This window comes from Hippopotamus amphibius, chromosome 3 (genome assembly GCF_030028045.1).
Source record: "Hippopotamus amphibius kiboko isolate mHipAmp2 chromosome 3, mHipAmp2.hap2, whole genome shotgun sequence".
NCBI classification, from domain to species: Eukaryota; Metazoa; Chordata; class Mammalia; order Artiodactyla; family Hippopotamidae; genus Hippopotamus; species Hippopotamus amphibius.
In genome coordinates this window covers 141,427,829-141,499,917 of record NC_080188.1, presented here as the reverse complement: position 1 = coordinate 141,499,917, position 72,089 = coordinate 141,427,829, and the positions used below count along the sequence as shown (strand labels likewise).

Sequence of the window (72,089 nt, the reverse complement as noted above, 5' to 3'; positions counted from 1 at the left end):
TTACAGCGAGGATACCAAGAGATATGTGCATAAGCCCTGTCCTCCAAAAATTACAGGCTAGTGGAGAAAAATAAATAAATGAGAACCAATGCGTACTACACACTGATTATTCATTAATTCATTTTACACACATTAATTGCACACCTCCTCTGTGCTAGGAACTCTTCGAGGTGCCAAAGATAAAGCAGGGAACCAAAGAGACAAAGCTCTGCCTTCTTTGTAGTGTAAGGGACCTGGTACTCTGTATATATGATTTTATTTGATGTTCCCAAGAACTCTGTAAGCTTGATATTATTATTTCCAGGTTACACATGAGAAAATGAAACTTCAGAGACATTAAGTTACCAGTTTATTAGGGAAAGATCCCAGATCTGCAACCAAGTCTATTTGATTCCAAAGCCTATACATTTTCCATTATCCCTCATCGCCTTCAGAGGCTAATGAAATCGTACCAGATATCACAGGGCGAAGTGGACTAGGCTAAGGACCAGAGCAATCCAGACAGGGGAGACCTGGGAAAGCCTGGAGCAGCCCATGAAAGGTTCATGGAGGCATCCAGTCCGAAAGATGGAAGGAAAGAGCTTAGACAAGAGAAAAGAGGGGAAACGGAGCACGTGAAGATGTAGAGGCACATGTGTGCACGGCCTGCTTAGGGACAAGTAGAAATGACCGAAATGAAAAGAAAGATTCTCACGGGAAAAACATTGGAGACAGAGCTAAAGAGACGGAGCCACAGTATGTACATCCCCCAGATCTATTATTGCTAAAAGATGTTTTACCTTTTCAAAGTTTTTATTTCCTTGTCAGTGAGATAGAGGGTAATCATGGATATGCTTTTAGATGACTTCGACGATGACCAACTAATAGGAACAATGGTTAATTGCTGGACAAAAGGTTAGCCCATGATTAGATTTCTACCCTGGATATGTTTTTTAATACCCATTCAAATTCTTTTCTGGGCGGGCTTGGTGTTCATATAACTGGATACATGAGTATTTAGCCAATAAAACTGGTTGAAGAATGTGAGAAATTTATCTACTACATGAAGTCATTGTTTCATATTTGTCTGAATCTCCCAGCGGACTCTGAACACCAGATTTTTGTTCCCCTCTGCTTTCCACATTGCTCTTTCCCATGAGGAGATTCTTTTGATATCAGCATGGGGTATATGGAATTCTTTGGGGGTGAAAGGTGTTCTTTCTATTATAGAAACATTTTATTTAACCAGTTCATTTCCATGTAAAAGCTGCTATTGATGCCATAAAATTAGAAGGGGCATATCGGATTTGTTTTTTAATTTTCCTCTGGTGGGGCAAAGTTGCTGAGCAAATTTCTTGAGCAGCTGGAATGGCTAAGGTCGCACTAACTTTGAAAAAAGAAGGTCCTGACATCAACATACCCACAGATCTGAATAATTCTGGGCTGCCTCCAATTCAGAAATCCATTTCTTCAGGCTGTTCATTTCTTCCTTTCTTTCTCACACTGGTTTCTGGCTTTTCCCCTTTTACTAATGACCCCAATACTATGTGGATGTTTTAATTTTCGCCTGCTCTAATGCAAACATTTCCTATGGTATAACCTTTAGGTCAATTTTATCAAGTATTATTTGCTTGGTCTGTTCAAGAAAAAAAAAATCACTTTCTTCTGCCCAAATCTCATATAATTGCATGAATTCTCTGATTTAGCTGGTTCTGCAAATCTATCCCAAGGTGCATGGACTGCAGAGATGGAAGGGAATTCATTACATATTCCCTGCTGAAATGGTGACCTGCAAATAATGATGGGGAAATCAACCTTGATCGCTGTGCTTTCCCTTTAGTCTAATTTCTTCTGAACTTTAGACTGTAACTTGTTTTTTGGCTGGTTAGCCCCAGGACATACTGGAGTCTGACCAAGGGGGTGCTGAGACCTGGATTTTCACACCATGAAGCTGGTAACAGTTTTGACTTCAATGCCTTGAAAAGTAGGTGATTTCAATTGCCCTGTTTCCCCTTTCAGGGGAAAATGCTTTCTTTGCACCTAAACAATCTTCCGGTGCTTTTGACTGACAAGCATATTGTTATGATTATGACTGGACTTCTTGACTCCTGCAGGGATAGCATTTAAAATTGCCTGAGACTGGCACAAATCAAAATATTCATCAACTTAAACTATGTCAGCTAAAATGGAAAAGCTAAAATTGTAGTGTTTTATATCATGTCAGAAGTCCATGAACATGGTGCAAAGCTGCTTAACTCTTTCCCTGCCTAAAGAAAATTGCAGCATATAATAGAGGGTATCTGGATATTTTTTCAAAATTATACCTATCATATAAATCCCTTATATTTCTCCCCTTATAGTATACATTGATTTGGCTGGGGGGGGGGGGCACTTATTGATTCAATTAACTTTTCTTTGTTCCCATTCATTTTTTAATATTATTATTATTAGCTCCTGAATAGAAGTTCTCAGGTTTTTTTGTTTTCTTTTTTGTTTTTAATTAATTAATTAAATTTTATTGGCTAAATTGGATCTTCATTGCTGCACACAGGCTTTTTGTAGTTGTGCAGAGCAGGGGCTACTCTTCGTTGTGGTGCACAGGCTTCTTATTGCTGTGGCTTCTCTTGTTTCAGAGCATGGGTTCTAGGTATGTGGGCTTCAATTGTTGCAGCACTTGGGCTCAGCAGTTGTGGCTCGTGGGCTCTAGAGCACAGGCTCATTTCTGGTGCACAGGCTTATTTGTTCTGAAGCATGTGGGATCTTCCTGGACCAAGGATTGAACCTGTGTCCCCTGCATTGGCAGGCGGATTCTTAACCACTGTGCCACCAGGGAAGCCCCCCATTCATTGTTTCATTGTTTCATTGTTTCATTGATTCTTCTTTTGAATGGATGCTTTTGAATCCTACATTCTGCAGGGCACTGTGCTTGCCTTTGTGGGGAGGAGAAACTAGGTTCTTGCCCACAGTTTCTGGTGCCATTAGAAGAGAGACATATCCCTAAATAGCTAGGAAATAAGCGGTCTGGTAGGTAATACACGATAGGTGCAGAGAAGCTGCCAACAAAGTTCTGTAAAGGTGAAGTCACTTCCACCCAGAGAACAGTAAGCTAGACATCTAAAGGACTATCTGTCCAACCTCCTTTTTTCAAGAATTTTCCCTTCTTCTGTTGGGGGTGGGCACTTGGCAGTCTTTTTGTAAAATGGGATTCTGCCCTTCCCTGCAAGCATTCTCTCAGTTATTGTGGCTTGATTATTGACCACATGATCGATCTGTTCCATTAGAATTCATATATTAGAATAAGAAGATTTCAGTCTCAGCACAGTAGCAGGAGGAGTTCAAATTTGGGCCCCATCTACAAAGGGACCAGAGAAAGACATGGCGTAAACAGAGCCAACATGAAAATAGAGAAAGCTTGGTTCTGATGGAAATTTAGGTCCTTGGTGCCTTCTTGAAGCATAATTACGTTTCTGTCTCAGTCTCCAATCCTTCCTGCTCCTACTCCCAGCACCTGCATTTCATTTTCAGGGAGCGGATGGGTAAGAATGGGTTGATTTCTATTACTTACATCCCAAAGAACCCTCTCTAATGCAGAAGACTGTAAGACAGGAGAAAGACGGGTTTGTCATTTAACAAGGAATGAGAAAGAGAATAGGAATCCTAGTGTAGCAGGATAATATTTTTATGTATTAACGAATGTGTTTTTCCCCGTGATTTCCTGTTACCCTTGACCCTCCCCCACGCAGGCAGATAGACCATGAGTCATTCCTTGCCTCAAGGGAGGGTTGTCACAGCAGAACCAGAGAACAAAAGAGACAAATTCTTGGCTTTGGAGTTTAAAAAGCTGAGCTTCAGGCTTCAGACAAAAAAGATTTGGAAGAATATTTGATCAACTTGAGCCAATTTTTTCCTGCCCACGTAAAATAAAAATTCCCCTGGCTGGGAGACAAGAGGCTATTCTAAAGCAAAACAAGAGGGTTAGATGCTGGTGAGTCCCTGAAAGGGACTCTTACACTCTATTCTTGCCCCCTCCACAGGCTGAACCCTGGCTTGAGCGTGGTTTTTTCAGGTTCTGAGAACAAGGAGACTTATGCCTTATTTCCAGGTTAGAAGCCAAAAGATGGCAAACTTCCCAAAGATCCCCTCTACCCAGCATTGTGCCAGAGATACTGCCTGGCACACCTAGAGCAAAAGGGTATGGGTTGCCTTAAAGAATCTTCCACGGTCCTAGAATGGTAAAGGAGTTGTGAGCCTAAAATTTTCTTTGGTCCTGAGAGAGGTACAGAAATGGCCAAGAGGGAGCCAGACGTGGAAGAATCCCACAGTCTGATCCAAGGGATGTTGAAGATGTAATCCACCTGAACTGAATACAAGGGACAAGTGGTACCATATACGACTTAGAGGATGCCAGCCTGGACAGGTAACAACCGAGAACCAGACCCTGAGGCATGCAAGGGCCATTCTAGAAAAGTGGCTCATCTTCCCTTCCGGTAGCAATCTGAGCTTGACCCACAATTCTTTGTGCTCTGCACTGAATATGTCCCCAAATCAAGGCTCTGATGAGGTCATTTAGGCATCACTTAGATGTGGCACATACCTCCTTAGATGGGACAGAGTTTCTGCTAATCACCCTAAGGGAGGCTGACCTCCTGTAGAGCTAAATCGGACTCCATGTTGGATCTGTTTCTTTGACTTTAACCTTTGCTTTTCGTTGATTTTGTTATTATAATCATACATAATGGCCTGCCTCAGAGAACCCTGCCCACCTGTGAATGGCTGCAGAAAAGAAGAAATTAACACATCCCCTCCCCAAGGCTAGTCATTCCAGCAGATGTTTTATAAGACTGATAGCCCTTTTTTACTTTACTTCCTCACTGCCTCCTTCTAAAACAAACTGGCATCCAGACCCTGATGAGATGGTTTTTTGGAGACAATAGTCTGCCATCTTCTCAGTCTGCCAGCTTTCCAAATAAAGTCAGATTCCTTGCCTCAACACCTCGTCTCTGATTCATTGGCCTGTCGTGTGGTGAGCAGAGCAAGCGTGGACTTGGTAACACTCCTTCTTGGCCAACTTTTATTTCATTGCCTCATAAAAGCAGGAGCTCCTGATTCAACCTACTGCACCATATCAATTATTTATTGCTGCATAAAAAACCATCCCTAAAACTTAACCTTTTTAAAACAACATTTCATTTGCTTCTGATTTGCTTCTTATGTATAGAACATAAGAACTGTCCCTCTGATCCTAGTCCAAATTGCTGACCCACAGATTGGTGAGAAAATAAAATAGTTGTTTTAAGTCACTATTTTTTTCTTAAAGTCTTGTTTGTTGAGGCATATTTATACATAGTGAAATTCACTCTTTTTAAGTGCATGGTTTTATGTAAGCCATACCTTATTTAGATGATATTTAGATGAGACTGGACTTTAGATTTCAGATGCTGGAATGAGTTAAAAGTTTTGGAGCTGTGGGGATGGAATTTGTTATAACAGCATCCCACTCCTTGCTACATAAATGTGTATTAGTCAGTTTGGGTTGCCATAACAAAATACCACAGGCTAGATGGCTCAAACATTTCCCACCCTTATGACCTCATTTAACATTAGCTACCTCCTTATAAGCCCTATCTCCAAATACAGTTACATTAGAGGTTAGAGTTTCAACATACATATTTTGGAAGGACACAATTCAGTCCATAATAGAGACATCAGGTCACAGCTCTCTGATATAAAGTCAAAAGAGGTTTTCATAAAAAATAATTGGAAACGTGACTTTGGAGTTATAAGTGATCCCCACTAAGATTCAAAGAAAACCACAAAGTTTTAAGAGAAGTGAATTGACAAAAGCACAACCAGTTTGAACTAAAAGAGAGACTTTTTAAAATGAAAAGAGACTTCTGGACCCTCAAGTTTTTATGGACAGAAGGCAGGTTGAGAAAGATACTCGTTTGCAAACACGGGTCATTTCCTATGGAAAAGGGAAGAGATCTCAGAGTGCGAAACCTAGAATTGTGAACTAGGGAGCCACTCCCAGACAGCAGAACTAGGCTCTCATTACACTCCCTGGCCCCAAAAGAGGGAGACCTGACAATATGTCCCAGGCTAGATGTCAGAATGCCTTCTGTTTGCCTCATGTTCCTCTTCTTTTTAGAAGGGAATGTCAACTGAAGCTATCCTGTCCTGTCTCATCGCTGTACATTGATAGGTGGTCCGGACAGGTAACTTTTCATTTTAGTTCATAGGTCTTCAGATTAAGAGGAGCCACATGGGAGGGGCTACATCTGAGGAGCCTCACTGAGTGGCTGAATCACATTGACTTCATTTTGTCAGTTCCCTCTTGGGCCTGGAGTCCTACCCACCTCCTTTTTCTGCATGACTGAGCTTTAGCATCCTCACAAGGAATGCACCCAAGCCAGATAAGTTCCCTATCAAGGTTTAATCTTGCCTTCATCTAATATGAAAACTGGAAGACTGCCTTTTGCTGATGCAGATGATTAGTGGTCATGAGACCCCAAACCCCCTGGTTCCTGTCAGTGCAGACATACTTCTCCCTAGTAGTCAGATTCTATTTTTAGCTTTCACCCCCATAATGTCCCCTGTACCGTTTTTGGTGGCTTGGAAGGAAGCTGTGAATGTCTCCGGATTGTCATCTGCTTGATCCTGCCTGTATGTAAGTTACCCACAATAAACTTCATAATTGTACTTTATGGAGTCACCTGCTTCATTTCTTGATCTCAAACTTTCTTCGTTTGGAGTACATTGTTCAATATATCAGCCTTCCAATACTCACCCACATCTGGACTGATCAGTGGATGTGATCCTGGACTCCATGCCCGAAACCAGAATGGGAAGGGACTTTTAGGGGAGGAGGTGAATACATTTTGCATGTGGAATGGTTGGGAATTACAGTAGCACGGGGGTGGGGGTGGTGCAGACTGTGGTTTGCGGATGGTGACAGTGGTTCCTCTCATTTCTATATGGTTGACCCTTTCCTGCATGCCTTTTCTGTTCCTCCCATCAAGATGCAAAGTCCATTTTGTCACCACTTGAATCTGGGCTAATTTTGTGACTTGCTTTGATCAGTGGAATGCAAGCAAAAGTGTTGTATGTGACTGCTAAGCCTGGGTCTCAAGAAGATTTTGCAGCTTCCACTCTTGCCATCTTGGAACCCCAGAACCTCCATAAATAGAAATTCATGCTACCCTCTTGAGGATAAGGGATTAAATGGAGAAAAAAGCCCAGGTGACAGGCATCACCAATTGCCAGAATGTGAGTGGGGGTTTCTTAGATCATCTAGCCCCAGGAAAGCCACGAAATTACTGCAACCACATGAGTGTTCCCTAGCAATCACAGTGAACTTCTCTGCACAGCCTAGACCAAAGTACTGACCCACAGAATCATGAGCAAATAAAAGTGGTTGCTGTTTAAAGACACTAAGTTTTGGGATGGTTTACTATGCAGCTATAAATAACTGGTATGTGGCCTGAATGGCAGACTTGGTTTCTTTTCAGATTGGGGTAATTTTCCTCAAATGAGGATTATTCTGGCATGAGCAATAAAGGCTTCAGGGACTCATTTCTCGGCTCATGCAGTAGGGTATGATTTCAGGATTTCCTCGAGTCCTCTCCAGGCAGTAGCACTATTCTCACACCTGCTCTCTAATGCTTGAAATTCCTTTAGCTGGGGCTTAAGATTTCCACTACACAAATTAAAATACGTTGCTTTAAAACATTCCATTACATTAAAATGCAGACACCCTTGGGAAAAGTAATTTACTGATTTAAAGTTTTCTGAGATATAAGTAACTATTATCTTGGTCTGTTTGGGCTGCTGTAATAGAACCTTGCAGGACATTTGGTCCTGTCCAAAATGTCCATAAGACACTTGGTCCATAAGACATTTGGTCCATGTCCTAAAATGTCCTTGATATTTGGTCCCATCCAAAAGCATTTGGCATGGACCAAATATGCTCAGAGAAGTTTTGGACAGGACCAAATGTCTGAAAACTTAACAGAATAGCATAAACTGGGTGACTTATAAAACAACAGGAATTTATTTCTCAAATACTGGAGGCTGGGAAGTTCAAGATCAAGGTGTTGGCAGATTCGGAATCTGGTGAGGACCCGCTTCCTGGTTCATAGAAGACTGTCTTCTTACTGTGCCCACACGTGGTGGAAGGGGCCAGAGAGTTTTCTGGAGTCTCTTATAAGGGCACAAATACCATTTATAAGGGCCCTATCCTCATGACCTAATCACTCCTGAAAGGCCTTACCTCCCAATACCATCACATTGGGGGTTATGTTTCAACATATGAATTTTGGAGGGACACAAGCATTCACTCTATAGCAACTGTATTCAGATCTTTTCTCAAGAACAGATTCTAAGAGAGAGTGAGAACTCTGGTCACCAGAAAGAGGGCCTAGGCTATCTAAGATAAATTGTTTGTGTAGAATTTTGCCCAGGGTATAGCCTGAGACAAGATTCACTGGTATAGGGATACATTAAGGTTCACAAAAAATCTTGATCTCGGACCTTGGTTCATATTTTTAACTATTTTCCAGAGTGATAAAGAATCAGAGAAACATGGAGAGATATCTGGCAATAAGTTATCTATCTCTGGGACTTCCTAGGTGGCACAGTGGTTAAGAATCTGCCTTCCAATGCAGGGGACACAGGTTCAATTCCTGCCCCAGGAAGATCCCACATGCCACAGAGCAACTAAGCCTGTGAGCCACAACTATTGAGCCCATGTGTCGCAACTACTGAAGCCCATGTGCCTACAGCCTGTGCTCCACAAGAGAAGCCACCATAATGAGGAGCCCGCGCACCACAATGAAAAGTAGCCCTCACTTGCCACAACTAGAGAAAGACTGTGTGCAGCAACAAAGACCCAACACAGCCAACAAATAAATAAATAAATAAATTTATTTATTTTTAAAAAAAGATACCTATCTCTGTCTGCTGGGCTTTGCAGCGCATCTGTCAGTTTCTGAATTGTTCACCCATCTTACAGCTACTGGGTATCGCACTTCTCATCCTGGTGAAAGGCCTGCCTCCTCCATACTGTGGGGTTCAGTTGGTCACTAGCACTAGAGTTCTCCCTCTCTCCCACCAGCAGCACAGCAATAGGGAAAGGAAAGCTCAGACTAGAAGCTGGAAATATTTCTGGACCTATGCAACACTTTGGGCCATGTCTATTGGTAGTTTCTGAAGGAAACGCACATGAGATAAATGAGCCAAGGTAATTAGCTCAGTGTGGTTGCTTCAGTTATTTTTCAGTTATAAAAGCCAGGTATAAACAATTGCAATTATAGTTCTACCAGACTATAGTTCCATATACACGGCTATGAACTTTCAAGTCTGTTTGTGGTTTTTGCTTGGCTAAGAACATGAGAAATGGAAAATTCTGCAGGGTTTTAAATTAGGTGAAGGCTCTTGTGTAAATATAGAGCTTCAGGATGCTGGGTACAACTAATGGCTACATGTACTGTATTGGCAGTATTACCGAACAACTGAAATAATAGCTCATGAAATGACTCCTCTAACTCCCATTATTCATTTCCTTCTCCTTTTCCCTCTAAGAGCGTGATACTACACATTGCAAGGTTATTATTTCACTCCTCATAATGAACCTTTGGCCTAGGGACTTATCCCTTGAGGCATGCTATAATCACTGAGAAATGTGCTCCCTGTCACGTCTTATTGCTTAATTATGGCTCTATTTTAGATGCCTAGAGTCATTTGTCTTGAAAAGACCTCTTAAGTGTGATCTTTGAACATGCATCCACACTGTTATCCTTGAGTTCACACCAGTCTGTCCCATTTCCATCTTGTTCTGGCTTGGGCAATAATTATTGCCCCTTGGTTCAGCAACACCATGAATTATTGTAACGGGAGATTATATGTATGCTCTTCTCCACATAAGGTACTATCAACCCTTTGTCAGAAAGATACATGCTTAAAGTTCATTTTTCCATAACTTGATTTTTTTTAACTGATAAATCCCAGTGGGCCCCCTGTTTTAAATCATGTCATGCAAAAACTTCCCCCTTTCCCAATGCCCTGGTGACTATAATTTTTTAACTCGAAATCTGGACAGGTTGTCTAGCAGAGGATTTTGTTTGTTTTTTTAGTTGTGTATGTGTAGCTCCTCAGTGCTAAAGGCAAACTGAGATATGGCAGCTTCTAAATACATTCAGAGATTGCAGAACAACTGGATAGACTATTTAAAATTTGAAGTGTTCTAAAAATTCGGGACTTCTGGAGGATGCATCACGGGTCACTTATTTTGCTTGCCATTAATAAACATTATGTTCTTTTATCAGCATTTGTTTTATGCATGTAAATCTTAGTCCTTTAGGCAAACTATACGCTTCTTAAGGACAAAAGGCACAAACTGGATATCTCTTATACACCTCTGCATGTGTAGCCACACACAGTTATTTTTTTGATCAATTGTGTATTTTCAAGACAACTGTTTGGGATTAGGAGCTTGCAAAAGTAGCCTGACATTAAGGTAAAGGCAGACTGGAGAATAGTGTCCTGCTTCATCCCTCCAGAGAGTAGTTCAAGTCTGGCCTGGGATAGATCTATGTTGAGAAGGGGTGTAATTACCTGATCCAGAGTGGCCCCAGGTCTTGTCTGGCAGACTGAGTTATATCTATCAAGGCCTTTTAAAATGCTGACTTAGCTCTTAGAAATACAAAACCCAAAACATCATTTATAAAGGTCACTGGGAATGGCCTGGGTCAGAATAACTTGAGTTCATTTTGTGCCAATGCCTTGGAAGAGGAAGTTGCTGAATACTTAGATAAAGCTCCTTGAGAGTACCATGTTGTTAAATCCAAACAAAGAATGAGATAAGTTTATAGCTGAGTTTTTATTCTGTAATTCAAATGCCAATCTAGCAATGAAATATGTTCTAGGAATTCCAATCAGATTTTTATCAGCTGACTTGGAAACCAGCTGTGCTCTCAGTGAGTACAAAGATTTACCACCTGCAATTGCTATAATTCAGTAGAATTATGCAGAGGTGAAAAACTTGAGAAAAATTATTTTAAACACAATGAGAACCATGCTTTAGGAAATTCTGTTTCTCTGAAACCTATATAAATGGCTCTAATTTAAAGAAAATAGTAGGGTATCAAGTTATAAGAACTATTAAATTCTGGAATTCACGTTTACCCTTCAAAATGTGCTTTTTTAAGATAATGAGTGCAAATTACTACAATTTGATACACAGTATCTTTTAAATAGAACAAGTGAGATAACAAAGCAGTTAACTCCTAAATTACGTATCACATCATTAAGAGCCTTGATAACACTATGCTCTAACTATTTGAGAAGTAGAAGGAAGAGGAGAGGAGTTAAACACTAGAGAGGAACTGTTCTACAAAGCACCCCAGTAAACTCATGGTAATAATTCTGAACCAATAATTTCATTCATAGAAAATAAAAATTATGGTGAATTTCTGAATCCATACATCAAAAGTCTTTCAAATGTATTTTATGACTTTAAAAGATATCAGGGCTATCCTGGAAAAGCCAGTGCATATGGTCCTCATACCAGTGAGCCCCCATTCTCATTCATTTGGTCTGTTCCTCTCACACATGGGAGACAGCTGCCTTGTACAAAACTGATGCAATATAACTTTGTCTCTTATATCATCACCTGAGCACTTGGATACCACCCTGGGAAAGCCAAGTAAGAAAGTTTTTCAAAATAATGGTTTCAGTAGACATTTTATAGACATATTTGAAAGCATTTCACACGTACAAACACAAACCCTGAATGGGTTATAAAGCAAAATTTTCCAGTGGAAGAATGCAGTGAACTTAATGGCCTAATATATGTAAGAGATATATCAAGCGTTTAGAACTGCAACTTTACTAGCACTTTAACATGAGCCAGTCGGCCAACATGCCATAAGCAAAATCGCTGGCTCTCAACTGCAAAATAAGAGTAGAATCATCTCTGAGGTCCCATCCAATTCATTTATCTCATGGTTCTCATTTCTCCGTGTACCGTATAAGTACTTAAAGTATAGACTGAGAATTAGATTGTACCTACCTGCATTTAGCCAATATTGCAGAAGCTCATTTATTGATGGATTTTCTCTCAAAGAGGTTCACACAAAGGCGGTAAGTGTACTGACCACAAAGAGATGCAGGATGCACTATTGCCACATAGTGCTTAAGAATACACACTGAACTGCTTACAACTTTGAAAGGCCACATTATAAATGCATTAGAATCGTTTATACCTTAGAAAAACAAGAGTGTATTGGACAATGAAGCTTTCAGTTTTTAAGTAGATAATTCATAAATAAAAAAAAAATCTATACAAATATCTCTGTTTAGAGAAGTCTGTAATGGAAAGCTATAAATTCAACTCAAATTACATACTATAAAAATACAAAGTTCATCTGCGTTACTAGAAGGTAATACCTTCAAACAAACATTTAAAAATAGGATGTGCCGAACTTTTTCAGAAGTTATTATGGATACAATGTTACATTTGTCCTTATCTTCTTTTATAATAGTTCTTTAAGACTTAAAATGTAATATTTGTATTTTTGGAATTTCTGATAAATAGATAATTTAATGTGATATTCATAGATTCTGTGATTAAATTACAGTATTTATTTACACATTCACATACAGCACAATGTAGTGGTCAAGTCTTAGTGACGGTAATTAACAAACTATTGAAGTAATAAGAAAACCATCATTTCAACAATTTTAATGTTTTATCATAGGATAATTTATATCCAACATATTAAACACATATCTTACAGGTAACTTTAAGAAAGAAAATATATCACCTTTTTTAGATAATCAAAAGTAGCAATAAGATTTTTTGTATTATTTTCAGCCTGTAGAAGGGTTTTCACTGTCTAAATTTAATCAATGTGCCGATTAAAGGAGAGACAATATATCAATAGTGAAATTATTTATATACCATGGTATATTTATATATATATGTGTGTGTGTGTGCATGTGTATCAACTAGCCAAAACTCAAAAACTAGTTGTAAAATAAAGCCATTTAAAAGGCAATTTGAAAACAAAAGTGATGTTGGTTTAAGTTTTCTGGTTCTTTTTGTAAACTACAACTTCCAAGTTGTATTTTACAACTGTAGTGAGATTCGAATAGATAATTCACCCTACTACATTTGTTAGTTGTTTCTCATTCTTTCTTTTTCACATGTTAGCTTTTGTGTCTCTTTACTGATTACATAAAATAGGACTCTCATTCTCAACATTTCTCCCAGGAGAAGTTAAATGAGTTCAATTAGGTATTGAGTATCATTTTTCACTTTACTATTTGGTATTCACCTGATCTAAAAGCACTATTAACCACATCCTTTTTCTTCTATCCCTTTAAATTACTTGTTTTCACCTAGTAATAAGGCTATAATAAAGGAACTGGATCAAAATCAAGGTGAACTATGCTCCCATATAAAAAATTTCATAATCTGAGATTTTCTAGAATGTTCAAACGTTACACTAAAACTTATGGATTTAAAAATTAATAGTGTTTTGAAGAGGCATTTATCCAAGGTCATGGCATAGCCTACAACAGAAAGTCTACTTTACTGAATACCTTATTAGTTGTAAAGAACAATCACTGGCACCTCATGTGACCAGAGCAGCTGAAATGTCTTTTACAGTAGTTTCAACTTCTTGATTTGGCTGGTCTGGATCAAGAAAGGCAATGCTGTTGGATTTTCCATACTGTTCGTCTACCTCTGGGGAAGCAGCCTGGTCTTGATGGTTTTTGTTCTCTTCAGCACACCCTAAGGTCATACTCTCCCCAGAAGGCTGAAACGGCCTCTCTAAATGAACCACTTGTTTCCCTGCTTCCGCTTCTTGTTCACGCAGCAGTCTCTCCACCTCCACCTCGAGCTCCAAAGTCTCCTCATCGGCATGCACATCCAGTTGTTGCATCAACTCCTCCAACTTCTTGGCCTTGCGGAGCTCATTTTGCTGTATGATCGTACAAAGGTGTTCAGTGAGTTGCTCTTTCAGCTCAGTCTTGCGCTGTAGATCTAGCTTTGCGGTAACATACTCTGCTTCAGCCCTGTGAAACCGCTTCCTGCAGGGACAGGTACAAAGACTGGTCCATTAGTTTTCCACTGAAGAAGATAGTCAAAGGAGGGCCTAGAAACAATAATTGAACTCCAAAATCAGAAAAAAATATATGTATAGTGAAAATATGGCTATTAACACTTTATGAACACTTATCTACACGTTAGACGTTGGCTATTGTTGCTGAAACTTCCACAACATGCACGTTTGGACTCTCCTAACCTAACAACATTCTTCTCTTTCCAAGGCTGTGCTTGAATGAAAGCAGGCTGAGAGGTTAATTCAGTGTTGTGCTAGCTCCAGTGGGGGAGAGCCCTAATTTGTAGTGTTTGTCAATTTCTGTAGTAAAAATACTATTACCAAGGCCAATTTCAAGCTATCAATGTGACATCACTGAATGCAGAACTGGGAAGAGATACACAAAATCTCAAGAACCAGGGCAAGCCAGCTCCAGCACACAGCTGGTTAAATTTATGAGCGGTAAAACAATAAGAGATGGAGAAAGTAGAAAATCTGTATCTCTTGATTAGACTTTTATTAAGAAAAGTTTATTATTTTTACATATACAGAAACTCCATAGGTAGGTAATGCCAGACATTTGAAGCAGGGTAATTCTACTGCATAAGTCATCTTGCAATCTACACATCCCCGCCCCACTACCCCCACCCCTTTTTTTCTTTTCTGCCTTCTCCATACAATGAGTTACTTTTCTTTTTGCCCAAAAAAGTTGATCCCTACCTACCAACTAATTATTCTATTTAGTTACCACTAACAGTTGTGAAGGCCATGCTGCCTTACCTGTTATGACTGCCTTACCTTATTCAACATAATAAGTAATTTCTAGTACTAGAGTTATAGCAAAAAAGAAACAGGTATATCTCCTTATGCAAGATTCTCTGTCTTGGAAGGAAATACAGTGAAAAATTAAAAGGCCTAGCTTTTAGAGAACCCAGGGTTCAAAACCTGCCTTTGCCATTTACTGTGTGTGTACCTCCTTTGGTGAAGGCTTTTTCTGGATGTAATGAACAGATAGTCAGTCATCCTAGCTCAGGTAAAAAGTGGGTTTTATTGTAGGATACAAGAGGCAATCTCACAGGCATGTCATCAGAATTAAAGGCTATTGCCTTCAATGCGCAGAAACCACAGTTTCTCTCTTTTAGGCTTTCCTATCATATTCACAGCCCAATATGGCCACCAGCTGTGCTTTAGCATCAAATTCACTCCACTCAATCCCTCAGTGTTCCAACCCCAAAATTCCAGAGGGAGGGCCTGAGTTGGCTTGGCTTGACTCGTATCATTTTAAACAGAACTCTTAGTGCCAGGCCATGCCATGCACCCCGTTTAGTCTGGGGATTAAACGTTATGGAGTTCCCATCTTTGTTCTTATCGGGTGTGCCCCTGGCTCAGCACCATGAATACAAAACACAGCCAGGTTCTTCTGGAAGAGGCTGGGGAAGAGGCATGCAGTGGCTGAAAATTCCAATATGGTGACCAGGGGTAGTCTCTTGAACTAAGTCTTGGTTGATCTGTAAAATGGTGATATATAATACCTCGTAGGAGTGTTAATTAACCATTAAATAGAATAAACAGGGCATGTGTCTAGTCCAGTGCCCGGTATGCACTCAAGAAACAGAATTTCCTATTCAGAGCACCAGAATAAAAAAGCACTGTTAGTATATCACTAAACATTTATCTAAAATTAAAATTATGTACAATTTAAGGGCTTCGTGTTTATATTTGAAAACTTATTTACATAATGTTTATTTCTCATATTTCATGTTTTTACTGTCAGCTAGTAAATATAAGAATGAGAACTAGCTGTTTTTCAATTACCCCTATGTTAAAAGAATTGTTGTAAAGGAATTGTCTTGGGTATCTGGATCCCTTATTTCCAAACTTTATAACATACCCTGTTTATGAATGTTCTTTCATCAAGCTTAAGAGCTCTGGCAACATTCTCTATAGGTATACATATCTTGTCTCTCCCCCAAAACTCAAACCTCCCTTCTCTGCAAGTCTGTGGTCTCCCTGAGCCAGTCAAAGTCAGTTAGTAAAGATTTACTGGCTGGGCTCATGAATGCTGAATTGAAATTAAAATTTGCAAACAAGTCCCTAGGTTTCCACTGATCTTTCACCCTGGATAAATCACTGAAGATTTTGCATTTTGTTTGTTTAAGTCCTTCTGACCAGAAATATGCATATACATTTTTTACAGAGTTATTTATGTTCAAAATATTGATTAGTTTCACAAACTGCACTATGAATCTGGGGTCAGGTGGATAACACCAAATCAGAGTCTGAAGACATACTTTGGGACAGAATAATGAGAGCATTATACATAGCACAGTAAGACAAACTGAACTGGGAATGTAATTATAGAATCGTTTTGTTATTTTAAAGGAATGTTGAATGATTTAATGAATGTTATTTAAAGGATTCTAGAAACTGTCTCTTGGTTTTGGTATCCCTGAAATTTTTTGAAACCACCATTAACCCTTGGCATCCCATTAGGTTCCATTGAAACACTTAGTTCTTCAGCTTCTTTCCTGAGCAGTTCTATTTGTAATTTTCATCCTTTCTTAGAAGTTTTCCAGAGAACAAAGAGAAAATTTACTTAGATTCTGAAAAACAGACTAAAACTAATTATATTTTGCAATTACTTTATGTGTTCACTGGGCCCTTTTACAAATCTAAGATACATTATAGGATTGTTGAAGTATAATTTTTTCTATATCTTGAAAATTTTGCCATTTCATCACCCTAGGAATTATTTACTGATTATTCATCAATTATTCCCATTTATGCTAAAAAAATTAAAATAGTAAGAAAACAGAGAATGATGGAATGGACTAAAAGGATGATACTATAATGAAATAAACCATCATTGCTTAGTTTCCTGTTTTGCGAAGTATTACATCACATTTTATTTTTTTTTTTTTTTTTTTTTTTTTTTTTTTTTTTTTTTTTTTTTTTTGACATACAATATTTTATTAGTTTCAGGTATACAACATAATGATTTGATATTTGTATGTACTGCAAAATGATCACTAAAATAAGTTTAGTTAACATCCATCACCATACATAGTTAAAGACTATTTTTCTCTTGTGGTAAGAACTTTTAAGATTTACTCTTTTAGCAACTTTCAATATGCGATACAATATTAACTACAGTTGCCATCCTGTACATTACATTCCCATTACCTATTTATGTTATAATTGGAAGTTTGTTTGACTCCCCTCATCCATTTTGTCCACCCTTCACATCACATTTTAATAAGGTATAAAAGAAGACTGGAAACACTGTTATTTGTAATCTGCTCTTAGCTTTCACTGAACACAGATAAGAATTATTATTTTTCATTTTCTACCTGGAATGGCAAAGAAAATTGACAGATGAAGACATTTTGCAGTTATTACACAAATCAAAAGATGCATGTTGTGGTAGGCTAAAAAAATGATCCCCCCCAAAGATACTCACTTCCTAATCCTAAGAACCTGTGAACATTACCTTAAATGGCAAAAGATGTGACTAAGTTAAAGATTTTGAGAAGAGTTTATTCTGGATTATCCAGTGGGGCCCTAAATGCAATTGCAGGTATCCTTTTAAGAAAGAGGCAGAGGAAGATTTGAGAGAAAACAGGACAAAGTAATGAGACTACGGAGGCCCATAACTGAGTAGTGTGGCCACAAGCCAAGGAATGTCTCCAGCCACCAGAAGCTGGACGGGGCAAGGAATGTATTCTTCCCTAGAGTCCCTGAAGGAATAGCAACCCTGCTAATACCTTGATTTCAGACTTCTGGTTTCCAAAAGCATAAGAGAATACATCTCTGCTGTTTTAAGCCACCCAGTTTTCGGAAATTTGTTATGGCAGCCCTAGCAAATCAACACAAATGCAGAGACAGCCTAGATTTAGAAAGTGAAACTGATCATATAAGTGAAATCTCAGAATATGAGTCTTTAGAAAAACACATCCTAGATGAATTTTCTCAAACTCAAGAATCAATGAGTGAAAAATATATTTCTGAGGATAAAAATGAAATATGTCATTCTCCTAGAGTTAATAATTTCAAGAGGAAGAATCACATCATACAGTATTTTACAAGTACCTGGACCATCCTGTGTGGCTGAAAGGACGTAGCCATATTCTTTTAGCTTTCTATGTTTGCAGTCGAATATTACTTGATACAAAATTTTTGAATAAAGGTGTTTTCCACACTCCTTTATTCTTACTTCTTTAAATTATTCATAAAATGACTTAAAACATTTACGTATATATGTTTGCTTGTGTATTTGTGCATGTGTGTATGGGAGTGTCTATTAGACATAGATAGCAAATAGCGATCACTGTTTTTCCTGGTATACTGAGGGTTAAAGAAATGTTCTACAGGCAGCCACTCTAGTTTTACAAGCTGGTCTGCACAGCACATGGCAGCACTGTAATCACAGCTGTGAACAGCAGCAGCAGTGACAACTCTCTCCGGCTGGGTCACTCCAAGTGCCGTCTCCTCAGAGGCATCTACCCTGACACTGCTCTACAGAAACCAATTTTAAGGTGAATTCTGGCCTATTTGTATATAAGAAGCTTTTGTGGACACAGCACCACACCAGCCACTACAGAATTACAATGTTTTTATTAAAAAAAAAAAAAAAAAATCAAGGAAATCTCCCACAGAACCACAGAAACTGACTACCCTGGGGATTACCTTCTAGTAGAAATCTATACCATAATACTATATTGCCAATCTATAATCTCTTAATAACCACAGATGTAAATCTAGAAAATGTCTTAATCTTATGCATGAACAAGATACAACCCTGGTCCTAGTCTAAATTGTCTATGGCTTCTCTATGACTGAACTCAAGAGCTTACGTTTTTAAAAATAACTTCACACATACAGTAAAGATATTCACATACATCTAGGTCAATACTAGTACCATGACAAACTATCATCTTTAGCTTGTTAAGAGAGGTAAAAAATTACCACACAAAATATTTTTACTATATAAAAATGTACTAAAAGGCCATTAAAAATATTCATATACTATGGGATGTCTTCTCTTTTAACCAGTAATCCCACCTTCTTTGTGGTTCTCTGAAGGTTAAAACTATATTTCTTATATAATGTTCAATGTACAAAGGCACCCTTTCCAGCCTCCCCAGGACAGAATTAAAACACAATCAAATGATTTTTCTGTTGAGATATCCAGAATAATTGGAATTATTCATTTAAGGAGCTGCAAAGGCATAAAAATATTCCTCTGGAAAACAAGTTACAGAGAATAAAATGTGCTAAAAACCTAGGCTTAGTTTAATCTTAATAAAATCTTGGTTACCTCCTTAATGACCTTATTAATAGAAATGGAACCACCGGTTATCAGCTACTGATGGCATTAATTTACACAGTTAATTAATAAAAGCAACCCATTAGGTCTAATAGCATATGGTCAAACAACAATTACAAAAATCACAAGGACATCACAAACCTCTTTCTTAAACAATAAACAGTGAATTGAAAACCACAATCAAGCATTTCCACTTTATTAAACTGTTATATAAACATTCTGATGCTGTGGTTTACCCCGGACTAATGAGGCATTCTGACTGATTTCTAGTGTTACAGAGAAAGATGCAAAACTGAGTTATTAACACAGCATTCCCTTGTGAGAAAAGACAAACCAGGATGATTAAAGCAATGTTGAAAAGACTGAAAACCCTGAAATTGGACTTAATGTTTTGCTCTTTTATCTGTTTGCAAAGTTCATGTAATTCTTTACATGTGTTAGTTTGTTTTGAGAATATGCAACGATGATTTTTTCTCTTTAAAAAAATGCCAATCGTTGAAACCAAGGAAACACGTGATAGCAAACCATTTTATACAGAGTATAACTGAAAAAGAAAAAAAAAGAAAAGAAAAAAAACTTCGAGCTTTCAAGACAGAGTGGGATTTTCTTTAAAATACTCAAAGGCTTTTAAACAATAAACTAGATCTTTCTTTGATGAAAACGGAAAACTAGGCTAATCCTTAGATCATCTCACATAAACAAAATTTCTAAAAGAAAAAGCATAGACTTGGTGTTAGAATAATACAGAGTTTGGGGCAAGTCATTCACACATTTAAAGAGTCTCAAATATTAAACAGCTGATGGTTTAGCAGGAAAGACTAAAATGTAAATAAATAACGCAAGAAATACTCTAACAGGGATATAAACATGGTTAACAGGTAGGGCAGAGGTAAGGGAGACTTCAAAAAGGAGATACCTGATTTAGTATAAAACTGGAATAAACACAGTGCCTAATAGAATTGTTATGAGGCTTAATGAGATATATAAACGTCCCTGGCCTAGCTAGCAATAAACGTTAACTAAATCAAACTCCTGGTTCAGAGTTCCACTTCCCTAACTTACCGAGCATATGAATAGTCAAGGCTGGCCTGATCAATCCGGTTCCTGAGGATTCCAATATCAGCTGACACCATGTCATCTAAAGCCTGTAACTCTTTCTGGATCCTCTTCAGTTTCATGGTTTCTGCCTGAGTTCTTTTAGATCTATAAAATGAGGAATATAAGTGGAAAAATAAAAACATTTTAAAATCATGTATTCATACACAATATAAGTGAAAAAAGCAAGCTACTGTATACACAATATGATTATAATGTATAATTTTTTAAAAATTAGAAAAAAAACAGAAAAATTGAAATAAATGCTAGTAACATTGGTATATCTCTAAAACTGTATTTGTACTTTTCCTCCTTATTAGTCCAAATTATATATTACTATATACTGTTTTTATACACAAGAGAAAAAATATTAAAAAAATACCAAATAAATAGTTCACTCATAGACCTATATTCATTTCATAAGGACAAGAATAAGCACTAAAAGGATGTATCCGTATAGAAAACTGGATATGTTGAAATATTGAACATAGCTTTCCAAATTCCTAGACTTAAACTCTCTTGCTAAGCACATTTTCATTTGTTCGATACTGAGTGGACACCAAGAACAGATGCCTGAATTAAACACCACTTCTTTATATATCTGAGAACATCTACTTGGTTTTAATTTTTTTTTTAATAATTTTTATTGGAATATAGTTGATTTACAATGTTGTGTTAGTTTCAGGTGCACAACAGAGGGAATCAGTTATACATATACATATATCCACTCTTTTGTATATTCTTTTCCCATATATGCCATTACAGAGTATTGTGTAGAGTTCCCTGTGCTATACAGTAGGTTCTTATTAATTATCTATTTTATATATAGTAGTGTGTATATGTCAATCAGTTTTAATTTTCTTAGGACTCATTTCCCCCAACTTTTATTGCTTTGATTCCTCTTCTTTAGGAAAACTATAGGTCCTCAAAATCCTTCTTTCTGGGGCTCAAAACCACTCTTTTTGTCCCCTTGCTTGAAAGCAACCTCTGTCCTCTCACCAAGTTCATAATCTACTTAAGAAACACAATAAACAGACACAAAAGCCAATGTTTAATCATGATTCCACTCATTTCAAAATTTCATACACATTTTTCACAGGAGAATAAAACTCCCCCCAAAATCACTATATTGCAACTTACATTCTCCTGATTTCTACTCCGTTATGCATTTGCCCTTATTTTCTGCCTACAAAAGTTAACCATGTGATTTTTTTCACTTCAAGTAATTCCCTGTCCATTTAGTAATAATCTAATCAGGTTATATTTCCTTACGTTTCTGTCTACAGTAGTGCTTTCTGTCTTAAATCAAAAGTATGTAGAAAAGAATAAGTGCTGAGCCTGTAAATCCTTTTGTAAAATCCCCAGAAAACAGCCTCCCCGACCTCTTCCAAATTGAAGACTGCTAAAAATGCTTTTCAATAATCATTTTTCAGTAATCATATTTTTTTCTTCTTGACACATAAGGTCAGTAAGTTGAATATTTCCTATGCTTCATAAAAGATCAAGGTGCACCAGTAAGAGGAAAAAAAAAAAATCATTATTTTCAAATACATATATCCCTTTGGCAGGTAAAATCCTGAATTACTCTTATACCCACCTGCCTTTCTCTCCATCCCTATTCCTTCCTCTCCCCCTAACAAATATGCCAGCTTTAATGAGTAATAGTTTTGCCAGATTTTTCTGGAGATCTTAAAAAGAAACTACTAACTTGGTAGCTACTTAACTGCTCCCTCATGAATGTGTAGATGGTTAAAATTAAAAACACTGATGATGACCTTTAAGTTTTAATTGTACCTGTATTCATAAATACATTATAATCTATGCCTAAAAAGCCCTCCTTCATAAATTAAGACTGGAATTTCTGTATCATTTGTAAAGCATAATTTGTTTAGTAGGTCTTAAAAGTAATGGTTGTAGAGAAAAAGCCATTTATTAGGACATAGGAAAATAAATATAAAACATGATAAAACTGATTAAAGGTTACAAACAACCTCTTCTGTTTCAGGTGCCTCACCTTTCTGCAATAGCTTTAGCCAAAAGAGCTTTCTTACGTTTATTTTTCTCTTCCATTAGCCGCTGTTCTTGTTGGAGGACTTCCCAGCGAGATTTTTCTTGCCTAGGGAGCAAAAGTATAAAAATGAGTTTCTGAAACTCCATTCCACACCTTACCAGTCTCAGTTCCTAAGTATAAAATTTAATCAACCAGGTTATATATATTTTCTTTCAAAAGTCCTCTTAAAAGGAACCCATCTGTAGCTCATTATTTTGTTCTAATAGGAACAAAGACTATGGTTTGAAGTAAAGAAGGCTTATATAAATTGGCCCTTTGAAATTCATTATACATACATAATCTAGGAACCCAAACTGGAAGCCAGAGTACTATGGCATGTTTTAGGAGTACAAAGAAACTTGTTTAAGTTAATCATGTGTTATATGCAAAACAGAAAGCAAAATAAATTGTTTCGTAACTAATTTCATATCTTTTAGAGTTTTCTATAACACGTCTTTACCGCATAATAACCTTTAGCACAGTAACCAATGTTTATTTCATACATTTTCTTTCAATTTGCTCACTGCTTTCTAGCTCTTAAACATTTTTAAACAGAGTGAAACTCTATGAACTAAGACTTGACTGCTGGGCTAAAGAAAAACTCCAAAGATCTGTAAACATGAATTATCATCCAATCTATCCAATTCTGAAAGAAATATATTAAAATTTCCTGTAAATTCCTGAACTTAATGTCAACTCAAATTAAACAAGGTAATGACAAAGCTATTTGTTCCTATTACTGTCATTTTTCACAACCATTATATCAAAAATCTCTATTCTCAGACCTAGTAACCACTTGCAAAATTATCCTTTTCTCTCCATTCCTATGCCTCCATCTTAGTGCTGGTACTGGTCCTTTCTCATTTTCACTATTTACAGGCATCTCCTCCTCAGATACCTTAGTTCCAGCTCACCCAGCACCCTATGTCAAACGGTGTGCAACAATGACACCCAGATTTTCTCTAACCATTATTTTTATCAGGGCATTTCTTCTTCAGGGGTCTTGGTGGTGTACTACAGCATTAAGGAACTCACTAGGCAGGCATCTTCTGCTTCCAAGTCCTTCTCCACTTCCTTAATTCTCTACTATTTTCTGGCTTATCTTGTGCCTCTTTCAGAAGAGATGTCATCTCTGACCACTCTCTAGTATATAGTTTTCCTTTCTCCCTCTTATAGCCTCAGGATTTCTCCTTTTCAACAACAGGTCCCGAGATTACATGTCTTCTATGAATATGTACTCAAGTACCTAAAAAGATAATAATTTCCTGATGACACTCAATCTAAATTTTCCAGCTCAGTTCACCCCCCACCCCCTGCTGGGGCAACCTGTCTCAGGACTTTGCTGGTAAACTACACTTAAGACATGAAATGTATGCACTTGTTTAAGTTGGGTCTCATATTTCATGCAGCTTTCTGTCTTTTGTCAAAATGATTTTTTGGCTGTAAACCCCTGGTGGGCAAGAAACATTTTAAACTCAGTACAGAATCTGGGTCAGCAGAGACTGGAAAAATAGCTGAGATTGGAAAAAACATAATACTTTGAAAAAGAAAGACTCAGAAAATGGAAAACAGAAACAAATACCATTCTTTCTTCCCTATGAGTGATAACTCAGGAGGAAATAAAGAGCAGATATTCAACCATAAACTATATAATAAAAAAAATTCTGATTATAAGAATTCACAAGTCATAGAATGGCAATTTCCACAAAAATGTGGCTAAACCAATTTTTGGAGGTAGTTTCTAATACACATTAAATAAAGAAATCTAATGATGCAGCTGAATTATTTAATTAGTCCTCTCCATTTCCTATACTCTTTCCTTTGACCATCCCTTCATGTCTCTTCACAAGTACCCTTTTGTGGGCCAATGGAGATGCAATCTGCAAGTCAAAAGAATGGGTTCAATTTGGGGAGGAGTTCTATGCATATAAGAACTAGTTCCGGTGAGTGTAAAGGGCATAGACTTTGGATCCAGAGAGACTTGTTTGTGAACCTCAAATCTGCTACTTATTAGCAGTGTATCCACTTTGGGAATACAGTATCTCTTCTGAGTCCAAGATATCTCAACTGCAAAGTGAAAACAGTGAACATGCATTGTAAGATTGTTGCAAAGATTAAATAACATAAAACATATAAAGTGCTTAACAGTGCTGCTTATAATATATTTAGGTGATAGCTATTTTTCAACAGTCTATTCATTACATTTCTATTAGAATATAAAACAAACAAAATGTTAAAACTGTATTTCTTCAAAACTCAATGGGGAAAAACAGGTAAAATGGAAAAAAGTCTCATGGATATATAGACTTACTAACAATTCCACTTTCTTTTTTTCCAATTTGCAATCTGGTTTTGGAGGTAGAACCTCAGCATTTTTGTAATCTTCATGGGAATTCTTAAGTCCCAGTTCCCTTGGTTGACTTTCAATACCCTGTGGTTTTCCATCACCAACAGGAGAGGTGAGTGTAGGGGGAGTGGGGGGAGAAGAACATGGTCTCTGAGCATTAAATCTTTGTTTCGGTGCAGAAAGCAGCTGTTCTGGAGGTAATGAGGTTGAATTATCTTGAAGTCCAAGTTTTTGGCTTTGCTCTTGAAGGGCTTTTTCTCGCTGAAGTTGCTGTCGAGTTTTCTTCACAGGGAGAAGACGCCGCTGTGGATCTATATAAAAAAGAGAATGGAGAAAAATTCCTTCGTGTGAGCAGCAAATAATTATAATTTCTCTAAGAAAAGAAAGCATTAACATTAAATTCTGATAACTGTGCAGGATTTTCCACCCCTTCTTTCTTAAAATCCCAGGGAAAAATGCCCATCTTCCTGCAGAGTTTTGACAATTCTCCAATCATACTGTTACTATTTAACAAAATCTATCCTAGTTCTCAATTATCTTTGAGGAAGTCCACCTGTCTGTGAGTTAGGCCTTAGAATACAAAGCAAAGTTTCAACTTGATTTGCTGTCAGAAGAATCTAACATGACCAAAGTGGGCAGACAAATGGATTCTCTGATAGGTCTTACATTTGATTTATGGTTCTGACTGTTCTTCTGAAATAAAATGGCAGTTGTTTTCAAACGGGCTTCATCTTTCTTAAATTTTAACTGATTTTAGGGTAATGTGATACATAGGTAGACACGATACACAAAGTATAAGTGAATGAAGTTTCTTAATTTTAGGGATGCTAGGTAACCCTAAATTGTTTTCTTTCATCTTCCAAAAGTCTAGGGCTGTGTTCTCCAAAGTCTAGTTAGCCTTTAATCAATGTATGCAAGCTAATTTTAATAGCAGCCTGAGCAAAGTAAGAGGAAGATAAAACAACTGGGAGAAATTTTTTTGAAAAGCATTATGAACTAAATGATAACACTTCCATTGTACTTTTTGGATTGTCCATACCAGTGTTAACCTTGTAGGTCAGATAACTGGAGAATCTGACCCACATTCATACTATACTTAAGATCTGTAAGTGACATTCTTTACAAAATGCCTAGAATATGAAACTATGATAAGTTCTTATAAACTAAGTAGGGTTTTTAAATCCTGCATATTAACCTTTGAAACAACATAAGCTTATTTACATTTCCCAAAGGAGAGTTAAAAGCTTTGGAGTCAAAGTTCCGGTGTTGCTTTTCTCCACTTCAGTAACCTTAGGCAAGTCAATTAATTATTCTACACCTCAATTTCTTCATCTGTCAAAACTGGTTGAAAATTTACTTGCTCTACTTAACTGATGGAGTTGGTGAAAGCCTTAAATGAGATACGTAAAGAAAATATTTGCAAGACATACAATCAAAAGTAAAATGTTATTATTGTTGACTTTAGCCAGAAACCCGAAGTAGCATAGTATATCTTGCAACAGAAACTTATTCTTGGCTACTGATCTTTATTCACACCATCAGAAAATGTCATTGAGCCTGTTTACCTTTCAGTTATACTTGTTAGCTGAATTATTAATATCCCTCTGAAAGTCAGTAATGCATATTCCATTTTATTTTGCACTTTCACAGAACCTACCTATGAGATTAAAAATGCTAATTTTTAAACTTCCAAGCAACAAATCAGGCCACTTAATAATTAAACATGACAAAAAAACTCTTAGAACTAATAAGTCACTATAGCAAGGTTGCAGAATACGAGATTAATATACAAAAATCAATCACTTTCCTAGCAGCAATGAACAAGTGGAATATGATATAAAAAACAGTAACATTTACATTAGCACTTTAAAAAAAAAGAATTACTTAGGTATAAATCTAAAAAAATATGTATAAAATCTGTGAGGAAAACTACAAAACTCAAATGAAAGCAGGGAACTAAATAAATGGAGAGATATTCCATATTCATGGATAAGACGACTTAGCACTGTCAAGATGTCAATGTCATTCATCCCAACTTGATCTATACATTCACTGCAATACCAATCAAAACCCAGGAAGTTATTTTGTAGATATTGACAAAATGATTCTCAAGTTTATACAGACAGGCAAAAGACCCAAAATAACCAACATAATATTGAAGAACAAAGCTGGACTGGCACTACTTGACTTTAATACTTACTCTAAAGCTACAGTAATCAAGACACTGGGTATTAACAGAAGAATAGAATAGAGATCAGTGGAATAGAATAGAGAGCCCAGAAATAGGCCCACATTAATAAAGTCAACTGACCTTTGGAAAGGATGCGAAGGCAATACAATGGAAAAAAAATATTCTTTTCAACAAATGGTGCTGGAACAACTGGACATGCTCAAGCAAAAAAATAAATCTCACAGAGACCTTATACCCCTCACTCACCTAATGCAAAACTTCAAACTATAAAACTCCTAGAAGACAATACAGGAGAAAATCTAGATGATCTTAGGCATAGCAATGACTTTTTAGCTGTAACACCAAAAGGCACTATTTATGAAAGAGATAACTGATAAACTGAACTTCATTAAAACAAAAAAACTTCTGCTCTGTGGTAGACAATGCCAAAGTAATGAGAAGACAAGTTACAAACTGGGAGAAAACATTTGCAACAGACACATCTGGTAAAGGACTGTTATCTAAAATATACAAAGAACTCTTAAAACTCAACAATAAGCAACCTGATTAAAACCCTGATTAGAACTCTTTCATTGTTGGTGGGAATGCAAAATGGTACAATCACTTTGGAAGACAGTTTGGTGGTTTCTCACAAAACTAAACATACTCTTACAGTAAGATTCAGCAATAGTGCTCGTTGGTACTTTAAAGGAGATAAAAACTCATGTCCACACAAAAACCTAAACACGGATGTTTACAGAAGCTTTACTCATAACTGCCAAACCCTGGAAGCAACCAAGATGTCCTTAGTAGGTGAATGAATAAGCTGTGGTACACAGAGACAATGGAATATCATTCAATGTTAAAAATAAAAGAAATAAGCTATCAAGACACAGAGCATGGAAGAACCTTACTGCATACTACTGAGAAAAAACAATCTGAAAAAACTACATACTGTACAATTCAAAGTATCTGACATTCTGGAAAAGGCAAAACTATGGAGACAGTAAAAAGGTCAGTGATTGCTAAGGATTGAGGAGAGAAGAGAAGGGATGAATAGGCAGAGAAAAGAGGATGTTTAGGACAGTGAAAATACTCTGTATACTACAATGACAGATACAGGACATTATGCATTTGTCCAAACTCATAGCATGTACAACAGCAAGAGTGAACCCTAATGTAAACCACAGACTTGGGTGATAATGATGTGCCACTCTGGTGGAAGATGTTGATAACGGGGGTAGCTATGTGTGGGGGCAGGGAGTATATGGGAAACCTCTGTACCTTCCTGTCAATTTTGCCATGAACCTAAAACTGCTCTGAAAAGAAATTAAGTCTTTAGGAAGAACTGGGGAAAAAAAAAAAAAGGAACGTACTATTTTATTACTGATATTGGGGGCTGCAAGTATCAAGGAGACTGGTAAACTGGGATCACAAACAGTTTAAAGGGGGCAATCCATAGCCACCTCCAGCCATTAAAAATGGCAGCTATCACTAAAAAACTTAGGTGTTATCAGACATTTTGATTTTTCACCAGAAAAATTCAGATTTTTATGTAAAATATAGGGAATTGTATCAATCAAGAAAATCTAGGTTACGCTGTAGGGACAAAGAGCCCTGGAATCTTTGTGGTTTTAAACAACAAAGGTTTATTTCTCATTAATGCCACGCGCCAACTGAAGGCCAGCAGGGGCTTTCTGCTGCTCAGTCTCTTAGGGCTCCAGGTGTCCCCATGATGGGTTAGAAGAGAGCTCAGGAATGCTTTGGTTCAGCAATTAATTGCTTTGACCCAGAGATGACATAACACTTCTGCTCACAATTCAATGCTGAACTAGCACCGGGTCTGATCCAAAACCAAGGGCAATAGGAATATACCGGGAAGAGAAGTGAACTAGAAGTATTTTTACCACGATTAATTTAAAAAGAAATTTAAAGATTTGATAATCCAAAAAAAGAAAAAAAATGAAAAGACACATTTTTGGATTAAATCAATCCAAGAGGCTGAGTTTGTGATCTTTGTTCTATATCCTTTATTTAAGCTCTGCTTTCTCCACCCAAGACAACCATCATTTGAATCATGCGTTGATCATTTCCTTCCTTTGCTTTTTATGTCATACTGCACCTACAAATATTTCGTTAAAATTTTATTTAGTTGTTTTTAACTTTATATAAAGGGTGTCATGCTGGATGTAATCATCTTTAACTTAATGTGATATTGCCAATATTCATCCATATTGTTCATGTTGCTTTAGCCATTCAATTTTAATGTCGTATAATATTCTACTGTATTAATAAACCAGAGTCTATTCTTCTTTCACTGATGGACATTTAGGTTGGTTCCAGGTTTCTGCTTTGGTGAATACTGCTGTTATGTCTCCTCTTGTATATGCACAATTTACCTTGGATACCATCTAAGACTGTTGGGTCGTAAGCATAACTTTAGGAGAAATGTCAAACTGCTTTCCAAAGTGCATTCCCTCTAGCAAAGTATAAGAACCTGTGGATGCACTTCCTCTTCAATATATAATATTGTCAGACTTTTTGATTTCTGTCAATCAAATGGGAATGAGGTAATATCTCACTGTGGTCCTGATTTGCAGTTCTCTGTTTGTTGATGGTGATAAGCTTCTCTTCATATTTCCTCTTCTAAGAAATATCTGTTCATATCTTTTATTGATTTTTTTTTTGGCTTGTTTGTATCCTTCATATATCAGCAGCAATTGGAAAATTAAAGAGAAGATATTTCAATATTAGAAATTATCAAGTATCTGGGAACAAATCTAGCAAGAGGGTGTTCAAAACCTCTATAGGAAAAATTCTAAAATGTTATTAGAGGACATTGAAGAAGACCTCAATAAATGAAGACATATACTGTGTTAGTGTTCATAATGTGAAAATGTGAAATCTCCCCAAATTGATCTAAAGACTCAATGCAATTCCAATAAAAATTCCAACTGGGTTTTCCATGAAATTTGGTAAAATCATAAAATTTTTATATGAAGGGGTAAAAGTTCAAGAATAGCAAGGAAACTTCCAAAGAAAAAACAACAAGGGGACTAGACTACTAGATATCAGGAATATTATGAAACTTTAAAACAGTGTGGTGGTATTGGTGCAGGAATAGATACAATGACCAATGGATTAGCTCAGGGGTCCCTAACCCCCAGCCCGGTAGTGGTCTGTGGCCTGTTAGGAACAGGGCTGCACAGAAACAGGTGAGCTGCAGGGGAGTGAGTGAAGCTTCTTCTGCAACTCCCCACTGCTCCCCATAGTTTGCATGCCCTCCTGAACCCTGTCCATGGAAAAACTATCTTCCATGAAACCGGTCCCTGGTGCCAAAAAGGTAAGGGACCACTGGATTAGAATAAAGAAGCTCATACATGTTTAAAGCACTGGTATATGACAGAGGTAACATAGCAGATCAACAACAAAAGGTGGGATCTCTTTAATAAATGGACCTGGGGAAAAAAATGGTTATCTATATGGAAAAGATGAAATCAGATCTATCCCTCATACCATTAAAAACAAACAAAACACTCACTAAATGGATTAAGGACTTAAATGTCAAATCAACATCTTAAAACACATCAGAAACACATTTCTTTATGTAATGTTTTAAATCTGCTACAGCTTATAATAAGAATGATTTTTAAAAACTCAATTGAAAATAGGGATTAATATCTGTTAGAACTTATAGTAGGGTACTAATTTCTTAAAACACAGAAAATGTTGACTATAAAAGGACTGACAAATTTGTCCATATTAAAATTAAATACTTTCTTCATCAAAAGATAAAAGTTAAAAGATAAGTTACATACTGTGAGAAGATATTCATAATATAACTGGCAAAGAACTAGTATCAAGAATAAAGAACTCGTGAATATTTTCTTTAACTAGAAATTGACAGCACTGTTTAATTATAATTTTTTTCATTATGAAATAAATTATATATTAAATTATATGTATCTGTTACATATACACATCCAACTTATATGAATTATAAAAAATAAGTTCAATAAAAACATGACTATAGTAGACTGATGTTCAAGGATTGACACACTACCCCTCTTCTGGAACACACAAGATGATTTTACTTGTCCTGCAAGTCATATGACTTACTTTTGCCTAATGAAACATAAGCAGGAGTGACACCTGTCATTTAGTGGTGGAAGCATTTAATTGCCAATGCCCAATTCTCAATCTTCTCCTGTCATGGTGAACTCCTATGACAGCACCAAATCATGGTGTATAGTGACTATGTCAACCAATGGAAGATATGAAACGAGTGAAAAAGAAATCATTATTTCAAACAACTGATATTTTAGGGCTATGTGTTACTGCAGCTTAACTTGACTTAACCTGATTTCATATTTACCAGTACTTTAGAAACTGTATTTGCCCTTTCTTGATCACATTGCCTTGCCTTTCCACGACCCTGAATTTTGTTTCATTCCTTTGATTTTCTTTATATATTTCTTATATTTCTAAAAACATATACGTGCTTTATGATTTTGAATGTCTATAAATGGTATCAAATTGTATATATTCTTCTGCAATTTGCTCTTTTCATATATTAAGTTTATGAAATTTATACAAGCTAATACATGTGGCTATATTTCATATATTCCCACTAGCTGTATAGTAGCCCAGTGGATAATTATACCACAATTATCCACTCCCTTGTTAACGAATACTTGGGTTGTTTCCAGCTTTTTAATATAAACAATATAAACAAAATTATTAAGAACATTTTGACCTCCCCAAATACCCATATGGGTTTCTCTAGAGTAGTGCTCTCTTTATTTTTGCTGGCAATCAAGCCCATCTTCATAGATTATTTAAATATATTTTTAAGGCTGGAGAACAGCTGGAAGGAGCCTTAAAAATTAGATTCAGCCCTTTCAGTTTTACAACTGAGAACTCCAAGACAAAAAGATTTAGAGGCAGAGCTGGGAGATCTACAATATACCAATCACTGCATTTGGCTATGAGTAAACAAAGATGCTGAGATGTTTTCTTAAGGCGGTCAAAGACTAGTGACTTGGTGTCTATGCTCTAACACCTCACTGTAATAGGTCTTTAAGTTAAGGTCCTTCCACCCCCTCTCTATGCCAAATTACAAGATATTTAGAAATGTACTTCCACATAATGAATCCAATGTTTAATTTAGACTTCTACATTGTCTTCTTTCCCCTGGCAAGCTCATCTCTGCTAACACATAATCTCTGAGAAATCTTGCCAAGCTCCACCTAATGACCAGCACAGTAAAGTTCCTGCTAATTCCATAGAAATCTCTTGTATAACATCTATTATCACATCATATTACAGTTTGTTTCCTCATTAGAGTATAGGCTCTTTGAAGGCAGGGGTGATGCCTTGTCCATATCAGCATCCCTAACGCAGAAGCTGACACCAGTAACTTCTGGTCAGACCAGAAGCAGCGGTACTAGTACTCTGTACATCTGAACATGGTAATGTCAGTTAATTACAAACTGTAGTGTAACTTTTATGATATAGTTTTTAAAGGCCTCTGGGCCAGTCAAAATTTTCTCGATCTGTATAACGTACACTGGCCTTATGTTCAAATTTACTTCCTTTTGCACTTGTCAGCGGGAGCTTATTTTCACAACCATGCTAAAAACGCACAAGCTTACCTGAGCAACATCCAATCTTCTCACATACTCTAATTAAAGGCATGGTAGAGCTTATTCAGTTTTCTCCCAGAGTGTATAAGTTATGGCACTACGAATGGCGTCAGCTCCCACAAGTGGTGTGCACCAGGATCACCATACAGAACTTTATGAAATTTCAACCACAAACAAAGCACAGTTTATATTACCAAGAGTTTCTCACAAAGTATCGGCAAACTTATTTCCTTCATTAAAAGATAACAAAATAGCACAAGTCCATTCAATGATTATGCTATAAAGCTGGAAAAAGAAGCACAAAATTTTAGCTTACACTTAAGTCAGTAGATACAGACATAGACAGACAGATATCTCACGTGTAACCTCTCAAAGACCCTTTTGGTTTGCCGACTCTCAAAAGATGGAAAGAACTGCAAAAATCATCTGGCAACCAGAAGTGAACACAAGACTCCAGATGTATTATTAAAAGCACCAACTTTTTGCATGTATTCAGATCCCTGTGCTCCTTCTTCCCAATCACTGCCTGCTTCTATAAATTCATCACAATTATAATATGGTGTGTGCCCCTCCTCCTTCCTTTACCCTAACCCCAACCCTCCAACACTGATCTATACAGCAGTCCTCCTATAGGTCACTTCCTCTTCCAAGTCCCCTTCCTTTCACAGGAAAAAGTCAAACCCCTTAAATACACGCCTGAGCTCGCTTTTCTAAAAGCAGACCCCAGTCCTCCGGGCCCGTCCACCCCCAGCCGTGGCTCCAAGCACATCCACCTCTGGAGCCCCCTCAATCCTGCCCTCCCACTAACAGCTCCTTCCTCTAACACATATAACCCTTTTCCCCGCCCCCTTCCCCTCAAAAACTGCAGCCCCGCCCCTTCCCCTCTACAGACCCAAGAATTAAACCTCTGCAGACCTTCCCTTTACCTTTAGTCTGCTTTAGTCGCCTCAGTTCCTCCTCAGAGAAGCCGGCCCAACCTTGCGCCATCCGCCTCGGCTCGCCAGCACGCCTAGGACGCCCAAACCTGAGCCCCGACTGCCAACACAACGACCCAGGCACATCCGGGTTCTTCCCCCGCCGCGACCGACCAATTAGCGCATCGACGTCTGGACGCAGGCCCCACCCCCTCCCCCGCAGCAGGACCCGGCTCCCTTCGAGACTGTCTCCGGCAGTGCCGAACAAACTGCGGGAAGAAATCTGGGCCTCGCAGACGTTCATTTCCCTTGACCTGGCTCTGCTCGTTCTCTCTGTCTCCTATGCTTGTTGGGTTATTGCTTCAAGAAGTAAAAGGGGAAAAAGCCTTGGAAATCAGGGTGGAGATAAACAGGCAGTGAGGAAGTGTCCACGAGTCGGTGGCGGAAAAGGGAGGACAAACCTGCCTCTTAGGGCCCTCTGTAAATTTTCTGGGGCGGAGCACTGTGCGCGCTGGTCTGGGGAGGTTGTGCTGCGTGGCTTGTAGGGGGTTTCTCCAAAAGCGCACTGAACTCCTGCTGCAGGTTGACTCAAGAATGTTCAGATTTAGGCCTTTAATTAGAAAGAATCATTTCAGAGGCTGGGAGTAGTCTCCCGCAAGCCGTAGCCACTCCCAGATGTCTGTTGATTGGGTTTTGATTCTTTGATGTTTTGTGAATGGTTCTCGCTAATCTGTAACCATTCTCCTAAGGGGTATCTAAATCCCTCCTCTTAAAAAATGATCTCTCCTGTGTTTTTATGTTCAGAGAAGACAGTGTAAAACGTCGGCGCTGGGGGATGGGAAAACATTTCCTAGGCTTGTCCCACCTGAAGTCCTGATGTCAGTGGTCTGGTACTTCCTTGAACACGTTACAGCTCTGGGCTTCCGTTTTCTTTTAAGCAAGACTTTGGATATTAGAAGATGCAAACGTTGTCAAAGTACATATAGATCAGGATGATTTAAGTGAGGCCCCTTGTTTACTTTATGTTTCCCTTTCAACTGTTTTGCATTTATAAAACCAGTTATTTTCGCTTATATTTAAAAATCACCTGTGGCTTTTGGTTTTAGTGTGTCGATATTTTTAAACAAATTGAAATAAAGGAATAGGCTAAAAATAAAATACTACACCAAGGGAATGAATATTTCAAGCTTAAATATGCGATTAGAAGCTGAAGGGTGTTTGAAATTCTCTTTGTGAAAGTATTTAAACTTAAAAGCGATTTCTTAAATTTAGGTGTGCACAAACACTTCATTTTAAAGTGGACTCATTTTTACTAACCTTCAAAAAAAATGCCATCCAGAAGGATGGGAGGAGTCAGATTCACCCAGTTTTTGAAGATAGGCTAAATACTTTAAAGTATACAGATAAAGATTATCTAGCTTGAGAATAGTAGATGGGGATTGATACATTCTGGTAGTTAATTCAGTTGGCCTTTTGTAGGCATCAGCTATCTAGTTCTATCTAAGAAAATGAACTGCCATGCATGCCCCATGTTAAATTTTATACATAAACTTTCTTTAGCTCACTTTGGGTGAATTTCAGGGATTATCAGTAATCTATTTCTTGCCTGTGTTGGGTCTTTGTTGCTGCGCACAAGCTTTCTCTAGTTGCAGTTAGCAGGGGCTACTCTTCGTTGCTTGGGGCGGGCTTTTCATTGCAGTGGCTTCTCTTGTGGAGCACAGGCTCTAGGTACATGGGATTCAGTAGTTACAGCGTGTGGGCTCAGTAGTTGTGGCTCTCAGGCTCTAGAGCTCAGGGTCAGTAGTTGTGGCACATGGGCTTAGTTGCTTCATGGCATGTGAATCTTCCCAGACCAGGCTTGAACCCATGTCCCCTGCATTGGCAGGTGGATTCTTAATCACTGCACCACCAGGGAAGTCCCTCCATAATCTTAATAGAGATGGAAATTAAGGTATTTTGAAAGGGTTTGCAGTAACCCTGAATGAGAACCAAAGCACGAGTGAGATTATAGTAAAAGACAACATCTGTATAAAGTTATAATTTCCAATTTACAAGCTTCTAAATCTACTGTTTGTTGTTTCTGTTGGCTCTCCCTCATGGTGACTGGTTTCTTCAAATAGTACATGTTTTATTGGGAGTTTATCTTCAGAAAAGTTCTTTCCATGAGAGTCCTTTATACCTTGGATTGAGAGACTACAGATTAGTTTTTCTGGTACCTAAAAGTTTCATTTGCTTTAAACCAGATTTAAGGTAATTTTTTCAACTGGTAATATAAATTTGGATCTCACCTCAATGTATGATACAGGCCTCAGGTATTTATAGATGGCCTTTAAAAAAAACAAAACAAAACTCAGAGATAGTAGTCTTCCCTACTGCTTTTACAACACATTACGCTGAGTTTTTTCTAATCCTCTGTTGCCACGTGGACCATCCTTTCCACACTCTGAACTTTATTTAGGTGATCTTGTCTTCAAATGTGTTTAGGAATCCGAATCTCCAGCACATATTCAGATAAAGGACCCCTTGGATTTTCTTTCTGCATCTTTTTTTTGCTTTTTTTAAAGTTCTGTGATATATTTTTTCTTTTAAATAAAACATGTTGTGTAGTATACAGCATTTTTGTGTTTATAGCAAAAGGGTACCATCTGTGACAACTTAGGCTGTTTTGTTGGTTCCAGTTGATTCTCTACCAGAGCAGCTAGAGTAATTTTTTTTTTTAATTTACTTATTTATTTTATTGGCTGTGCTGGGTCTTCATTGTTGTGTATGGGCTTTCTCTAGTTGTGGCAAGTGGGGGCTACCCTTTGTTGCGGTGCACAGGCTTCTCATTGCCATGGCTTCTCTTGTTGCGGAGCACAGGCTCTAGGTGCATGGGCTTCAGTAGTTGCAGCACGTTGGCTCAATAGTTGTGGGTCACGGGCTCTAAAGCACAGGCTCAATAGTTCTGGTGCACGGGCTTAGTTGCTCCGAGGCATGTGGGATCTTCCTGGAGCAGGGATCGAACCCGTGTCCCCCGCATTGACAGGTGGATTCTTAATCACTGTGCCACCTAGGAAGCCCCTAGAGTAATCTTTTAAAAAAGAAAAATCGAATGTCTGTAGCCTGGTTAAAACTGTAAAACAGCTTCCTGATACACTTTGATTAAAATTCCAGTTTCTACATGAGCCTGTATGATCTGACCCCTGCCTACCTCTTACATGACCATTAAGCTCTCGTTCCCTTTATTCCACATTCCCTACGCTCCAGCCATATTGACTTTCTTTGCAGTTTTAGAAAGTGTCTGTCGCTCCTCCCATCCCCTACTGTCCTACCAAAGGCTTTCCCAAATACTGTTCCATTTGGCTATAATGATCTTTACCTTATCTGACTGGCTCTTACTGCTTCAGATTTTGACCTGAATGTCCAGTTAGGTTTTATTGACCACCATATTCTATCGAAAGAGCATCCCAGTTTTTTTCCCTACATTTCTGTGTTCTTTATTATTTTCATAGCATTAATTACAACTCCTAAATTATTTGCATTGTTTATTTTCTATTTTCCCTTTACTGGGTAGTATCTCCACAAGATCAGGGGATGCAACTTTTATTTACTGGGTGTATAACAACGTTTGATGCCTACTGAGCACTCACATAAATATTGAAGGAAGAAACCTTTCAAAGTTAAGTATTGAGTTGAAACATTTGCACATCTTATATATTCTGAGATTCCTTTCTAGTATGAATTTCTATGAACCCCATTTGTTATTACTAGTTGCAGCCATGGACTCATGGGTTAGTAAATAAAAAAACATTAAAAATAGGCTGAAAGGAATCAAGATGCCATTTTTTTAATAAGTCCTTAAAATAGCATTTCAGCAGTATCCCATAATTTTCAATGTGTTGCACATCTGTCAGATTTATCCTTAAGTAATTAATAAATAACACAATGCTGTAGTAAATAGCAATTTTATTGAATGCTTAATATTTTGTCTCTACTATATAGAAATAAAATCAATTTATGTTTATTGATCAACCATGATAAACACACTTAATAGTTATAGCAGCATTTTTTGAAGTAGATTCCATCGGATTTTCTACCTGGATGATCATGTCATCTGCAAACAATAGTTTTACTTCTTTCTTTCTAATCTGTATGCCTTTTTTTTTTCTTTTCTTGCCTAATGCACTGACTAGTCCCACCAGTATAATGTGGAATAGAATGAGATTGGGTATCTTGTTTCTGATCTTAGGGGAAAAGCATAAAGTCTTTTCACCATTAAATATGGTGCTAGCTTTAGGTTTTTTTGTAGATGCCCTTTATCAGGTTGATGTGTTTCCATTCTATTCCTAGTTTTCTGAGAGTTTTTATCAGAACTGGATAATGGCTTTTCTTGCATGTGTTTTCTGGATCTATTGATATGATAATAAGATTTTCTTTATTAGATTCTTAATACGGTGAATTGCATTGATCAATTGGCCAGTGTTACACCAATCCTGCATCCTGGGATAAACTCTGCTTAGATATAGTATACTATATTATGCTGTTTGTATATTGTTGGATTTGATTGGCTAAAATTCAATCTCATGAGAGATATTGGTCTAATATTTAATGTTGTGTAATGTTTCCCTTGTTTTGGGGTCAAGATAATACTGGTTTCACCAAATGAGAAATGTTTTCTTCTTTTTGAGAAAGATTTGTGTAGCATTGGTATTAATTCTTCCTTATATACTTGGTAGAATTTACCAGTGAAGCCATGTAAATTTTCCTTTGTGAGAAACTTTTTAACTACAAATTGAATTTCTTTGATAGACAAAGGGCTACTTAGATTATTTCTTCTTAAGTGATTTTGGTAGTTTTTCTTTCAAGATATTTGTTTCATCTAAGTTGTTGAATGCATAAAATTGTTCATAATGTTTTTATTGTTCAATAAAGGGTTAGCTCAGTGGGTTTGTGATGCTCGAACGCTGCACATTCAAAAGAAATAACTGGCCTTTGACTGGCTCCTAGGAGAAAACCTCTAAGCCCTTGGAATATCCTTTGTGATAAGATTGTCTTTATGTGCCTAGGGTCTTTGTGCTCGTCAGATAGTTGATGCTAGCAGTGTGATTTACGATGGGTGCCTGTTTTTGTTTACCTGGATTTCTGGGCCATACTTCATCAGTTTGGTCTCTGGAGGGGCTGGAGACTGGATAGCGAAAGTCAGTGATGTTGGTGTTCCATGCCTGCCTGCCTGCCTCCCAATAAGAACCCTAGACAATAAGGTTTAGATGAGCTTGCCTGGTTGGCAATACTTCATATGCATTGTCACACATCATTGCTGGGAGAATTAAGACCTGTCTATACAACTACACTGGGAGAGGACAACTAGAAGCTTATATCTGATTTCTTCTGGGCTCTTCTCTGTGTGTGTTTTGCCTTTGCTGATTTTAATATGTATCTGTTCACTGTAGTAAACTGTAATTGTGAGTATAACAGCTTTTCTGAGTTGAGTTTTTCTAGTGCTAATATCAAAACTGAGGGTGGTATGGGGACTCCTGACACATTATCCTTTTAATATCTGTAGATTTTGTAGTGTAATCACTTCCCTAATTCCTAATATTGGTAATTTGTATCTTGTCTCTTTTTATCTGATCACTCTCCTTAGAGGTTTATCAATGGTTTTACTGAATTTCTCTATTTATTAGTTTTCCACTTTATTGATTTCTGCTCTGATCTTTACAGTTTTATTTCTTCTGCTTACTTTGGGTTTCATTTGCTCTTCTTTTGCTAGTTTCTTAAGGTGGAAATTGAGGTCATTGGTTTAAAACTTTTCTCTTTTCTAAATAAGTGTTTAGTGTGATAAATTTTCTCCTAAGTACTACTTTAGGAGAATCCCATGAATTTTGATATGTTGTGTTTTTTCATTCAATTCTAATTTCTCTTTTGATTTATCTTTGAGTCATTGATTAAAATTCTGTTGTTTAGTTTTAAATATCAATATTTGGAGATTTTTAGAGTCCTCTCTTACTGATTCCTAACATAATTTCATTGTGATCAGATAAGTAGTATGTATAATTTGAATCCTTTTATATTTATTGAGACCTGTTTTATGCCCCAGAATGTAGTATTTCTGGGAAAATATTCTGTGTGCAAATGAAAGGAACATATATTCTGTTGTTGTTGGATAGATTGTTCTATTCGTTCCAATCAGGTCTATTTTGGTTGATCATGGTTTTTAAGTCCCCCATATTATTACTGGTTTTTCTGTCTACTTATTCTATTATTTATTGAGAAATGAGAATTGAAATCTCCTACTATAACTATGGATTTTTCCATTTCTTCTTGCTGTTCTCTCAGTATCGTGTTGTGTCTTGAAGCCCTATTATTAGGTACATGAACATTTAGGGTTGTATGTCTTCTTGATTATTAGACCCACCTGATAATATTTGTCTTAAATCTACTTAGTCTGATATTAATATGCCACTCTTTCTTTTGATTAATGTTAGGATGATATATCTTCTTCTTTTTCTTTTAACATACTTTTACCTTTCTTTTAGGCAGCATTGGTCTTGCTTTTCTATCCAATATAACAACCTCTGCCTTTTAACTAGTGTGTTTATTACCATTTATTTATTTATTGGCTGTGTTGGGTCTTTGTTGCTGCATTCAGGCTTTCTCTAGTTGCTGCTAGTGGGGGCTATTCTTTGTTGCAGTGCTCAGGCTCCTCATTGCAGTAGCTTCTCGTTGCAGAGCACGGGCTCTTGGTGCACAGGCTTCAGTAGTTGTGGCTCGGGGGCTTAGTTGCTCCACGGTATGTGGGACCTTCCCACACCAGGGCTTGAACACGTGTCACCTGCATTGGCAGGCGGATTCTTAATCACTGCGCCACCAGGGAAGTCCCTATACCATTTATATTTAATGTGATTATTACGTTTAGGTCTTAAACTTCTGAGCTAAACTTTAAACCAAAACATTCCCGTCTTTGATTTCTCTTTATCTTATCTGTTGTGCATTCCCTTTCCCCATCTTCTTTTTCATTAAATTTTTTAAATGATTCTATTTCTTTTGGTAACTTATTAGCTATAACTCTGTTCTATTATTTCAGTGGTTCCTTTAGAATCATAGTATACAGCTTTAATTTATCACAGTCAACATTCACATAATATTATACCACTTCATATATAATATAAGAAACTTGCAAATATATATTCTACTTCTATTCTGGCCTTTATGTTATAATTTTCATGCATTTAACTTATACGTGTCATTAAACTCACAATGTATTGTTATTATTTTTGTTTAAACAATAATTTCTTTAAAAGATTTAAACAAGAAAGTCATATATTTACTCATAGATGCAAATTTTGTGCTTTTCATTCCTGTGTGCAGATACATATTTTCATCAGGTATAATTTTCCTTCTGCCTAAAAGGCTTCTTTTAACATGTCTTATACTACCATTAAGGTCTACTGTTGATGAATTCTTTCGGCTTTTATATGTATTAAAAATTCTTTATTTTGCCTTTGTTTTTTTCGGGTTTTTGTTTTTCTGTTGCTGTTGTTTTTTTTTTTTTTGTACTGGAAAATACAAAAAAGTTTTATTCTATCAGGCAAAATACTGGGAACGATCCCAATGTCTATTGCTTGATAACTGGATAAACAAATTGTGTTATACCCATGTGATGGAATACTATTCACTAATAAAATGGAATAGACTACTATTATTTCCTCAAATATATTTTCTGTCCTCCTTGCTCTCTTCTTTTGTGGCTTCCATTACACATTTGTTAGCCACTTGAAGTTTTCCTACAGTTCGCTGATGCTCTTTTTATTTTTTAACACTTTCTCCCCCCTCTTTTTGCTTCATTTTGTGTAGTTTCTATTGTTGTGTCTTCAAATTCATGGATATTTTCTCCAATGTCTAACCTTCTACTAATCCCATCAAGTATATTTTTTTGACAAAGCCATTGTAGTTTTCTTCTATAGATGTTCTATTTGGATCTTTTTATATCTTTGGTATCTCTCCTTGACTTTTTGAACATATGGAATACAATAGTGATAAATATTAATGTCATCATTTGATGATTTTAATGTCTGTGTTAGTTCTGGGTCAGTTTTAATTGATTAATTATTTTCTTCTATATGATTCATATTTTCCGGCTTCTTTGTATGCCTGGTAATCTTTGATTTGATTCAAGATGTGAATTTTATCATGTTAGGTGTTAGCTATTTTTGTTTTCCTATAAATATTTTTGAGCTTTGTTCTGAGATGCAGTTAAGTTGTGTGGAGATAGTTTTATCTTTTTGAGAACTCTAACTTTTAAAATTTGTTACACATGACCAAAGAAATGTTTACTCAAGACTGAGGCAAGAATCTTTTGAATACTCTACCAAATGCTCTGTGAATTACAAGGTTTTTCCAGTCTGACTGGTCGCAATAGCCTCTATTCCTGGTCCTTTGTGGGTGCTGTGTACTGTATTCACTGATGCTTTTGGATAGTTCTTTCCCTGGCCTCACATAGTTTCCTCACGTGCATGTGCTGGTCACTAACTACTCTGTTGCATGTTTGAGGGGACGCTCTGCTGATCTCCATCATTCTTTTCTTGGGCAGCTCTTTCCTTTCTGGTACTTTGTTTTGCAAATCCTGACCCCCTTGTTCTCCTAGTACTCTGAACTTCATCGCCTCAGCCTAGGGAGTCCAGCAGGCTTTGCCTGGATTCTCCCCTCTCCCCCATGCCATATGGCGGCCTGGGAACTCTCTCAAAGGCATTAAATTGGGGCAATCATAGTGCTTGCTTCATTTGTTTCCCAAGTCTCAGATAACTAGTCTTCATTGCCTATGTCTTGAAAATCATTGTTTCATATATTCTGTTTGCTTGTTTGTTTATGGTTGTTTTAGGAGGGAACATAAATTCAATCCCTCTTATTCCATTTTGGTCAACAGTGCAAGTTCCAGCACTGTTTTAAGTGCTTTACATATATGAACTAATATAAGCCTTTCAACATTGTGGAGTATTTTCAACTGTTATTCCTGTTGTGTAGACGAGGAAACTGAGGCACCAAGAGATTGTGAGTTGCCTAAACTTGAATAGCTTGTTAATAATTGAGCTAAGACTCAAACTCAGTCAGTATGATTCCAGAATCTATTATCTTACCTATCCTGCCATTCTGATTTTGTAGTATTCCTCAGTTTATAAAGAGCTGTGGTATACATCTCATTAAACTCTTATGTAGTTCATATGAGCAGAATGTGAATAACTGAGAGTTCTTAATCCAATGTTATTTGCATTTTCAAAAGAGTATTCTTATTCATCCAGAAGAATCTTTAGTAAGTAAAATACCATATATTCTGACAAAGAGAAATGAGAAATATTTGTGAAGTGTAGCAGAAGCACTTTTTGGTCACTAACTCTCCCAAGGTCACTCAACCTTGGAATTTTCTGACTTGGTTTCCCTTAGCTGGTCTTGATTTTTGCCAACATCTCTTACTTCACTCTTTAGACTGTTACAGATGGCCCAAAAGTTTCCCTTTTTTTAAACCTTTGTATTCATAGCATCAGGTATTAGGAAAGATGGTGATTATTAGTATGCAAGAGGCTTTTAAAACGAAGTGCTACAAGTAATTTAATAGTCTGCATTTTCCTCTGGGAAGCATTCAGAGCTCTTTCCATCAACTTTTGAATTCTAATTTATTATTTTGTGTTAGAACCGTTGTCTGTCTCCAAGTATAACCATTAGGCAGCTAGAAGAGGTTTGTGGGAAAGTATTGCTGTTTATGTCTACATTACAAGTAACTAAAACAGTGCCTGAGATGGCGGCTCAATGAATGAATGGATGGATAGGTGAATCAGGATATGCTGGCGGCCAATTAGAGGAGCCAAAGGGACTGCAGAGGGCAAAAGGATGCTGCAGACAGGCATATTCACTATGAAGTAAATACCTAGCACAGAGGCAACTGAGGCTTGACCACCTGATGTCCTGGGCTCTAGGATGTCTCTTCTGTTTGTATTTGAATACAGTTGTTTTTTTGATTTCAGAATTCCTCACACTTAAAATGAGAAATCATACTGACTCTAGCAAGATACTGGAAAACTGAGTTTCTCTTTCCTTTTCTATATGCTATCTTCACTGGAATATTTTAAATATGTTTCTCAATGAAGAGGCAATTCTTTTTTATTACACTAGTATTTCAAGCATATGTAAGAAAGGAAAATGCATTAAAAGCAAAATAGCTCTCCTGTTTAGTCTTCAGTTTAATTACTACGTTATTCTGCCAGCTTTCTCCAGAAATAATTGACTGAATGAAGTAATTTCCTTGGATATTTACAAACACTACGACTTGTAAAGGTCTGTGAAGTCCCATTTGGCTTGGAAGTGACTGGGGCTGACCTGGCAGAGCACAACTGTTATTTCAGGCTTAGCATATTTTCATAGTCACCAGCTCAGGAAGATAATAGGAAGGAAACACAGGAAGGTGAAATGTCTGGCCTTTATGCTCAGTCCTAGTTTTGTAATTTTAGATATAATTTTACTTAAAAAATGAAAGAATAAAATATTGATTTAGTATAAGGCACAAGTGATTGGATAGTGATTTCTGCATGTGTGGTTGTTAGAATATCTTGTTAAATTATAAATAGTCTGGAAGAAATTTGCAAAGCTTTGACTATCAATAGTCAAAGCTTAAACATTGGTTTATCAATCATAGTAAAAATGAATCACCAAGGTCAGTCTGTTAATGTTATTGATTTACTATTCTATAATAAAGTGATTGTGTTTTGTATTAAATAATAAGATTTGATTTTGAAGGCATAATGTCAAACTAGAGAGCAGACAAGAGGAAGATTAGACTGGAAATTATTTTATCTAAGGCAGCCTACAGGAAATTCCAAAAGACAAGATCAATATAAATGAAGCCTTTAAAGAATTGAAGTGGAATGCCAAATTGCAGTACTGTGGATTTGAGTTTAAAGATGTCAGTCGCTACTCATGGAAAAAAAATGATGCAGAAACTTCAGATGGTCTTCAGAAGGAATTCCAACTGTGGTAGTATTTACAATGTGATGATTTCAAAGTGGCTATTCATGGTCTTAAAATATTGAGAGGTGGGGAGAATGGAAGTAAGACTATTAGGTAAGGTGCTTAAAAAAAAAAAAACGGAATAGAAGTGATAAATATCCTAAGAGGAATTCTAAACAGTAAGATTGTTGAAGCTAATGTTCTTATGAAGCGTACAGAGGGAATTAATCTACTTTTAGTTTATTTGGATCTACATTTTATCTACACAGAAGGATGAATACCTCTCTCTCGAAGGTGACCTGAGAGTAATCTAAAGTGAATTTTAGTCTGTCTTATCATCAGTAATCTAAGTTCAGCTGTCTCAATCACAACTTACAAATTGGGTGACAACCTATTGAGCCATTTTCATCTTATATGGTAACAGCAGGTTTTGCAGGACATGAAGGTTATACAGTTTTGTGGGGCCTCCTTAAGAAAAAAGAATACAGCATTATAAGTGCACACTTACTTTCAGGGACGTCGAAGCCTCAAGCTTGTGTGGAAGGCCCTCAAGCTTGAGCTCTAGTAGCTTTAGGTGGTCAATCCACATCTACTAAACAAATTTCATTTCATTTATACAGGATAAAAAGATTTATGTAAGTGAAGTGTAACTAGAATATCAGTGTGGTGGAAAGAGGAGTGGATTGGGATTTAAGATTTGTGTTCTAGCCTAGGCCGATTCATACATTTCATTGTTTATTTACTGAGAGCAGCATTGTAAATGGCATTATGGAAGTGGCTGTGACTACAAAGAACCTGTACTTAAAGAATAAAGCATTCCGTGCTCAATTCGAATTTGCGAAAGAGTGTATACACTACCCCTCTTAGTGAGAAACGATGGACTTCGGCATATTAATGGCTCTGAGACGTGTTACTGTTAACAAACACATCGCATACATACAAACACAAAAGGTTTAACTTCATTTATTCCAGTTTTTAGCTCTTTTCTTTTTTAATATGTGTAGTAACATCACCTGGAAGACATTTTGGGAAATGCTGCTATGAAGAATTATCTCCTTCAGCTTCCTTAACTGTTACAGGTGTTCTTAGATTTTCTTCTTTGGCCAAGTGGAAACTGTCATTCTTAAAGGAATCAACATTCCCAGCAGTGTATTTTAGACAGAATTGCACGCTTGGACTCAGTCAGCAGCTCTTATTAAATGATACCACCCATCAAGCAGAGATTGGTAATGGGGTGTGAATAGGTGCTTAACAAGGACAGAGGGACTGGCCCTTCACAGCCCAGGCTTGTTCTTCATGATATCCAAGAAGACTTTCCTTTAAGCATCCTTCAGCCTCCTTAAGGGAGCTCTCTGCTTTGGTAGTGTTTCCTCTGTGCTTGTTTGTGAAGTCACTACACTTGAGTGGGAATACCACCCATGCAGCCTGTGCAGTGGTTGAGGGGCCAAGCAAGAGGGAGATTCTGCCCTCTCTTCAGAGCATTTCTGAATGTAGAGGCCTGAAAGGAGATCTTTTTGCCAAGTATGGTTTGGAATTCAATCTTAATGCCAGAGCCACCACACCTTTTTTAGGGTAATTACCACTTAACAAAACATTTCTGAGTTCCTTATAAATTGGTCCCCTCAGTCACTTAAATCATTTTAGTAGCTCTTCTTTGAACTTAGTCCAAGTTTTCCACAATTTTGGTTACAAGGTGCTCTGTAGGGAATGCAGAGTCCAGGTGCGGCAACCTCGCCAGGGCATTTGGTGTAGTGGGAGTGAGCAAGAGAAAGATGACAACCAGCCAGTACCCCTTGGGCTCTCGTAAACGTATGGCAGCTTTCCAACAAATGGAGTTGAGCTCAAAGCAAAAAACGTAGGTTGAGTAGACTAGAAATTGCCCTTTCCTTGATTCAGGTGGCAGAAAACTCAGCAGCCTACCAGCAAGTATTGTATGTGTCGAAGGAGTCCTTCATTTGAAATAATGTTATAGCCATACTTTACCATAAAAAATCATTCTTAAGCAGAGGCTGAGAAGTTCTTAACAGGAATATTTTGAGGAAGGGCAGTGGCCTAACCTGAAAGCTATCATTATTCTATTGTCTTTCAGAATTTACACCATATTTTTATAAATAACATCATTGAAATATTTTTAATTTTTTTTTTCCTCATTTTTTTTTGATGGATCTGAAAGGAAATCTAATGAAATTTAGAAATCACTTGAAGTTGAGTGATTTCTTCAGGGTCAGGCAAATGAGTAAATGAAAGAGCCAGAATGATACCCCAAATATATATGTCTTCAAGTCCTGTACTTTTCACTTAAGTCTAAACAAACAAGCAAACCAAACAAAAACACTCTCATCCCCATATCCTATTTCTAACACTGGAAATAAAGACATTGGCAAGTCTTTTGGCCTCTTAATTTAGTTACAATATCTTCTGTGTCCATGTTTTTTAATCTTATGTCATTAGTTCACTTTTTTTTTTTTTTGGTAACTCTTTCTTCTACCAAAAATGAAATTCCAAAGACATCAGCATCTGGTACTAAAATAAAAGTATGTTATTCAAAGTTTGTTGGGTTCTGGGAGACCCTAACAAGAATTGTTAAGGTTTAAGTACAAAAGTCAATAATAAATTCCTGAAAAATATAGGGTACTCATTTCTTGATATTTGGGACATTTAAACAAGTATTTAACAGTCTGATTCTAGGGCTAATTAAACATACGTATAATGGGCCACCCTAAGAACTACTTTAATGAGTTATTCATGCATGAAACTACATGTCTCTGCAGCAACTAATGTTTGAGCCGTATTTAAGATGCATAAGTATTGCTATAAAACAAAACTAGGCAAGGAGAACCATGCCAGAAGGAGTATAATATTTAATGACAAATATGCATATTATTGTAGTATTTAAAAAATACTTTTTATAATCATGAGAGCATACGATTTCAACTGAAATGTTATTATTTCCCACAACCTTGGAAGATTGCTTACCATTAAGATTCTCAATTCAGCATTGCTGACATGAGGTCACAAGCTATCAATATGGGAATTGGGCTTTTGTTCCAAGCTTCTCGCTCTATTGTGGATTTCTCCCTGATGGTTGCAGGATGACTGTTTCATTAAGTAACCTATTATTAAGTGAGGAATTGGGGTGAATATGATACTAATATTGCACCCAGAATTATTCTTCCCTTTTCTGTTCTAATAACCCTTTGTATTGGCCCTATCCATCTCTGGAGGCTAGGTTCTAGAGATCTTTGAACACAGCTGGACTCTCAGGTAGTTTGGTCTTTGGGGACTAATATACCTAAAATAACTTTGAATAGTTAAATCTGACCACGTGTGAAATGGCAGTTGCCTTTTAATTTTAATGGAATATTTTAGAGCATTTTTATGGAAAAGCTCTTAAAGTTCTTTTTTTCACTACCTTAATGAAAGGGGAAAATGTGTTGCTGTTGCTGTTATTTTTTATAATAAATTTAAAGCAGTTCCTGCAAATCTTAACAAGTAGAATCAAATATTTAATGCTTTTGGCAAAACACCTTTGTAAAATTTCCAGAGCAAAATATAATATTCTACATTTAAACTTCTTTGAGTAAAACAGACTGAATTTCTAAGAGGACTTACATCATGTATCAATATTTCCAAGTAAATTGAGTATGTGGAATCATCGAACCACATTACTGCTATTTCATCTGAAAAGTCTTATGCTCAAGATTTTAAACCAGAATAGAAAGCTAGATTCACAAATAGGAATATTATAGATAAAAACACACTTTTTTTTGGTACCATATTTCTTTTGTATATTCAAATCAGGATGTCTTCTGATACCTGCTTTTAAAATATGCTGCGTTGTAAAAATAATGTGGGCAGTCTAACCCTGGGATTTCACAAAACTGGTTCTTTTGAGGCTATGATTAACTGTTTAACAAAAGGCTCTCCAAAAAGAAAAGAAAAAAAGCCAACAACCAACTTGATTTCTTGATTCCCATAGTGTAAACATGAAATGTGGAGTTTATTAGTCGACATCAGCCTGCTCTGGCAGACCAGTGAAGAGGAATTCTTTTATATTTGGTAAACATACAATTTGGAAGCCATCAGTCATCAAGGTCTAAGTTTAAAGGGAAAATTTGACTTAACTGGGTAAGATGGACTAGTACCATTTCTTTGGGCATATACAACCTGGGAAAATTTCAACAGAATTTAGTTACATTATCAAATGGAGAATTTTGAGCAAATGCCTAGGTATAAATTTTAGGTAGCTATTGAATAAGTGTCTTGGCAAAATGAGTGGAAATAGAAAAAGTTGAAGTGGTCATTTTTTATTTGTACTACATGTTATTCATAAAGAATCTGAATGAACTTTGATCTAGATCCCTCAAAACAATCAATATTTGTATAATAGAACGCTAAAATGTTTCTGGGAAAGATGTCTTCCAGGAAAATATTTTATTAAATAAATGCTAACATTTATTTTGGCATTCTCTGTTCTAAGAGTTTCTCATGATTATCTTTTTGAGTCCTCACAACAACCTTCGTATTATCCCTCCCATTTTACAGATGAGGAACCCGAGGAACAAAGAGTTTAAGTAACTTTTTCAAATTGCCACACCTAGTAATTGGGATTAACCCAGGTAATATGACTCAAGAGTTTGTGCTATTGATGCACTCTTTTGTTTCAAGTATTGTTTTTGTTTGTTTTTTTGTTTTTGTTTTTTTAAAGATTACTGCAGTTAACCAATCACTTTGAATATTAAAAAATTTTTCTTTCTGGTAATTGAATTTATATGAGTCAATATGTGGATAAGAGATATAGTGAAGCCGTCATTGATATTCAGAAGGGTAGACAGTTTATAAATTTCTAGGGCAGATAATCTTTGGATTACATTAGTAAGATGGAGATTAAATAATAATGTGGCTAAACTGTACTCTTGTCTTTAGTTGATGGAAATCGTATATCAAGAAATGATAAATCTGTACTCTTTATATCCCCACCTAGGCCAGAAAGAATTTAAGGTGATACTTATGTAAACACACACACACACACGTATGTATTGAATATGTACATATATACACACATTTGCCACTGTACTTTAAGGAAATGAGGAAATCCAAGTCAAGGAAAAATAAGGGCAGAAAAAATAAAATTGAGCCAGGAATGAGGGTAGTTTACCAAAATCACGGTTCAAGGTCTATATACTTTCTAGAGCTACATCACAATTCTGGCTCTGAAATTTTTTAGAGCCAAAGCAGAGGGGAGAAATAATATGCAGTGTCCATGTTATGCTAATTTAAAAATAAATACTTTTATTTATGCATTTATAATAACATACTGATACTGACTTTTCCATCAACATCAAGAACTAATCAAATCTGAATCCCTCTATCTCACAGAGCAGACAAATCCTTTAGCATACTTTCTCTTTAACAATGCACTGCATCATCAATTTACATTTGAAGAGTTTTTGGAATCCTTTTGATTGATTTCGATGTATATTTGCATCCTCTTTTTTTCATTGTGTTTCTGATTGCTGATGAATAATTTCTTGGCAATGAACTTTAGAGTCAATTGTCATTGCTACTTGAACTTAACTGCAGGCTTTATCTTTTATTTGCTCACAGTTTTTCCTTTTATTAGCCTCTTTTAAATTCTAGTTTTAGTTATAGTACATTATTTTGTATTTTTTCAGAAAGATTATTGGTGTTCAACTCTTAGACTTTTCATATGATTATTTGCCCTGACTTTTAAATGATAGTTTACTTGTATGTAAATTCTAATTGTCCTTTATTAATTTAGAGTATTGTACTGTTATCTTCTAGAGTATTTGTTTCAGATGAGAGGTCTGATGCTGTTTTAATTTTCTATTTAGTTATACTCTTTGTCTCTTTCATAGTTTATTACTTATTTTTGAAGTACATATAGTTTAATAAAATGTATCTAGATGTTATTCTTTCCCTGCTATCAATGGGTTCTTTCACTGTGAAAAGACTTTCTTTATTTAGAGGAAATTTTGTTGTTTCTGTTCTTTAGCGTTTTTATTATTTATTTGATTTTGTTCCTCCTATTTTTAATTTTTCTTTCTTGAACTCCTACTAAATGCATGGCAGAACTTTTAGATATATTCTACATATCTCATCTTTTCTCTCATCCTTTTAATCTCTTTGTCTTTTTCAACTGAATTCTAATAGAATCTTTCAGTTTACCCTTCTAGCTCATTGATTTAATCTTGAGTCTCATTCATTCTACAATTCAGATATTCCATTAATTATGATAATTTCTGAAAGTTCTGCTTCTTTTTCATGGCATCCTGTTTTGGTTGATGTAATTTTTTTAGTTAACACCTTTTAAAAATTTGTGTATGCTTTCTCTGATTTTTAGGAGGTAAAACAGACGAACAATTATGTTTAGCCTGCCTTCTTAAATCAGAAGTCTTACCTTCTTTATATTGGTTTAAGTAAGGATTTAGAGTGTTATAACAGTGGTCCCCAAACTTGCAGATCCCTTTTAAAGGAAAGCCAAAATTTTGCAGGTTCCTAGAGTCTACTGACATAGCCTGAAAAATACTGTTGTGCATAAAATTGGATTTCTTCTTCTGTTTCTGCTTCTGCTTCTTTTTTAAACGAAGGCATTTGTAAATAGAGCAGTGATTATCTTACAGTTCTTTCCTTTGACTCAGCACACCTCTCCAGTTTTTAGTGGTCTGTATAATTATCATCATATTCTTTGGTGAGACACCTATCTTATATAAGACATTTATTACTGTGCTTTGTTTTGTTGCTGATAAAAAATGTATTTAGTGAAATTCCTTGTGTGCTTTATCTGTCTGATTACACTCCTTTGGCTGATACCAAGATAGTTCCTCTGTGGGAGCCTTATCAATAGGACCCGGGTGAGTCACACTTGCAGGGACTGCCAACCATAGAATTCTGTATGCTGGGTTTTCCCACATCTGAAAAGTCCAAATGATTTGATATTGACATAAATACTTAGAGGTATTTTGGTTTGCACCAAATTAATCTGTGATCACCTAAAATTGGAGATTAAAGACATGGTTCCTTTTTCTTTTTCTTTTTTTTTTTTTTTTTTTGAGTTTATTAAATAAAGTTTTGCTTCTTAACATTATTTAAATTTTATTTTAGAATTAACTCATAATGGAAATTCTTAATTTCAGTTTTTTAATTATCTCAGAGCTGTTTAAATAATAGAGAAGAATAATTTTGAGAGAAAGAAGGTAGAGAATTGAAAAAAACTGTCCCACTTCCCCCAGTTTTAAGCATAAAATTCAAAATCTAAAAATTTTAGTTCCATCTCAGGTTATAGTTAAACAAAAGGGTATCAACAGTTGGCTCCCTAAATATCATCAACACAATCTGTGGGTAAGATAGAGCTGAATTTATTGCTTACTGTGGTAAGGTAATAAGCACTGCTTCACAAAGCTTTGGAAGTGTATGGGAGTGGGGAGGGGGGAAAGGTAAATTCAGGATTTGCTGGACATTGGAAGTTTGGTTTAAATCTGCTCTCTTAAGGTGGGGACTAGATTAGGATTGGGTAAGAAATCCTGGACTGGTAGAAAGTGCAAGGGGAAGGTTTTGAAACAAAGGATTCCAAAGAATCTGAGCATTTGGGCTGTTGATGTTTTCTGTTGAAGAGTTGGTGGGTCTTTGGGGAAATTCCTATAATGAACAATCAAACCATTTGCTTGGGTAGGATAGTTCTGAAAGAGTTGATAGATAGATAGATAGATAGATAGATAGATAGATAGATAGATAGATAGATAATAGATAGATAGATAGATGATAGATACATAGATAGATGATAGATGATAGATACATACATACATACATATAGATAGATGACAGAAAGATAGATAAGTGATAGATGCTAGATAGATAGATAGATAAATAAAAATTTTAAATGCTAATAAAGATGGTGGAATAGCAAAATCACATGAATCTAGGCAGTAAGGTGTGATTTCGTTTCTCCATGCCCAGGCTGAGCGTGTGGGTAGATGGTTTTACTTCTCAAGAGTCTCAAGAGTTGTCCAGATTGTGTACCCTTTCGTTTGCTCTGCAGTCAAATCTCACTGAGGGCCTCCTAATTCTCCAACTACTTCTCACTAAAAAGTGGTAGAATAAAATTTTGCCTGGAAGCAGGAATACTGATGGTGTAACTGGCACATTCTGAAGTCTTTGGATCATGGTGGGATTATCTGAATCTTGAAAATAGGAGGGCCAAGACCTGAGAGCCAAGTCCTCCACTCCCTAGCCTGGGCAGGATCTACCTGCCTCAAGCATTGTGATTTCATGAGCATCAAGGGAGCCTTAGCCATGGAGAACAAAGGCCTAGAGTGATGACACTGAAGCAATTTGTTTCCATAGAGACCGGTGAGATTGTCAGGACAGGATTAGAAACAAAGAATCTTCAAAGGTGGCTTTCAATTATCTTTTGAAACTGGGCTTTTTAGAGGCCTCCAGCTGGGCCTTAAAAGAGCTGTCACACTGTCTCAATGCAAGGAAGATGAATAAGTTTCTCTTATGCCATCCACTCTTCTCCCTCCAAATACATATCGCTTCTCTGCGTCCATGTGAAAGATCCAAATTTCCATTTTATTAAAATTTGCACCAAGGTTTCTGTTAGTATACCATTTTCTATTGTATATTGAAAGTGCTTCAAAATGGACATGATACCCAAAGTCCCAGAACACACATCACATTGTTCTATGCCTACGTATTGAATTGGAAAAAAGAAAAAAAAATTAACCAAAAGAGAGAGAGAGAGGATGAGTAAGAGGCAAAATAAACACTTCACAATCTTAATTCCATGACGCTCAAAGGATCTTTCTTGCTCTCAGAAACTTCAGAGCAAGATAGGGCCCTTTCTTTTTTGTAGCTTGGAGTAACTTTCCTGTCAACCATCCATCTAACCTCTGTCACTAGAAAGCTATGCGCTGGCAAACTGGCCTCAACAATTCAAGGTTGGGGAACCGCAGCCAACGCCCGAGGGTGGGACAGAACCCAGGCGCCAAGCAGTATCCTCGGGCTGCTAATTTGCTGGACACACAGAGCCCTGTTCTGTAACCTCCCCCTAGGTTGTGGGTGAGTGGAACCCATTAACATTTAAAAATATTTGCAGAAATCAGAGGGGGGGAAAGGTATTTCTGGAGGGCCAGTACTCAGTGCACTTTCATGCGTGCCAAAGTTTGCTGCCATGGCTTAGGCTTTGATAGAGAACATCTGGGCGACTGCTGCTGCAGCATATAGATGGGGCGGAGGGCAGGGAACAAAGGGGGCTTGTGAGAGAACGCTCAAGTGGGGGAAATGCTCTCTGAGAAGGAGGCCTTACTTAATGCCTATCCCATGCTTGGCTGGGGGAGGGGATTGAGGACAGGAATGGAAGGTTTTGCTTTCACGTTGCCTCAGTAATGAATGCTGAAGACAGAAGCAGCACAGCACCAGCTAGTGGGGCTGCAGAGACCTTTGTTTCCACTGCTAGACGGGCATATGCCTAAGTTGGAAGATGCAGCCAACAGCAGTCATCACCGGTAGCAATCTAGAGCTACTCCTCTCTTGGAGCCACTTGTTTGGGGTCGGGGATGGGAGTGGGAGGGAGACAGGAGATGGATTGGAGAAGAGGAAGGATTGGTGGAACACTTTCAGTTGAGACAGCTTTGTCATTGTATCCCGCATTGCCAGTCCCATCCATATGGAAACAAGATAAAGTGAGTTGCATATCATAAATGGGTATATTTCAAACACAAAAGGGCTTTTATTAACTGAACGTTAAGGTCAGACTGTTGAAAATCTGTCATTTATGAGTAGAATTTTGTATTGAATTCTGATTTATGCGTGTTGCACCTTACCCAGCATGCACATATATGTAAGAAAAACCCATGTTTAGGCATTTATTAAATCACAGAGAGCTTGACTTGCTAATCTATGATAGGAACCATTAGAGTGCTTTATAAGAATGAATAAACTACTAGCCCCCTTACCAGTCACATACTGGTTACAGATATAAGCTGGTCTAGGTATTCCAATAAATGTGATGTATATACTTCATCTACAAGGTCCTTCCTCCCCTCTTCTCTTTGCTCCCCAGGTCATTGACACCTCCTGACTCAGCTCTGAAAAACTAGTCTCATATTTTTAATATTACTAAGGGCTCTTTTCCTGGTGGATTCATCTCAGAGCCCAGACATTAGCACTTGAAAGTGCTACAGGTTTTGTGATGGTAAGGGAGTTTCTGCAATCTCAGACTCCATTCATTTAACAAGAATTTATCAAGTGTCTACTGTGTAACAGGCTCTCGGGTTAGGGTTGTGATAGTCAACAAGATAGTCCCTTCTTTCCAAAGCAGGGAGCCCCAAATGATAATATTTCAAATAGTGGATTCTGGTTTGCTTGAAAATAGGTGGACAAATTTTACTTCATTTAATTCCCTTTGTTGTTCTGATGACTTTTGTTCTATATTGGCTCTCACTATTTCAGGTCGTTCACAGCACAGTAAAACCTTGGTTTGAGAGCATAATTCGTTCCGGAAACATGTTTGTAATCCAAAGCACTTGTGTATCAAAGCGAATTTCCCCATAAGAAATAATGGAAACGCAGATGATTCGTTCTACAACTCAAAAATATTCATATAAAAATGATTACAATACAGTAATATATTACAAAATAATAAAGAAAATACAAAATATAAAGAAAAATAAGCAAATTAACCTGCACCTACCTTTTAAAACCTTCGTGGCTGGTGTGAGGGAGACAAGAGAGGAGGGTTATTGTGTAGGACGACTTTCACTATCACTAACGGAATCACTGCTATCTGTTGGCTCAATGGAATCTTTTTCTTTTTGTGCAGCTTTAACAAGGAACCTATCCAATGACATTTGCTTTTGCCTCCTTTTGAGGATTTCACAGAAATGTGATATTGCATTGTCGTTACACAGATTCATCGCTCACACTGCTACAGCCTTATTCGGGTGGTGATTTTCTACAAAATTTTGCACTGTTTCCCACATTTTACACATCTCCCTAATCTCATTTGAAGTGAGGGATTCCTCCGCATTTTTCTCCTCCTCCTCTGCAGACAAGATCTCCCCCATAACCTCTTGCTGTTGCTCGCGATGCAGGTCCATCAGTTCGTCGGCGGTCAGCTCCATTGTCTCAGCTGTGATCGTGTGATGTTTGGCATCATGTACTACTCGTGTTGCAAGACATCGTTCATTTATCAAGTTAAAATTTAGTAGAAATGTTTGCTCGTCTTGCAGAACACTTGCAGAACAAGTTACTCGCAATCCAAGGTTTTACTGTATTTTAAAACGTATATTACTAAGATTGCCTCTTCTGCTGTTTAAAAACTGCCAATAAATAAGGCTTTGAATTTTAGGTGATTTGGTATCCATGATTGATCTATTTACACCTATCTGTCTATCTCCATTATCCATCTATCTATATCTATCTTTAGCCTAAAAATAGGCCAATTAGTTTCAGAAGAAGTTTGGCTTTGGCAAAAAAAGTAATTTTAAAACTACTGTTATTCCTAAGTTTGTTTAAAACTTGAATTTACTTCAGTTGCTTATTAAGAATTGTATTTTGCTGCTCATGTTTTCACATTTCTAATTTTTTTAATGTCTTAAGACTTTTTTTAAAACTTTTGTTTCTAAGACTTTCATCTTTCCTTCCCCTCTCTTTCCAAAGCAATAAACCAGGTCCATCTGAATGGCAGATTTATGGCCAGTTACACCAAGAAAAATAGTTTTTAAAATTAAAATCACTAGAGGTTACTTCAGATCCTATCAGGTATTCTCTCTTTCTAAAGTATAATATAATAAACTATCAGCACCCTTATCTCAGAAATAATAGATAGCTGGTGCTACGTGAAAACAGAATCTACAACTCTGACTACAAAACAATGATCTTGACCAGTTTTTAGTCTGATGAAAGCTATGGTCCCTTTTTATAGAAAAAAAGAAAAAGTATATTAACACCAAATTTTGCTTCCATTCTTCCACAGCTGTGAATCTTTTAGTAAAAAACTGTACCCCAGGTGACTAATTTCATTTCCTTTTGAGGTTAACTTACATTTTTATGCAATTACTACCTCTTGGACACAAAATATTTCGTATTTATCTGAGTATCAGTGTTTTGGTGTAGTACATACTCAAATATTAAGCGGAATTTACAGCCTTGAAATTAAGGCATCATAAGGATTGAGCAAATGGAATATTAGTCTGTCATATCAGTGATCTAGAAGTTGACATTAAAATGGTGAAAATACTCTCAAATTTATCCAGCCCATATTGATTGAGAGCTAACCAACATGTAGAATGTTTTTGTGTCTTTCATTTCCAAATTGATGGGTCACTTTTATATTATGTGGAGGCTCAAATGCCAGAAATGATTCTTTAGATTCCAAAGAAAATCCAGAACTTATCATTAAGTCCAAGAGTAATTCTTTGAATTCACTATCCTGAGCAAATAATTAAAGCTGAACTAAAGACTTAGGAGAATCTTCTTATTTTATTTTCTTCACCAAGCTATATACAGTGAATCCTTTGAAACTGATCCTCCATTTAAGAGCAGTCGTAGTGGTATAGGTCCATGTCATAATTTCTTCCTTAATATGTTTCCAGTCACCAATGGCCTCTTATATTTAATGTCTATTTCATTTTTTCATCAACTAGAAAATTGACTCATGTGAACGTGTCTTGGCTTGCAAGGCAATGAAATCACAAAAATATCCAGTGGTCAGTCTTACAAGTGCAATGGATGATTCAAATTACCCACAATCAGATAGTTTTCAAAGAAGTCTTCCGAGTTTGATGTCAGGAACTCACTGCCAATGAAGCATCTCAGGAGTTAAATCCACCTCTTACCATTGTTACCTAGTCCTAAGATGTCCACTAGGATAAATCATCTGCATTCAGCCAAAAAATTTGGAGTTGCCCATCTGGGCATGAGGGGAAGATTGACTAAGATGCTACATGTGATCCCCAAACTCTGTTTTCCATGACTGATTTTATTACCTTATTTGAGTCTGTCTCTCGATGAGCTCAACTGCCTTGTCCAGCACTTTGCATAGCGGCCCTGCTCTGCAGTTTCAGCCAGTCCCAGCCTTGCCACATACACAGTGAGGCTTTATCAGTGGTAGTAAACAGTGTTTTTAAGTATCCTTCATGCAAGGAGATGTAAGGTGTTTACTGAGCTGTATAGGCATTTCTTTTATACAACTCTAGAAGCAACCTCTACTGTTGTCTGAGAGTCTGAGCTCTTAACATTTGTTTGGCATTGAGCCCATGCTTATTCTAATTGCATTATCGACCAAGCCCTAGCAAGACTCAAAGTGTCACAACCGCCTTACCAATCACCCATAGCCTAGCACTGATGTAATTCAATTGTCTCTAGCATGTTTATTGCCTTTATAATGTAAATATTACAGTGATTCTATCAATGTAAGCATAAGCATCATCTGATAATTTTGACACATAAATATGTACTTACAACCGTGAACTGTCATTAATAAACAAACTTTCTTGAAACATTCAGAAATTCAGCAGCAGATGAGATAACAGAACTTGCCATATCTATAGCTCTTTAGCACTGTGCAAATTATCTTGAACTGGTTATTATTGCCCAAAGAGAGTAATTGTTTTTTCTTTTTTGTGAAATATTATTTCAACCAAAAAATCTAATCTTAATGAGAAACCACCTTGAAAAAATGGTGTTGAAAACATACTGAGCAGAAATGTCAATGATGCAAAGAAATAAAAATCCAGTGGAAGGTACTGAAGTCATATACTTCACAGGAGAAAGCAAGCAGACTTTTAGTATAAGCAAAAATTAATTGGCTCTTATAGAAAATTTGTGTATATCCAAGTAAGTCTCATTTAAATGAAAGGTCATTTTTAAAAGAGTAACCTGTATTAAATGCATATAAAACTGGCATTTATAAGAGTAATATTTATTTTTTCATTTTTCTTTTTAAATGAGTGTAGGATTAGCAGTGTGTAAAGAAGCGAATCCTTATTCAGGGATCTTGTTCATTTGACTATGCCTAAGAGAACCGATAATAGCAAAGGTCTAACACAGCCACTGCAATAAAATCTTTGGTGGAACCACTCGAGCTAGTATTCCAATGTTTATAATCTGATTTGGGGGGGCTCCATTTACCATAGAAGAGATTAAAGGCTTCAATTCCTCTCCTTCCTATAGCACGCCTCATGGGGGGAATATGTTGTCCCTGGTGATGTTTAAATAATTCTCCAGCTGGTGGGTTTCTAAAGGTGTTTCTCAGTCTTTTTGTAACCTCTGCCCTTCTCTGATAAAGAAAAATCTCATGTTTCTCTGCAAATTATATTATGGCCCTCCTGCAAAAGGCGGAAGACCAAGATGGGTGAGGAGACGGGGAGGGACGATTGCTCCCTTTGTTTTCTGTTTTCTGAGTTTCTTCAGCAGCCAAGAGATTATATCAAGATTTTTTTCTTTTTCTTTTTCTGTAGCTTTTGAAAAATCTTATTGTTTGTTTTTAGATATTAAAAATTATCATACTGAATGTGTTTTATTCAAATTATGTATCTTTCACTTTTTTATTCTATTACCCCCTCTAGATATGGAAGACAAGAGCAACTTGCTCTGACAAATGGAAATAACACAGTTTTTCTCAAATGTTAAAAATAAACTAAATTTTTAGAGCACAGGATATGTTTTTAGCCTCTTTGGGGATAAAAATATAGATTTGGCTTATGTATACCTCAAAATTAAATCTAGTTTTTAAACTATGGAGCAAATGGTTTGGGGACAAGATGGGCAACAACTGACTTTAGAGGACAATGAAAACACTACGGTATAATTTTCTGCTTATCCAGCCAAGTGAGGGCATTCTTAAGGGGTATCTTGAAACTATTAGTGATCACCAGCAAGTAATACTCTGAATACCATTGTGCTGTCAACTCTTTTTGTCCTCTTTAGTTAGTACACTTTTCTACTGTCTGCTGATACTACATGTAGATATCCTTTACTCTTATAGTTCTTCAAATTATCTCTAATTATTAGTGAAATCTACCCTTCATTTTAGTCGTGCATTTGTTTCATATCATTACTAATAATCAACCATTTCACTTAGAAAATCAGAAGATTTAAATGGGGTTTCTGGACTTGTCATGCCCTCTCACTTGCAATGATAGGACACTACTCCTGTTTAGTCCACATAACCTTTTGGTTACATCTCTTCCCCTGGAGTAGCCATTTTTAAAAATCTCTTGCTGTGTGCCAGGCAGTGGTATGTGTGTGCGTGTTTGTGTGTTTGTTTGTTTTTGGCTGCATTGGGTCTTTTTTGCTGTGGGCAGGCTTTTCTCTAGTTGTGGCGAGTGGGGGCTACTCTTCATTGCAGTGTGCAGGCTTCTCATTGCAGTGGTTTCTTTTGTTGTGGAGCACAGGGTCTAGGCACTCAGGCTTCAGTAGTTTTGACACACAGACTTCGTTGCTCTACAACGTGGGACATTCCCAGCCCAGGGATTGAACCCATGTCCCCTACATTGGCAGGCGGATTCAACCACTTTGCCACCAGGGAAGTTCCCAGGCACTGTGTTAAGCATTCACACTCAGGTGCCCACCTAACCCCATTGCAGCCCATGGAGGAGATCAGCATTATGTCTACTTTCCAGAGAAGAGGCTGACGTTCAAAGAAACTAAGTAGCGGCTGCAAGGTCAGTCAGCTAGGAAGTGGTGGAACTAGAATTCAAACCCAGATCTGTCTGACTCCAAAGCCTGTGGTCTGCAATGTGACCCATATAGCTTTTAGAAGTAATACTTGACCCCCTTACAGCATTCTGTGGGATCCTCACTCAACTCCTTCTGGAGCCAACCCGTTTACTTGATAAATCTTGTCTGGACTTTTGATAAAGAAAGTCCACCTCCTCAGACAATACCACCTCATGCCACCTTGGACAGTATAAAGGTCACATGCTGACCCATCCTTTCTTCTGATTTCCTCGTCACCCTGATCCAGAGACTATTTCTAAGTCCTGATTGTTTTAGTTTGCTTAGAGCAGACTATATGGATGCCTTCTTTTATCCTACAGAATCATTTTTTTTCCTTGTTGAACTTGAACTTCTCCTATAAGTGAAATAGGAATAAGGTTTTCCTAAACTTAAAAATTTGGGAAGTTTTGAATAGACATTAAAGTATTGCTGTCTGTTGTGAGTTAGCAAAGTCTACCCAAGAGTACATTTTGACAAACCATGGCACTGCTGTCACAAGATATGAAGATGATGACCATGTCTCTGGGAGCACTTTTCCATCTCTGCAAATTGAGAGATGTTAGTTGACAAAAATGAAAAACCCAAGAGGGTCTTGATGGCAATGAAGGCTCTATATATTAAAATACACAGTCTGGAATTTCTTCAGTGAAGGAAACCAGATTTGAGGATCAACTTCATTTCTCTTAGGTGTCTTATTTCCTTAGCAACAACACTGTTTCACCAGGCAGAATTTGGTCCTAGAACTTTCTGATCACGAAGATAATTAATGTTGCTATTCTCTAGAGCTGAGATATAAAATGAAGCGTGGAAATTTGGACCATTTTTTCCCTGACACAGCTGACAAAAAGCTAGCTTATTTCACAAAATAAACCCACTGAAATTTGGCCACTTTTGAAATGAGAGAGAGGGTGTCATTTTTATGTGCTCTATGAATGTCCTCTGGGGAAGATGCAAAAGAATAAATGTTGGCATAAGGCATTTGATATCTTAGTTAACAGCAGAGAGATTTAAGAAAATACAGGAACAAATAGAAACAATAAATCTTTAAAGACAATAAAAATTTAAACAAATAAATTTAAACAAAATTTAAATTATAAATTCTTATGCATTCAAGTATCTGGTATATTTCTTCCACTTCAAAATGGGTAACAAGTGAAATAGTATCAGGTTGTATCAATGCAGTAATTTTTTTTTTAATCTTTATTGGAGTAAAATAGCTTTACACTGTTGGTCCAGTTTCCACTGTACAACAAAGCAAAACAGTTGTCTGTATACATATATCCCCATATCCGCTCCCTCTTGAGCCTCCCTCCCTATCCCACCCCTCTAGATCATCAGCAGTCATCAAATTGATCTCCCTGTGCTCTGCAGCAGCTTCCCACTAGCTATCTATTTTACATTTGGTAGTGTATATATGTCAATGCTACTCTCTCACTTCATCCCAGCTTCCCCTCCCCAGCCATGTCTTCAAGTCTGTTCTCATCATCTGTGTCTTTATTCTTCCTCTGCCACTGAGTTCATCAGTACCATTTTTTTAGATTCTATATATATGAGTTAGCATACGGTATTTGTTTTTCTCTTTCTGGCTTACTTCGCTCTGTATGACAGACTCTAGGTCTATCCACCTCATTACATATAGTTCAATTTCATTCCTTTTTATGGCTGAGTCATATTCCATTGTATATATGTGCCACATCTTCTTTATCCATTCAACTGTTGATAGGCATTTAGGTTGCTTCCATGTCCTGGCTATTGTAAATAGCGTTGCAATGAACATTGTGGTACATGTTTCTTTTTGGATTATGGTTTTCTCAGGGTATATGCCCAGTAGTGGGTTTGCTGGGTCATATGGCAATTCTATTTTTAGTATTTTAAGGACCTCCATACTGTTTTCCATAGTGGCTGTACCAATTTATATTCCCACCAACAGAGCAGGAGGGATCCCTTTTCTTCACACCCTCTCCAGCGTTTATTGTTGCTACATATTTTGATGATGGCCAATCTGACTGGTGTGAGGTGATACCTCATTGCGGTTTTGATTTGCATTTTTCTAATGGTTAGTGATGTTGAGCATCTTTTCATGTGTTTGTTGGCCATCTGTATGTCTTCTTGGGATAAATGTCTGTTTAGGTTTTCCACCCATTTTTGGTTGGGGTTGTTTGTTTCTTTTTAATATTGAGCTGCATGAGCTGCTTATATATTTTGTAGATTAATCCTTTGTCAGTTGCTTCATTGGCAAATATTTTCTCCCACTTTGAGGGTTGTCTTTTCATCATATTTATGGTTTCCTTTGCTGTGCAAAAACTTTTATATTTCATTAGGTCCCATTTGTTTATTTTTGTTTTTATTTCCTTTATTCTAGGACGTGGGTCAAGAATGATATTGCTGTCATTTATGTCATTAGAGTGTTCCGTCTATGTTTTCCTCTAAGAGTTTTATAGTGCCAGACCTTACATTTAGGTCTTTGATCCATTTTGAGTTTATTTTTGTATATGGTGTTAGGGAATGTTCTAAATTCATTCTTTTACAAGTAGTTGTCCAGTTTCCCTAGCACCACTTATTGAAGAGGCTGTCTTTTCTGCATTGTGTATTCTTGCCTCCTTTGCTAAAGATAAGGTGACCATATGTACGTGGGTTTATCTCTGGGCTTTCTATCCTGTTCCATTGATCTATATTTCTGTTTTTGTGCCAATACCATACTGTCCTGATTACTGTAGCTTTGTAGGATAGTCTGAAGTCAGGGAGCTTGATTCCTCCAGCTCCATTTTTTCTTCTCAAGATTGCTTTGGCTATTTGGGGTCTTTTGTGTTAAGTTCAAATGCTAAGCTTAAACTGAATTATAACTTGACTGAAATATTTCATAAATGAGTTGGTTCATAAATGCTGATAACATTTTTAGTAAATGCCAATTACCTTGAACTCATTAACCAACTATCTGGTGTATATGTATATATACATATATATTTAAATTAAATTTATTTAGTGTGCTAATATTGGAAAGGTTATTTTCACTGGGGTTTTCCCTAATGAAATAGAGTAATAAGGAAAATAAGTTGCATAGCAATTAGAAATTATTTATTGAATTCTGAAGTTTGGAAATATAATCAAATTTTTCTTTTTGCCAACAAGCTCTGTATCCTTAAATTCTTACTAGATCTCAGAGTTTTTTGCAGAGTGGTATTGCTTTTTCCTAAGGGGTATATTTATTATTTTGAAAACATAGTTTTCTTGGAAGTAACCCTACTAGATGGCTTCCCTGTTATATACAATCTCAGATTATTTTGAGTTTATTAAAATGAAAATTCATTTCATTGTTATTCACATAATGTCTGTATTAGACCCTGAGAAAGACACAAAGTTAATTCTCACCCCTTACTTCGAAAGAGATACAATCTGGTAGGAATCCTTTATTTTTGAATAGTACTATTTGCCTTTTAAAATGAATGTTACGTACCAGATATTCATTTTATTCTAATAATTGTATGAAACAGGGTAGATGAAAAAGCTGGGCATAGAGAGCTTCCAGAATCTTTTAAATATACAATAGCTAGTTGGTAGAAGAACAAGTACTAGATCCAGAGTCTTCTGATCATGAAATCAGGGAACATCGGAAGTCTGAAAGACAAGCTCTACTCCTGGTTGACCAGTTACTAGCAGTGCAGCCCTGAGTCAATAACTACCTCTGGGCCCTCTGTTTTCCCAGCTGTATAGCAATGGAGTTGAAGTAGGTGATCTCTAATTGTCTTTCTAGTTCTAAAGTTCCAAGATTATTTTCCCTGAAAAAAGGTAATGTGACAACGTGGAAGCAAGACTATGCAGTTTAGAGGCATAGTTTCCTCAAGTTTCTCTTCCTAGGTTGATATTTCTTTGCCTCTTTCTATGAACCCAGATAGAACTGAGTTTTTCTAAAGATGTCTCTTTTCCCCTTTGCTCCTTATTCACTTCATTATAAGTCAGTGCTTTCGGCAATCTTCTTTAACAACTCACTGCTTTGATTCCCATTTCTAGAACCTCTTTTTCAGAAGTCTGTTTGGCTCCTTTGCACATATTAAAGCTCTTTGCACTGGAAAACTCTCTGAATTCTCAGCAGCAGCAGCACTTACTCTCTAAGGACCCATTGTAAGGAGTTAATGTCACTTCCACATCATCTTCCATGACCTCATTAAGAATGTCCAGTTGTACAAACCATGCAGTGTTGGGAATTTGAGGCGTCTCAAGTTCAAGACTGAGGAAATCAGGTCCACTCTCAAATTAGACTTCTTTCCACACACTGTTCATATCACTTCCCACCATCATTTTTCAATATTTTTCTTAACCTGTTGGTAGAATTGCGCCAAAATCCCTGACACATGCCACCCTCAGCCTCAGTATCATTGATGAGCTATAAAATGGGTGTTACATTCAGTCCATTCTGGATACACAATTATTTCTTGCTGCATTGGATGCTGTAAGGATATGTATTGGGTAAAATAAACTTAAAATATGCTGCCGAAGACTCAAAGTTTATTGAGTGACCAGGGGCATTGTCCAGGAACAGCAATGCTTTCTTTGAAAGATCATTGTTCTCACAATACCTATTAACAGCTAAGCCATAATCAAATCAACCACTCACTGAATATCGCAGATAACCCCTGTCATTCTGTTTTAATACCATAATATCAGCAAGTTTGATTTGCTGTTATCCCATTAGTATTGGATAGTTTTCTGTGTGATGAGCAAGCTGGAGTTTTAATTTTAAATTCCCTGTTGAGTCTGCTTTAAGCAAGAGAGTGAGGTGGTCTGTGTGGCTGACTTAAAGCCAGACAGTCTTTTTACTTTTTTTTACATGCAATAAACATAGAGGAAGTTGTCTGTTTCCATGAGAGACTGGTTCCATCCACAATAAAAGCAAATTGCAGAGGGCATTCACCAATTTCTATTATGAAATTGAGACGTTCAGGAAATTTCTCTACTGCTGCCTAGTCTGTATTTATTCTCTGTGCTAAATTTTGGTGTTAGACAATTGTTTGTAACATTCAAGTCAGTTAAATTAACCACATCTGGCATTTAAAATTCCTTTGGTTGTACTCTTATAATCACATAAACTAAGTGCCTTGTTTAATAATGCTCAGAGGCAGTGAGTGTAGTAGAAGGGCACTGAGACAATCTGTACATGACAATGGGGTGTATGTGATGGTGATGGTGGTGGTGGGTGGTGTGTATGCATGTGCATGTACACACATAGGTGGAGAGATTTAAGGGGATACTTATGCATCAAGCAAACAAAATCTTATAAGAATCCCACTGAAGATATCACATATTGACTTGGTTGTGTTCCCAGCCTGGCTGGAACATACTATATGCCCCAATGAGAACGTCTTCTGCCTGCACTGAGTTCTTGGACTCCTTCTTCTGGGAGACTCTTTTTGATGAGTCAAGTTGATTCCACTTGATAGTCGCCTTCATGACCCAGGTCAGAAGCCATTGCTTTGGTGAAGCTTTCCATGACATTTCCAAACTCCAGGCCAAACTAGTAGCTTTCTCTGTGGGTGTTTACAAATCTGTCTCTCCAGCTATATTGTGACTTATTTTAGGGTAGCAGTTTCGTTTTATACTTTTTAATGTAAGCAGTGTAGCAAGTGAGGAAGAATCTGAACTTCCAAGCCAGACTTGATTTCAAATCAATTTCACTACTACGTCTTGAATAAAGTACTCAAGGCTTAGCCTCAGTTACTTTATATGGAAAATAAGTATGGTAATGGATAGTTCCATAAGGCTTTTTGAGGAGTGCAAAAAGGCCCTCATGTATTTCATTTCCTTGTATCTTGCCTAAAGCCTAGTGCCTACCAGAAGCATAAAGATTATTCAATATTCTCATGTCCTTTGACGGAGAATATCCTAGTAAACTAAAGTCCATCCCTCTTCTTCCAAAGGAAATTGTCTCCTTCTCAATAATGGCAACCTGACAAGGGCATGGGATACCTTGATGATGTCCAGGCTTCATCACTGAGCATATTCATAGAGACCACAGTTAGAGAGTCAACTATTCAGGAAACTATAAAAAATGATGTCATCTCTATGTGGAAGCTTAATTCAGATGACCTCATTCAACAGATAGTTTTTCAGTACTTACTATACGCCTGCCAACTGAGCCAGATACTATGAAGATTACAATCTACTAGATGGCAGAGATTTTTAAATTAAATAAATAAAAATTACAACTAAATAAAGTAACTGTAATGAAGGCAAGAAATAAAAGCTGCGATCCTGAGTTTCTTTCCAAATGTAAACTACATGATTCGCTGTTTAAATTTCCAGGAAAGTAGAAAATTGATCCACAAATTGCAGATGAAAATTTCAAGGTCCTTTGTAAATTTTTTCAACCCTGCTTATTTAATCTTCTGTTCTATTTCTTCCTGATTGGACCATTTAGTCAGGGTCTTCTACTGGTAGCCCAGTCAGCATTCCCATGTCCAAGGAGATGGAGTTTTCTTTACCTGGAAAGTTTTCCATCCCACTACTTAAAATACTGTTAATAATCCTGCCCAGTTTTCAGTATTATAAAATAAGCTGGTGAAGCTAAATGACCTTTAAGATTTCTTAGCTCTAAAATATTTTGATTCCTTTAACCTTGCTAATGAAGGAGAAGGGCAGAATGTGCTCCCTACATTTTTTACATCTCAATTTTATTTTCTGTGCTTGGTTACCATGATGAACTGTTTTTAGCTATTCCTGGTATCAGAGCTCCAAACAGAAGAAGCTGGAATGTAGGGCATGCATTACATGAAAAGTGAAATGTTTTGAAAGGGCTTTGAAGTGTTGGATAGGAATATTGTATTAAGAACATTCCACCAAATGGAAGAAGCCTGGAAACTGGACAAGCTGTGGATGTGCAGATGGTTGTTACTAACCATCAGTCAAGTAGAGAACACAGCCTATGTGTACAGATCGATATGTCATATGTCTTTATACATTGGAATGTACCAAGAAGTTGTCAGCAGTTGTTATCTCTGTATGTACTGCCTTCAAGGAGAAGAATCAAATCGCCCACTTTATACAGCCTAGTAGTTTTAGTTTTGTCTGCACCAATATGAATGAATCCATTTAAGACATCTCATAGGAGGGAGGATGCTTCCATAAATGCAACTTGACATAAAATGGTGGGTTTGTCTGTTTGTAGATGAGTTGGGGGGCAGGGGAGGCACAGAAAGAAATATCCTCTATCTTTACTTTTAAAAATCTTCTCTATCCTAATAGAAAATCTACAAACTATAATAATCCAACATGCTCCATATCACCCCACAACATTTTACAATTAGAAATTGTGGGCAAATTGCTCTGCCTCAGTCAACACTGATATTAAAGAACAGCAGAGAGTCCGTTAGGTAGGTATGACCACCAGTCAGTCAGCTATTTGAAGTATTACAGAGAGGTGTTATTTCTCAGAGATAAGGAACAAAGAGGTCTTAATATCCGGCTCAGTCAGGGCAGGAAATTGCCTACTTCCTGAGCCAGAGTGGTAGAGGCTGTGGATGGGAGCCAGATATTGGAGGGAGGAGGCATGTAAGCACCGGAGACCTCAGGGTTTTATCGTCGGGCACATGGACTTTGTATCAGAATGTCAAGAACTCATTTTGTCTTTAGTCCAGAAAGATGCTTGGCAAAGAATTAATTACACTAAAGCATTCTTATAAATGTCATGGCTGGACATTAATTTTCACAGAAGGATATTCATTCTTAGATGCTTATGCTTTTCATTCCTGAATCTCCCCAGGCTGTGGTATGTGACAACATTTTAATTTTAAAGACTATCAATTATCCTGCTAATTCTAAATTCTACTATAAAAGTGCAAAGTACCAGGTTGACCTTACATCCCTTGTCCTAATTACATACATGTGTTTTTATAGACCTGCTATCCAACCCCAACAACACTAACAAACTAGTTTACAAAGCACTTAACCTCTCCAGAATTTTTTGTCCTCATTTGTAAATCAAGAGTGTTGAACTGGGTGATCTTACATTTGTTTGGTTTCTAAAGAAAAGTGGCAGAAATTCTATAGGTATAAGTCTGTATGGTGGAAAAAGGAAATCTGGGGGATTCTGGGTGCCTGAGTCCAAACCTTTGCATGTCCAATTATTAGATGTGTGACACTGGGAACATTTTCTAATCTCCTCAAGCTAGTTTCAATATTTGTAACTGGAATAATACCTGAGTTATATGGTTGTTATACAATTAAGTGACAAGGGGCATTAAAGTGTCTGGCAGACACATATTTAGTAGCTATTTCTTTCCTCTTCCTTCCCTTCCTCCAACGTTAGGTAGACTTAATAAATTTTACTACCTTTTATTAGGAAAAAAAAACAGATTCCGATGGTAATGTTGAAAGAAGACAAAGACTAATTTACAGGAGGATCTAAAGATGGGTTGAATTTCGACAAGCAAAAATAAGGATGCGGGACATTCTACCCAGAGAAGAATATAACTGAAAGTATGATGCTCTAATTAAAAGGTGTATGTGGAGAACAAGTCTTCTGATGCTATTGAAATGTAGATTCTAGTGGCCAGGGTTAAGATATGTATTTTATGTTTCTATCTCTTGACCTATAAATTAATTTTTACTCAAATGTTTGTGTATTGCACACAATATTATCTGTTTTTTTTCTTTTAAAAACATACTTTGAAGATCATTCTATCTGTACATAAAACTCCTTCTTTTCCCTTATTTACTATTTATAATATACCATTATGTGTATACACTACAATTCATGTAAACAGTACTCTAGTGACACAAATTCAGGTGTTACTATACTTTGCTTTTCTAAACGAGGTTGTGGTGAATAATCTTATCTAGACATCACTTTACCACATATGTAAGTAAATCTGTAGGATAGAGTCCTAAATGTGGATATACTGTATTTGTAATTTTGATAAGTAAGGCCAAATGCCCTACAAACAAGTTTTATTGATTTCAATGTACATAGTCTATGTATGAGACTGTTTCCCTGAACTCTAGTCGATACAGAGTTATCATACTTTCTGAATGTGGCCAATTCTAGATTAAAAAATGCTATTTTAATTTACTTCAAAGTAGCATTTCTTATGAAAAGATATCCCATGCTATCGGATTGGAAGAATTAATACTGTTAAAAATGGCAATATTACCTAAAGCAATCTACAGATTTAATGCAATCCCTCATCAAATTACCCATGACATTCTTCACAGAACTAGAATAAATAATCCAAAAATTTATATGGAACCATAAAAGGCCCAAGATTGCCAGAGATTCCGAGGAAAAAAAACAAAGCATAGGGCATAACTCTCCTAGACTTCAGACAATGCTACAAAGCTACAGTAATCAAAACATTGTGGTATTTGTACAAAAACAGGCATACAGATCAATGGAACAGAATAGACAGCTCAGAAATAAACCCACAGGCATAGGTCAATTAATCTATGACAAAGGAGGCAAGAATATAAAATGGGAAAAAATTCTCTTCAGCAAGTGGTGCCAAGAAAGCCATTTGTAAATCAAATGAAGTTAGAACACACCCTCACGTAATGCACAAAAATAAACTCAAAATGGCTTAAAGACAAACATAAGACATGACTCCATAAAACTCCTAGGGACTTCCGTGGCAGTCCAGTGGTTAAGACTCCACACTTCCAATAGAGGGGACACAGGTTTGATCCCTGGTTGGGAAACTAAAATCCCACATGCCACGTGGTGCAGCCAAAAACAAAACAAAACAAACAAATAAACAAAACTCCTAGAAGAGAGCATAAGCAAAACATTCTCTGACATAAATCGTACCAATATTTTCTCAGGTGGGTCTCCCAAGGCAATAGAAATAAAAACAAAAATAAACAAATGGGACCTAATCAGACTTACAAGCTTTTGCACAGTAAAGGAAACCATAAAAAAACAAAAAGACAACCCACAGAATGGGAGAAAATATTTGCAAATGATGCAATAGAGAAGGGTTTAATCTCCAAAATACACAAACAGCTCGTACAACTCAACAACAAACAAACAACCCAATCGAAAAATGGGCAGAAGACCTTAATAGACATTTCTCCAAAGAAGACATAGATGGCCAGAAGGCACATGAAAAGATACTCAACATCACTAATTATTAGAGAAATGCATATCAAAACTACAATGAGGTACCACCTCACACTGGTCAGAATGGCCACCTTAAAAAGTCTACAAATAACAAATGTTGGAGAGGGTGTGGAGGATAGGGAACTCTTCTACACTGATGGTGGGAATATAAATTGGTACAGCCACTATGGAAAACAGTATGGGGGTTCCTCAGAAAACTGAAAAATAGAATTACCATATGATCCAGCAATCTCACTTCTGGGAATATACCTGGACAAAACTATAATTCAAAAATATACATGCACCCTTATGTTCATAGCTGCACTATTCACAATAGGCAAAGCTTGGTAACAACCTAAATGTCCATTGACAGATGAATGGTTAAAAAAGATGTAGTACATATACACAATGGAATACTACTCAGTGACAAAAAAGAACAAAATAATGCCATTTGGAGCAACACGGACTCAACTAGAGATTATCATACTGAGTTAAGTCAGAAAAAGAAAGACAAATACTATGTGATATCACTTATATGTGGAATCTAAAATACAGAACAAATGAACCTGTCTACAAAACAGAAACTGACTCATAGACATAGACAACAGATTTGTGGTTGCCAACAAGGGGAGGGAAAGAGAAAGAGGGATGGACTGGGAGTTTGGAGTTTAGAATGGATAAACAACAAAGTCCTAATGTATAGCACAGGGAACTATATTCAATATCCTGTGATAAACCATAATGGAAAAGAATTTTAAAAAAGAATGTATATATGTGTATAACTGAGTCCCTTTGTTGTACAGCAGAGATTGGCACAACATTGTAAATCAATTATCCTTCAATTAAAAGAAAACAAGGTAGTATTTCTTGAACATCTTTTTATGTGTTTAAGAGTTGTCTGTATCTCCTCTTCTGTGATCTGTCTGTTCAGTCTTTGCTCATTAGGCTGCTGGATTATTACAATTCTCCTCATTGATCAGTAGAAATTCTTTGTATATTAGTGAAATCAGCTTTTTGTTTCTTATGCAAACAGTTTCTCTCAATTTTTGTTTGATTTTGAGTTTGATTATTTTGATTCTTACCACAAAGTATTTTAAACACTTTTTTGTATAGTGAAGTTTATCACTTTTGTATGGCTTCTGAGTTTTGTTTATACCTAGAAAAACTTTTCTCACTTGAGAGAATAATTTTTTCATGGTTTCATTTATTACTTTCATGATTTCATTTCATACACTTAAACCATTGATCAATTTCAAATTTATTCTGGGGAGAGATACGAAACCAAACTAATTTTTTTCAGGTGGCTACCCAGCTTTCTAATCACAAATTATTATATAATCCATACTTTCAATGCCATTTTGAAGTATTTCCTGTACTTTACTATATAATTATGTGTATTTAGATTTATTTTTGGATTTTCTTGTCTCTTTCAAAGGCTTGTCTATCTACTCATGTGCAAGTAGCAAATTTTAAATTTTTATTAGATTTATAATAGGTATCAAAACCTGGTAAAATGGTTTCTTGCTCTTGCTTTAGTTTTTCAGAAAAGTTATAACTTTTTATTTGCTTATTTTTCTGGATGATTTTTAGAGTCGATGAGATGTCCCACGCATACCCTATAAAACAAATACATCAAATTTATAAATTACCTTAGGT

At 36.8% G+C, this 72,089-nt stretch overlaps 1 protein-coding gene across 4 annotated transcripts; it reads right to left on the bottom strand.

Moving 5' to 3' along the window:
* Nucleotides 1-12,706: 12,706 nt before the first annotated feature.
* GORAB (golgin, RAB6 interacting) lies at nt 12,707-33,789 on the bottom strand. 4 transcript variants are annotated; one of them, XM_057729105.1, is made up of 6 exons: nt 33,644-33,736; nt 32,727-32,868; nt 24,871-25,213; nt 22,520-22,621; nt 20,473-20,613; nt 12,707-14,073 (listed from the first exon to the last, which is right to left on the bottom strand). In XM_057729105.1, the coding sequence occupies exons 2-6, from the start codon at nt 32,767-32,769 to the stop codon at nt 13,614-13,616; spliced, it is 1,089 nt and encodes a 362-aa protein (XP_057585088.1). In that variant the 5' UTR covers nt 32,770-32,868; nt 33,644-33,736; the 3' UTR covers nt 12,707-13,613. The 4 variants fall into 4 exon arrangements, with proteins under 4 accessions (XP_057585088.1, XP_057585090.1, XP_057585087.1 ...); XM_057729107.1 differs by lacking the exon at nt 32,727-32,868 and adding an exon at nt 27,436-27,444 and having other exon boundaries at nt 33,644-33,719; XM_057729104.1 differs by lacking the exon at nt 32,727-32,868 and having other exon boundaries at nt 33,644-33,789.
* Nucleotides 33,790-72,089: the final 38,300 nt, after the last annotated feature.

Bases quoted from the DNA above. Each gene is read 5' to 3' on its own strand.
- GORAB (XM_057729107.1), bottom strand. From the start codon at position 33,704: ATGGCGCAAGGTTGGGCCGGCTTCTCTGAGGAGGAACTGAGGCGACTA. The intron at 22,622-24,870 runs GTTAGTAAGTCT...TTTGCTCCCTAG, and splicing joins GAAAAAAAGAAAGTGGAATT to GCAAGAAAAATCTCGCTGGG. The intron at 20,614-22,519 runs GTGAGGCACCTG...CTCATTTTATAG, and splicing joins GCTAAAGCTATTGCAGAAAG to ATCTAAAAGAACTCAGGCAG.